Below are 71,827 nucleotides of genomic sequence, written 5' to 3'. Positions count from 1 at the left end.
AAAGTCATGAGTAAGATAACTTCAGGTTGAATAAATATGATTCATTGCTCAGCCTGCTACTGAATGCTTACAATAGGTACGATATTGATGGTAACTTCAAATTGAATAAATACAAAGTATGGCTTAGCATTGCTACACAACAGCCATCTACAAAATATATCATAAGACGTTAATATTGAATTTCAAAAATCATAAGTAAATTAAATTATTATGATTCATGACCTAGCATTACAATACGACACAGCCATCTACTGAGTGTCTCAGATGTTTAGGTTGAATTGAACAATTCATAAGTAAGGTATTGACATCAGCGTTAGATCGAATAAATACGATTTATGGCTTAGCATTGCCAAACAACACAGCCATCTACTTAAAATCTCACCAGTTTTAACAAATGACAAGTAAATAAGGAGTGACAATAGTCTTTTCTCTATCAGTCTATTAAGTTTGCCTGGTGTTCAGATCAGACCCTATATATTAAACAACTCCATACGCTGCTACTTTTTCTAATTAAACTGAAATTCCATCTGCATCTGAAATAATTTTAAAAAAGATATAAACTCAAAGGTTAACTACTTATCAAGAAAAACCCTTAGAGATTAATGTTATGGGTAACTGTATCTGCCAGTCTTGAGTTGATAACTTTATGGCAACTGTATTTTGACACTATTTACGAAAACTAATACAGGTAACTACTTAATCCATTTCAAATGAAATTTGTTACACGAAGAATGCACTCATCTGTGAATACAGTGTTATTGATTACACACTCGTTTCTTTTATATCATCCAGCGCTTCGTAAAACTGATCAAGATCACTGTCATCGTCAAACGTGGCCAGCGGTGCTCTTGGAGACTCTCGCCCTAAGACTGCTGGGAGATTATCATCTGCTTGGTGTCTATCCATTGCATAATAACATGACACAAGGCAAAAAGAAGACATTCAGTAACTTGCCATGTGTTAAATACTTACACTCTACTCAGACTAATTCATAGCGAGCTTGTTAAATAAAGTGGGGCACCGTAGAACAACGCAAAGCTAGCAAAAGCGCTTCCCGATAACGCTACCGTGTCGCTTTGCGGAAAGAAAAACAGTTCCAAGCCTTCCTAATGAGCTTAAAGTTCTTTCACTATTCGAGTAAACCGCTGAATGTAGTTCAGCAGGGTAACAAAGGTGACGAAATTGAAGAAACAAACAATTTGTTTGAGGAATAGCGAGGAGATGTTGTTCAGTATTAGTCCTCCAAATTGATAAAAAAGATCTCAATACATCAGAATTCTTATTTTCTTTTTTCAAAGAAAGCAGGGGCTAGGGTTAGTATACATACCCTTACTCGCGATTAATCTTTCGCCTTCCCCAGCTTCATCGTCCATGCCATCTTCGTCTTGCTTTTCAGATTCTTCGAAGTCCTTTTTAAGTTCTTCGTCTTGTTTGTTAGGCTCATCTTCAGTGTCATCTTCATCTTATCCATTGGATTCTATGCAGTCGTTTTCCGATTCTTCTTCTTGTTTGTCAGGCTCGTCTTCCATTTCATCCTCATGTTGTTCTTCAGATTCTTTTTCTCGTTTTTTTAGGTTCGTTTTGCTCAGATTGGCCTTCGTGGTATTCCTCTGGTTTTTCATCCTGTTCAGTCTCATCTCTCTCTCCAGACTCTTCACGATCGGTCTGCTCTGCGTTTTGCTCATGCTCACTTTGATCTTTCGATTCGTTATCACTGTCATCACTGTCATCACTGTCATCGCTCTCTGCCTCTCGTTGGATTAGAACTGAAAAGTGAGACGTTATAAAACAAAAAGTGCTCTGTACTATAAGTGCTACTTCCTATGCACTTTCTCTTGACAGTATTTATTAAAACAACAGCTATGATAGCAGGTAGCAATATTCATAAGGTAGTTTCTCCCAAAAACATCAGCGGTATTCCTTTCGAACTTTACCGGGTAACCCTGTCGTTTAAATGAGACCAACGGCTATTAACGGGTTATAATTACTGATCCCCATGAAATTCTATTGTTCTCTCTCTGCATCAAATCAACGATTGTAGTCTTTAAGATGACAAAACAACTGTATGAGGAAAACGGAGGAGGTCCTTTTTGTTAGCAGGGAAATCATCAGGGGTAATATAATTAAACGCGCTAAATAAGCATGCTGCAATATAAAAAATATTGCAGTGTGCAGGTTACAAATATTAAAAATATTGCTTCTTCCACTCCTCATAGGCTTTCAAAACCCATACCCATTTCCGGCGGCTGGCGTCTGAAACCCAACTTTTGTCAAATTTCTCGCATTCTGACGCTGTAATTGGCGTTCTAAATCTTTGCTCTGTTTAAAAAAGGAAAATAGAAACGCCGCCTTTAGAAGTCGATAAAGAATTAAAGCACTGACAGAAATGTCCAAACGTTACACTACATTATCTTCGATTTCTACTGAAATATCTGCCTTCGTAGAGCTCTGTGTTATAAATAATCCTTCGTCTTCCGACGAATCCATCCTCTTTCTAAACCCAGGTTCGCACTGAGTAAAATGACTCAATTCTCAGGCTTATAAAGTATGCAACTTAGTAGTCTTACACGCCTTGCACGAATTAATTCCATCATTAGAATTGTTTTGAACAACTATAACAACGAGCTGCAATAACAACCCTTGGCACAATTAAAATCTAAGATATATTCATCACAACAAAGAACAATAGCAATGAGCATAACAATCATCACACATAGGTGCGACTAAAGTCGAGGATCCAACACAGACACAGAACAATAGGACTTCATGGGGATCAATAATTATAATAGATAATTATTTCGACACATGGCATTATGAGAAATATTGCAGCCTACGGCCTCAGCTGGCTGCAATATTTCTCATAATGCCATATGCCTCAGTAATTATCCATTTATTAATTTGCGGTCATTTTAAGTGTTTTTTTCCTTCGCCCATCCTGGCCTCCGACTCCAAGGGTTAGTTGGTTCATAAGGCATGATAATCATTCAAGATAAGGCATGCTAATCATGCAAGATAAGCCATGCTAATCATGCAAGATAATCATGCAGAGGTACAATCACCAGAGGGTTATCGCGTGGTAATGAAACCTAATAAGATTTCAAGAACTAATGAGATTTAGTGAAACAACCTTGCACGACAAATGCTAAGCTGAATCAATGAAAGCTGACATCACAGAGGACCACTCTTAAATATGCAAATCCGCTCTGGAGGACTCTGATAGTGACTTTCCTTCAGGTTGTCTTAACGTACCCTCAACCGAGGAAAATCAAACTAATTAAAATTAACTCTAGTTATTATATGGCTGTGTCTCACAAGGATTGGGAACTACTGAATTCACGAATTTGATTGACTGAAATCAATATTGAAAGCGGTCTAGATTTTCCCATCTAGACCGGCATCTAGACCGGTCTAGAGAAAAAAGGTACAAAGAATAAAATGTTCCGTTGCTTTCTAGACACAGCCATATGATAAACATCTTCAGTAACCGAGCTAGTTCGCATTAGGTCTGTACTGGTGACCTTAGTCAAGATTCTCCCACACAGACCTTCCGTTCGGTTGATAAGAACTAAGCATTGCTCAAAGTGAGAAATGAATTTCTCATGCCTGTGGTTGTTCGGAAGACTGAGGTTGTACAAAACATTAGTTGTTCTAATGTCAACGTTAAGTATATTTTGACGTAAACTTCAGTAGAACAGGTTTGTTTTGAGAAACCGCGTCTTCAATGCAAGACAAAATGATAATCCTTATTTCCCAAAAACATGGTTTTCGATAAACGTACCTTCATTGTTTTGATTTCGTCCACACTTTTCCATCAAATAGCCCAAGAATTGCTGGAATTTAGGACTCAGAATACGTCGTACCCAGATGCAAGGCATCAAGAACAAAAATAAACAGTCAAAGACTGTATGTGGCCACTGGTGAAGCACAATTTTATTAGCATTAAAAAAAAGCTAGACGCTATCACGTAGAGTTGGAGAATATTTGTCTCACATGCTAAACAGAAAACCTGCCGCATCCCACATAATGATGACTACCCTGTTCCACAAGAGTAAGATGATTCAGGAATATACTGTCCAATCGACATTCAACCAGTAATAAAATCATAACAAATAATAGTATTAACAATAATAATAATAATAATGCTAACAATGTTAATATAAAAATAAGTTAAAGGGGCTAGCTCGAAAGATTCATGGTTTCCAATCCCCTGGGCTCCAACATGCCTATGCTTGTTTCACTTCGCTTGTGAATTATGAATAATTTTCCTATTTTATTGCAATTCCATTTTTTGAGGCTCTTTCTTTTTTTTTTTCTTTTTCATGCGTAAAATGTATTTGGTCATTCCGCGTCCCAACATATTCCGCAACTCCGCCGATCCACAGTTCTATCGTTTCTCAGTTCCTCCCTTTCATCATTCTTTTGAAGAACTTAGCGTATCGTATTTTGCAGCTTAATCGCTTCGCAAATTTAGCAACTCCGTTTCGGCTTAGGGTTACAGTGCACCTTCAGGGGTATCTCGCGTGCCAGCGAAGTAGCGCATCCGGTTCAAACTGTAGATATCTAAACCCCTATATCAAATTAAAGCTTATACGACTGGCTATCAGAGTATAGCAAAAATTTTGAAAAAAAATGAATTATCGAGTTTTTCACGACTTCTAAATACGAGCGCCCGAATCAGCTTTTGAACGATACATGTCAAAGCGAATTTTGTTTTTCGCTAATTTAACGTGTTCCTCCGTTACCGGGGCCAAAGCGCTAAAAAAGACATGTGTGCGATGTGCCAAATTCAATTTAAGTGACAAGTTACAGAACATTTTTGAAATAGGATTAAAAAAAATGTGGAGTGATTGTACAAAAATCGCTCTTGAAAAAAAAGTATCTAGAAATAAAAAATTCGGAGACATTTTTTATTGCTTATATGTAAAACTAGCTACTGTCAGAATTTCAGAGCAATCGAGCAAATTCCCTTTGACTTGTAGCTCTTAAAAGGTGGATTTAGAGGGCATGAAGGAACGGAATAGTATACCATTGTCAATGAACAAAGTTGCTTCAAATTCCTTGTTAATCATTCAGTTAGGACCCTAAGTAATGGGTAAAAAGGGCATTTTAGAAGACGAGAGAGTAAGTAACCAAGACCCCCTTCCCAACATAGTCACACTTATCTGAATAAGAATAATTCGTTACTGAGTTCGTAAAACATGCCTAATATCTCGAAATGTGTATACATTCCATATTACAACTGTAATCTACTTGAGAGGGGACTTTTCATTGAAAGGAAGCCCTAATTTAGTTTTCCTAAAAGTTTTCGGTGGCCAGATCTGATTGGTTTTCGGATTATACTGAAAACTTGTGTGTGATAACGGTATAACGGTGCATTAATATACAAAGCCCATCCTCAGTTTTACCACTATGGTTTTACACTCGTAAAGGTATCTATGGGCAACGTGAATAATGCAATTCTCAACTTGCATGATTAAGCTGACTGGATTACTTGTCTGTAAAGATGGGGGAAGGGACGCTAATCCGAGAGTTATCGGCATTGTCTCCCTGGAATTTGAAATTCACTCAAGGTGAAGCTTAATCACACGTCCGCCTTGAATAATAGTAGTTTGTTCATACTCACAGGAATCGAATACTTGACGCCATATCTTTAAATTGCTCGTTGCTCACTGTGCGGATTTTGTTGAAATAAAAGCTCCTGTAAACGACGATAGAATGAAAGGGTAACTCGTTAATGACAAACATTAGAACATGAAGTTAGATTAAAAAAAAAAAACCAAAATAAGTGATTGTGAGAGAGCACGAGTAACACCGAATGAGCACGAGTGACCACAAACGACCACGAGTGAATCCCGAGCGATCATGATTGACCCCAAGTGACCACGAGTAACCACGAGTAACTCCGAGTTACCATGAGCGACCACGAATGACCACTACTTTCCATTAGTGACTCGTGTGATCAAGAGTAACTAGTAAGCAGTAACTAGAGGAAGACGAGGGAGGACAGCAGTTTGCACACAATTTCTCTCTGAACATCAGTTTGGTTTTCGCCGCAATCGCTCGGCGGAATTAGCGGTAACTCTCTTTACAGACCTCATCCGGAAGGAAGCGGCTTCTGCACTGAAGGGCTATCCTGTATAAATATTCGTTATTATTACTATTATTATTATTACAAGGGAAGTTGGAGATCCCATGGCTGTTTGTTTTTAATATGCGACATAGATGACTCTGTTTGTACTCCTTGCTCTAAATACCACACTTCAGCGCATAATTCCATGAAGGCCAAACAGAATAGACACCTGCGCATGTCAAAGCACCTGTATCCAAAACAGACCCTGAAAGAGTAAAATTGACATTGCAAAACCAGAGATTAAAATGTGCACAGCTGGAAAATGAGCTTAAAGAAATGAGGGCAGAACAACTGAAATCAAACAATGAGGTTGATGACAAATTAAATGATGACTTGATTAAAGTGATCATGGATTCTTCAAGAGCCAAAACTACACCTTTTATGAACTTATCGCATTCCTGAAACTTTAACCTCTCATCTTTGTAAAAACTAAAATATTTTTTAATCGTTTCCGGGACTTTCCGAGGTTAAAATATCTTTAAAACCGACGTTTCGACCAGGTTTACTGGTCTTCTTCAGGTTGTTTAAAATGTTGTCACTATGGCGGATTGTTTAGTCTTTTAGCTTGGTGACCGCACTTGATTTCTTGCGAGGGAAATGTAGACTGAGATCTCTCGAGTACTTCTACTTTTGCGATAATTCACTGCCTATTACAGTCTTTTTTCATGATCAAAGAATGAGTTTAGAGGGGAGGAGCGTTGCGTGACGAGACTAAAAGCGGCTTCGAGGGAGACTACCAGTCCCCTGGCACTTTGTTAAATCGAGGTTCCACTTAAGGTGTAATTAGGCTCAAATGAAAAATTGTAGAGGAAGCATGATCATTTTTCGGTCAGGTTGAATGAGGACAAGAATAAACAGAACAATATTGTAAGAGATGAACACAGATGATGTTGTCATTAGTAAACTTGGAAAGAAATTAGTAGGGGAACCAATTTTTTTTAATTAATTCAGTGAGCTGTTGCAGCTGAAACATACATGTGAGTCAGTAGATTAGTTGTTTATCACATGTCATGGTCTTTTTAATTGTTTTCCACTGCTACATTTGAAAATCGTTTCTTTCAGCTGACTAGACATGTATACGTCATCACCATTTTAGCAAGAGTTATTGGAGGCTTGATGCTCGTGACTATGTTAAGGATTTCCACAGTTTTGAAAGGAAATTAGCTAAGGAAATGATCATTGTGGAAGACAAAGAAGGTGTCGTAAACATAACGCCTATAAAGTAGAATGCGAGTCGAATGGTTAAAATTATTAAGCCATGTTTCCTCGTGGAAACCAAGAAAAATATTAGCTTTAGTATTGTGGATTCTGCTAACAACTCAATTGATTTAAAACGCAAAGAAGCCTTTTATATAAATAAGATCGAACCTGAACTTAACAAACAATTACAGCATTATAAGACCATAGTTAGCTACTAACTATGATAAGACTTTCCTAGCGTTTTAGTTCACACCTTTGATGTTTGGTGTCATGTTGTAATTAGTACCCGCTTTTGTATTACATCATAATGTAAATATTTTATTCATCTACTTGTCTGTTATATAATTACTCGCGTTCTGTTACTCATTGATTGAAGATGGCATAAGCATGCCGAAATATGTCTCTCAAAAAAGTTTTCTATCTCTCACAATAATAATAATAATGCGAACAATGTTAATATAACAATAATTCAAAGGGGAGGATAGCTCAAAAGACTCATGGTTTCCAATCCCCTGGGCTCCAACATGCCTAAGCTTCTTTTACCTCTCTTGTGAATTATGAATAATTGTCCTATTTTATTGCAATTCCATTTTTTGAGACTCTTTTTTTTCCTTCATGCGTAAAATGTAATCGGTCGTTCCGCGTCCCAACATATTCCGCAACTCCGCCGATCCACCGTTTCATCGTTTCTCAGTTCCTCCCTTTCATCATTCTTTTGAAGAACTTAGCGTATCGTATTTCGCAGCTTACTCGCTTCGCAAGTTTAGCAGCTCCGTTTCGGCTTAAGGTTACCGTGCACCTTCAGGGGTGTCTCGCGTGCCCCTAAACCAAATTAAAGCTTATAGGACTGGCTGTCAGACTATACCAAAAAAATTGAAAAAAAAATAATTATCGAGTTTTTTACGACCTCTAAATACGAGCGTCCGAATCACCTTTTGAACGTTACACGTCAAAGCGAATTTTGTTTTTCGCTTATGTAATGTGTTCCTCCGTTACCGGGGCCAAAGCGCTAAAAAAGCGTGTCTGCGATTTGCCATATTCAATTTCAGTGACAAGTTACAGAACATTTTTGAAATAGGATTAAAAAAAGTGTGGATTGATCGTACAAAGATCGCTCTTGAAAAAAAAGTATCTAGAAATAAAAATTTCGGGGCCTTTTTTTATTGCTTATATGTAAAACTAGCTACTGTCCAAATTTGAGAGCAATCGAACAAATTCCCTTTGACTTGTAGCTCTTAAAAGGTGGATTTAGAGGGCAGGAAGGAACGGAATGGTATACCATTGTCAATGAACAAAGTTGCCTCAATTTCGTTGTTAACCATTCTGTTAGGACCCTAAATAATGGGGAAAATGGGCATTTTAGAAGACGAGAGAGCAAGTAACCAAGGCCCCTTTCCCAACATAGTCACACTTATCTGAATAAGAATAATTCGTTACTGAGTACGTAAAACATGCCTAATATCTCGAAATGTGTATACATGCAATGTTACAACTGTAATCTACTTGAGAGGGAACGTTTCATCGAAAGGAAGCCCTAATTTAGTTTTCCTAAAAGTTCTCGGTGGCCAGATCTGATTGGTTTTAGGATTGTACTGAAAACATGTGCATGATAATGGTATAAACGGTGCATCAATATACAAAGCCCATCCTTAGTCTTACCACTATGGTTTTACACTCGTAAAAGTATCTATAGGCAATGCGAATAATGCAATTCTCAATTTGCATGATTAGGCTGACTGGATTACTTGTCTGTAAAGATGGGGGAAGGGACGCTAATCCGAGAGTTATGGGCATTGTCTCCTTTGAATTTGGAATTCACTCACGATGAAGCTTAATCACACGTACGCCTTGAATAATAGACCGGTTCACGCTCTTGAGTGCATGCTGGGTAATTAGGGCAAGCAAATCCAAAATGGCGGATACGAACAACACTCTTTTGCTCGATCTGAATACTTATAGTTCAATATAGAAGTCACAGCTACATTTTGAGCTCTTTATGTTATTGCCATCTCGCTCAAAAGTCGTTGACAGTTCAATATCCCAACAACACGATCATGGCCACGCACCTCGAAGATTTTTTGGAACTTTCATGTGGGGAATTGCAGTTTTATCTTAAACAGCGAGGTTTGCCCTCTGGAGGGACACACTCGGATCTTGCTGCTCGTGCTTTGGTAGCTTTTGAACATAAAACGCCTATTCGAGATTCGGCCGAAAGCCAAGCCAAGTCACTACAAAATGAACATGTAGAACTACTACGCACATGCGGTATAAAGGATCCGTTATCCATGGTCGATTGGGAGGACTGTGTAACAAAGTGGCCGCATACAAACATTGGTCAAATATTCTCGTTTATACTTGGAAAAAAAGCTTTCGACACTGACTATATTGGTCAATATAAAATCAGAAAAGCGTATTCATACTTTAAAAGTGGTTTTGTGCACACTGTATACTCAAAAACAATTCATGGACAAGACAAAGTTCTGTTGTTTGCATCTGTCACTCCATCTCAAAGAATTCGCGAAGAACCTCATAAAGTGTGGATAATTTGTAAATCTCCCGGTGAAATTCTTGGGGCATATTGTAGCTGTACAGCTGGATACAGTCAGTGCTGTAATCATGTCATAGCCCTTTTATATAAAGTTGAGTTTGCCAACCAGAAAGGTTTCACAGATCCTTCCTGCACAGATAAGGCATGTGTGTGGAATAATACTAGCAAGAAAGACATCCAACCCATGAAATTAAAGGACATGGTGTTCCAAAGCCACAAGGTAGTCAAAGAAAACCCAAGTTATGCTATTAATAGCAAGGAAAAACAGAACTTTGATCCTCGGCCAGAATCCTTGAGGGTTGTTACCGAAGAAAGCAAGCAAAAGTTTCTAGCTTCTCTTCGAAACATAAATCCTGATGCTGTCATCCATATTTCATATGCACCACCAACTTCTGATGATGTTCCCCCATCACTACAAATTATAGCTGATGATATATCCTCTAAAAACAATGGTGTAGATGCTGATGAATTAGTGAGACAATTTCTGGAACAATTATCTTTCAATGACAGTAGCATTAAAGAATTAGAAAAGGCCACAAGGGATCAGGCTAACTCCAGTATATGGAAAGAGCAAAGAAAAGGTAGAATAACTGCATCTCATTTTCATGAAGTATACACAAAGACAAAAACAATTCTTAGAAAAAGAAAGCCAAATTGCAAAGTAATACCTCTTCTTGAGCGAATTTTAGATTGTACCGATCTGTCAATGATACCTGCCATTAAATGGGGAAGAGAACATGAGAGAGATGCTGCTGCATCATTCTTTGCACAAGAATCCAAAAAACACAAAAATGCAAAGCTTCAGACTTGTGGCTTGTTTATATCTAAAACTTACCCTTTTGTGGGAGCTACCCCAGATGGTATTTTTCACTGCGATTGCTGTGGTCATTCTTGTATTGAGTATAAATGTCCATACTCACTTGCAGACATGAAATTTGATGAGCATTGGAACAATACAACTTATCTAGAATTAGTGAATGGGAATATCATGCTCAAGAGAACCCACAGTTATTATTACCAGATACAAGGACAAATGGCCCTAACAGGATGTCCTAAAACCTTTTTTGTTGTTTGGACTCCACTTAGTGGTGCTCATATTGAAATTATTGAGTTTGATTTAAAACTGTGGCAAGATATCATACCAAATCTAACAATTTTTTTCAAGACTTATGTTGCTAGGGTGTTGCTAGGTACTAGGCCTATTTATTATTGTGCTGTCTGTGAAAAACCCTGTCTTGAGCCAGATGAAATTGAATGTGATGATGAAAACAGTGTTCAGTGTGAATGTTGTATGCTATGGTTTCACTGGGCCTGCTCAAATTTTGAACAAGAATCAACATTCATTTGCAGATTTTGCAATGAACAAGCAATAGATAATGATTAAAATTATAGAGTGGAAGCAATATGACCTCAACAAACTACTAAATAGTACAAAATAGTGCGGATGAAACCAAAACATTATAGTATTTAGTATTACTAAAGTTTCAAAGTTATTGTTTGAACATTGTTGTAGCTATATACAAACATGTTTGTGTAATTCCATAAAGGAATTGTATTCTAGAAGATGTGTAAATAAACTTGACTACCATAGCTTATAACCTGTGAGAAAATTGAATGGGAACATTTTGGACTGGTACAAAATGCAAACATAATTGATGAAATGAAATCTATGTACTCAAAGGCTTTTTCATATTACATATTGCTGCACAAATGATGATTATGTCATCCAAATGGGAAAGAATGCTAATGGGAATTTCTTGCTTTAACATAGCAAAGTCTTTAATTTGCTTGATAGCCTGCTCGACATAAATCCGTACATTAGCAATAAGTGATGTGTTCCTAACATCAGCACCTGACATCTGGAGATTGGAATGCTTGGAGGGTGGAATTGTTAGAGAACATTGGTAGTATGCTAACAGGTCATGAATCTTGAATCCCCTGTCTGCCATAACTTGGTCATGTGGCTGAAGATAGTTTAAGAAACCACTGTTTTCTACAATAAAAACATCAGATGACCTCCCACTGAAGGTCTCAGAGACAAATGATATGTGGCCATTTAGTGTTATCCCTATCAAAAACTTTAACGTGTAGTGTTGTTTGTAATTTGACCAACACATTGCCGCATTCTCTAAGCTTGATGGGGTTTCAGAGAATAGTTCTGTGCAGTCAATGATGACTCTACACTTTCTGTAATATCGTCGAAACATATCAGGCATATTTCTTTGAATTAAATACCTATCTGGCCAGGAAATCATCCACTTTAATTCTTTAGACATCAGCTTAACCCAAGTGGTAAAGACAGAGCTGACAGTCGCCTCGGAAACTTTGAACCTTAAAGCCAGATCAAATACAAAGAGTCCTAGCTTGATTCGCATCATGGTTAGCAAAAACTCTTGCTCCAAGGTTAGAGCTCTCTGTACATTATTTGACCTGGGCTTGGTGGTGTCCTTCAAAGCACTTTCTTTGTCTCCTTTCCAGTAGTGCATACACATGGCTTTTTCAAAGAGTGTATTAAACATCAATTGAAATGTTTCTACGTTAGGGAATCCAGTGAAACGCTGGACATCTTGCTCTGTTGTTAAATCAGCAAACTTCATACTTCCGTATGTTAGCGGATTTATTATCAAGCATTGAGTTCCTTCTTCTTTGAAGCTTGAGTTATTGGATGCCTCAGCAGTAGAGACAACTTCGTGTCTTGCCACAAGCTTTCTTTTCTTGGGTGAAGGTTTGTTAGAGTCACTTGGCACCATATACAAAGTTGGAGTTGGTGAGGAGTACGTTGGCTTTCCATATTGAAAGTGATTCGAACAAACAGTCTTGTAGTTGCCGGGTTCGAATCCAACAAGTCCTTTGGATATGCTGGCAATCCATTGGGCTCTTTTCTTTGGATCCTTCGGAATAAAATGCCAGCGAAGATTTTCGACATGTTACCGTTTCACTATCTTTTTTGGATATCTTGAGTCGTTGTTACAACCTCCAACACAACATCGGTAGTTAACCATTATATATCTTATTTTTTGACGCATTAAAATCGAAAATACAGAGCTCAAAATGTAGCTGTGACTTTTATCTTGAACTGTCAATACTAAAAATTGCGACCAGTTCTGAAACAAAGCCGATATTCATTAAGTATTCAGATCAAGCAAAAGAGTGTAGCCGAGCGTGTCCGCCATTTTGGATTTGCTTGCCCTAATTACCCAGCATGCACTCAAGAGCGTGAACCGGTCTATAAGACCGGTTCACGCTCTTGAGTGCATGCTGGGTAATTAGGGCAAGCAAATCCAAAATGGCGGATACGAACAACACTCTTTTGCTCGATCTGAATACTTATAGTTCAATATAGAAGTCACAGCTACATTTTGAGCTCTTTATGTTATTGCCATCTCGCTCAAAAGTCGTTGACAGTTCAATATCCCAACAACACGATCATGGCCACGCACCTCGAAGATTTTTTGGAACTTTCATGTGGGGAATTGCAGTTTTATCTTAAACAGCGAGGTTTGCCCTCTGGAGGGACACACTCGGATCTTGCTGCTCGTGCTTTGGTAGCTTTTGAACATAAAACGCCTATTCGAGATTCGGCCGAAAGCCAAGCCAAGTCACTACAAAATGAACATGTAGAACTACTACGCACATGCGGTATAAAGGATCCGTTATCCATGGTCGATTGGGAGGACTGTGTAACAAAGTGGCCGCATACAAACATTGGTCAAATATTCTCGTTTATACTTGGAAAAAAAGCTTTCGACACTGACTATATTGGTCAATATAAAATCAGAAAAGCGTATTCATACTTTAAAAGTGGTTTTGTGCACACTGTATACTCAAAAACAATTCATGGACAAGACAAAGTTCTGTTGTTTGCATCTGTCACTCCATCTCAAAGAATTCGCGAAGAACCTCATAAAGTGTGGATAATTTGTAAATCTCCCGGTGAAATTCTTGGGGCATATTGTAGCTGTACAGCTGGATACAGTCAGTGCTGTAATCATGTCATAGCCCTTTTATATAAAGTTGAGTTTGCCAACCAGAAAGGTTTCACAGATCCTTCCTGCACAGATAAGGCATGTGTGTGGAATAATACTAGCAAGAAAGACATCCAACCCATGAAATTAAAGGACATGGTGTTCCAAAGCCACAAGGTAGTCAAAGAAAACCCAAGTTATGCTATTAATAGCAAGGAAAAACAGAACTTTGATCCTCGGCCAGAATCCTTGAGGGTTGTTACCGAAGAAAGCAAGCAAAAGTTTCTAGCTTCTCTTCGAAACATAAATCCTGATGCTGTCATCCATATTTCATATGCACCACCAACTTCTGATGATGTTCCCCCATCACTACAAATTATAGCTGATGATATATCCTCTAAAAACAATGGTGTAGATGCTGATGAATTAGTGAGACAATTTCTGGAACAATTATCTTTCAATGACAGTAGCATTAAAGAATTAGAAAAGGCCACAAGGGATCAGGCTAACTCCAGTATATGGAAAGAGCAAAGAAAAGGTAGAATAACTGCATCTCATTTTCATGAAGTATACACAAAGACAAAAACAATTCTTAGAAAAAGAAAGCCAAATTGCAAAGTAACACCTCTTCTTGAGCGAATTTTAGATTGTACCGATCTGTCAATGATACCTGCCATTAAATGGGGAAGAGAACATGAGAGAGATGCTGCTGCATCATTCTTTGCACAAGAATCCAAAAAACACAAAAATGCAAAGCTTCAGACTTGTGGCTTGTTTATATCTAAAACTTACCCTTTTGTGGGAGCTACCCCAGATGGTATTTTTCACTGCGATTGCTGTGGTCATTCTTGTATTGAGTATAAATGTCCATACTCACTTGCAGACATGAAATTTGATGAGCATTGGAACAATACAACTTATCTAGAATTAGTGAATGGGAATATCATGCTCAAGAGAACCCACAGTTATTATTACCAGATACAAGGACAAATGGCCCTAACAGGATGTCCTAAAACCTTTTTTGTTGTTTGGACTCCACTTAGTGGTGCTCATATTGAAATTATTGAGTTTGATTTAAAACTGTGGCAAGATATCATACCAAATCTAACAATTTTTTTCAAGACTTATGTTGCTAGGGTGTTGCTAGGTACTAGGCCTATTTATTATTGTGCTGTCTGTGAAAAACCCTGTCTTGAGCCAGATGAAATTGAATGTGATGATGAAAACAGTGTTCAGTGTGAATGTTGTATGCTATGGTTTCACTGGGCCTGCTCAAATTTTGAACAAGAATCAACATTCATTTGCAGATTTTGCAATGAACAAGCAATAGATAATGATTAAAATTATAGAGTGGAAGCAATATGACCTCAACAAACTACTAAATAGTACAAAATAGTGCGGATGAAACCAAAACATTATAGTATTTAGTATTACTAAAGTTTCAAAGTTATTGTTTGAACATTGTTGTAGCTATATACAAACATGTTTGTGTAATTCCATAAAGGAATTGTATTCTAGAAGATGTGTAAATAAACTTGACTACCATAGCTTATAACCTGTGAGAAAATTGAATGGGAACATTTTGGACTGGTACAAAATGCAAACATAATTGATGAAATGAAATCTATGTACTCAAAGGCTTTTTCATATTACATATTGCTGCACAAATGATGATTATGTCATCCAAATGGGAAAGAATGCTAATGGGAATTTCTTGCTTTAACATAGCAAAGTCTTTAATTTGCTTGATAGCCTGCTCGACATAAATCCGTACATTAGCAATAAGTGATGTGTTCCTAACATCAGCACCTGACATCTGGAGATTGGAATGCTTGGAGGGTGGAATTGTTAGAGAACATTGGTAGTATGCTAACAGGTCATGAATCTTGAATCCCCTGTCTGCCATAACTTGGTCATGTGGCTGAAGATAGTTTAAGAAACCACTGTTTTCTACAATAAAAACATCAGATGACCTCCCACTGAAGGTCTCAGAGACAAATGATATGTGGCCATTTAGTGTTATCCCTATCAAAAACTTTAACGTGTAGTGTTGTTTGTAATTTGACCAACACATTGCCGCATTCTCTAAGCTTGATGGGGTTTCAGAGAATAGTTCTGTGCAGTCAATGATGACTCTACACTTTCTGTAATATCGTCGAAACATATCAGGCATATTTCTTTGAATTAAATACCTATCTGGCCAGGAAATCATCCACTTTAATTCTTTAGACATCAGCTTAACCCAAGTGGTAAAGACAGAGCTGACAGTCGCCTCGGAAACTTTGAACCTTAAAGCCAGATCAAATACAAAGAGTCCTAGCTTGATTCGCATCATGGTTAGCAAAAACTCTTGCTCCAAGGTTAGAGCTCTCTGTACATTATTTGACCTGGGCTTGGTGGTGTCCTTCAAAGCACTTTCTTTGTCTCCTTTCCAGTAGTGCATACACATGGCTTTTTCAAAGAGTGTATTAAACATCAATTGAAATGTTTCTACGTTAGGGAATCCAGTGAAACGCTGGACATCTTGCTCTGTTGTTAAATCAGCAAACTTCATACTTCCGTATGTTAGCGGATTTATTATCAAGCATTGAGTTCCTTCTTCTTTGAAGCTTGAGTTATTGGATGCCTCAGCAGTAGAGACAACTTCGTGTCTTGCCACAAGCTTTCTTTTCTTGGGTGAAGGTTTGTTAGAGTCACTTGGCACCATATACAAAGTTGGAGTTGGTGAGGAGTACGTTGGCTTTCCATATTGAAAGTGATTCGAACAAACAGTCTTGTAGTTGCCGGGTTCGAATCCAACAAGTCCTTTGGATATGCTGGCAATCCATTGGGCTCTTTTCTTTGGATCCTTCGGAATAAAATGCCAGCGAAGATTTTCGACATGTTACCGTTTCACTATCTTTTTTGGATATCTTGAGTCGTTGTTACAACCTCCAACACAACATCGGTAGTTAACCATTATATATCTTATTTTTTGACGCATTAAAATCGAAAATACAGAGCTCAAAATGTAGCTGTGACTTTTATCTTGAACTGTCAATACTAAAAATTGCGACCAGTTCTGAAACAAAGCCGATATTCATTAAGTATTCAGATCAAGCAAAAGAGTGTAGCCGAGCGTGTCCGCCATTTTGGATTTGCTTGCCCTAATTACCCAGCATGCACTCAAGAGCGTGAACCGGTCTATAGTAGTTTGTTCATACTCACAGGAAGCGAATACTTGACGCCATATCTTTAAATTGCTCGTTGCTCACTGTGCGGATTTTGTTGAGATAAAAGCTCCTGTAAACGACGATAGAATGAAAGGGTAACTCGTTAATGACAAACATTAGAACATAAAGTTATATTAAAAAAAAAAACCAAAATAAGTGATTGTGAGAGAGCACGAGTAACACCGAATGAGCACGAGTGACCACAAATGACCACGAGTGAACCCCGAACGATCATGATTGACCACTAGTTACCATGAGTAACCACAAGTGACCGTGGTGACCACGAGTGACCACGAGTGACCACGAGTAACCACGAGTAACTCCGAGTTACTCTGAGCGACCACGAATGACCACTACTTTCCATCAGTGACTCGTGTGATCAAGAGTAACTAGTAAGCAGTAACTAGAGGAAGGAAGGAGTGGTGTCATCTTCCTGCTTCCCACCACACGAACCTTTCATCTGGTTTCAATCACTCGTCACCGTGACGAAGAGAAGAGTCTTCTCTGTCAACTTTGCATCTTTGCTTTTTTTTTTCCTTTGTTTTGTTTTTAACTTTTATTTTATATTTTAACGTATTTTTTGGTATTTATCGCTCGTTTTCTTCCCATTCATTTCCCTAACTTAATTTCTTCTGTCTGCCGGGATTCTGGACGGAAACGGACTAATTGGGCAACAATTTTTGACATGCGAAGTAGCTCTGGGAACTACGCTTTCAATGAAGGAAGTGATACATTGTTTGCGAATGTCAGTCTCCGTGAATGGTTTATATCTACGTTGAAATCACAAGTTTTTGGATGAAGTCACCTGATGATAATAAGATTATGATGTCAGCCAAATATATAACTTCTTGGTCACCCTTGGTTGTTAGTGTTCACTCGTGGTCATTTGCTGTCAATCGTGGTCACTCGTGTGTAACTTTTGACACAACCTACTCAAATGACGGAGATGCAGAACATGCCGACGACTGCATTCTCACAAGACCCCAGTTTTTCAGTGCTTCATTAGCGTCGATTAAAAATGCTAATGAGAAACAGAGACTTACATAAGCTGCATGTTTGTTAAGCCTTTAAAAACTCCACGCTGTAGGTAGTGAATATTGTTCTCATAAACAGCCCTTGAACGACAAAGAAGACAGATCATTATTACTTAAAGTACATAAAACTCTAGAAGCAAACTTCCATTGCAAAAAAAACTTCTAATAGCTTTATCAACTCTTCCGCGTCTTATTGTAAAAAATATCTATATAAATTATGTGACACCAAAAAGGATATTGAAAATACCTCACTGCTTGGGACTACTTAAAAAAAATTAGGTAATGGCAGTTAGCGGTTGCCTCGCTTAATCTGAGTATGAGTACGCGCTGATTCATATATGGGAAAGAATTGCTACATCCTTTTAATAATTGTCTTTTTTTTTTCTGTCATGTGACATCATGCCAATGAGATCAGAGTTGGCAGTTGCTATCTTGGATGTACTAGCAACTTCAAACTCGAGCAACGTCATACGTGACTCTGGTAAACTCCAAGCTTAAGGTGTCTGAATCTAAGCCAGCCAAGGCACACTAGTTTGAGTAGTTCAACGAAACCTTAAGCAGAACAAAGGTGAAGGAATAAGTCACTTTTTGTGTCACGCCACACATGTGATTCAATTTAACTTATAATTTAGAATTACTTATTCCTCAAGTATGTGTTCTTTTTTTTTTCGCAATCCCACATCCTCTAACAGAAAATTTAAATTAACCAAATAATACGACAGCCGCTAAGGAACATTGATTACAGATGATCAGATATCTCGCGTAAGGTCAAGAATTTTTACTAGTGCAGTTGGGTATAATTTTCTTCCACCATCTCGTTCATATTTGGACAAGCCTTGGAACTTATCCGGTGGCAGGGTTACGAGGCTGTTTTTCTCCTTGTATCTACGCGATAAATGAAATGCTCGAGACACACTGTATCACTATTTAACAGTAAAGATAATTTTAAATAATTCCTTGAGCTTAGAAACGTTCATTGTCAGGTCTGGCTAAGATCATTCATATCAGTTTATTCCCCTCATATCAACGTTCTTCTTGAAATTATTCGTGCCTTGTTCTTCAGCAAACTGTTTCGCTGCTCATCAAAGCTGTCGAAAACTTCGTTAAAAGCATCCCCAGTCTGCTTTCGCCGGGACGAGAACATTTTGATCACACCACACTTGCACTGATTGTTCTGACCGCCGGTTACAATGGCTTAACGACGGTATATACTCACGGTGTACATCATTATAACTATTATTAAAAAATATTTTAAGAGGGAGCCCAGTTCGCCATAGTGGATTTCAGTGAGGCCCTCAAAATTAGCAATGTATGAGATAAGTAAATCACATACATTGATAAGTAAAAGCTCACAGTGGAAATTATGAAATATTTAAAATATGACATCAACAGAAAATAATAAAATCGACGAGCAAGAGATGACACACTAACGCCGATGTAAACTAGCTGTGCCTAGTTAAATTTAGAACATAGCTAGCAGAGCCGCGCAATCAAATTCAATATACGTAAGCGTGCTCAAAATCCCGATAGTGCACGCTGATAGCGTCAGCAAATCGCTTCGCAAGAATTTTTTTTTTCCGCGCGAGCGGTCATTGTTAGCGGGGGGAAAAATAATATATTTCGCGACAATAATGGATACAAACATTTGTAACTCTTTCGAGGTTATTCCGATGTGTTTCACTTGGAAAATGCTGGCGAACTATTCAGGGACTATATCACTACGAACGGCGCGTTAAAGTAAGGAGAAAGAAAGAGAAACTAACCGTCACGCGCTCACGGTCTCGAGAAAACCTAAAGTTTGGTTATTTCAGGTTGTTGTTTTGCCGAGAACGGCAAAGAAATGTACCAAAATGTTGAACGGACGTGCAGGGCGATTGTTTTTGCTCATTAAGCCTACTGTTTTCTGCCGTTCTCGTTGCCGTCGCCGTCGTCGTTGCTAAAGCTTCCTAATGATTAATGGCTGACACCGAGGTCGCAAAAATCTCAAAATGCTAGCGAAGACAGAGCCTAACTTAACTTAATCAGTTAATTTCCAGGAAGCTATTCATAATCAGAGTAAGGAAAAAATCGAGGAGCCTACAAGTATTCTACACAGAGAAAAACGTTTCCAGCCGTTACTAATATTCACCTGAACGATTCACTTAGTGAAGCACTGATCAAAGAAAAATCGATTTACGTAGGCAGTACATACAAAATGTCCCAAAACGTTTCTTCCTATAGAAAGTTCACCCTCACCGATTGAAGACATAAGGCCACTTCTTGCCTTCTTTGTATCTGTACTCAGTTTAACAAAGTAAATTTAGATAAGAGCCATAATTGGGACAGAGACGGAAACGCCCGGTCAGGCCCTTGGGATATGTGAATTTCACTAAAGTTATTTTACTATAGACTCAAAATTAAACGAGACTTACCTTAAGTCGATGTTTGATTGGGATTCTGCCGAGTCGTCAGTAGCACAAGAAGTCACGTGAGAAAGCACCAGCCGCTCAAGTGGTCAGTCTTTAAAGCCTTGAGTGTGCTAATCAGGTGAATCGTAGCACAAGAAGTGTGGGCGGGTATAAATACCTCTACAGGGTATGGGCGTGACTTCTTCTGCTACTGATGACTCGGCAGAATCCCAATCAAACATCGACTTAAGGTAAGTCTCTTTAATGCATCAACAACTTGACTCCTAACTATCTCTGTGAACGATTTAAACAACGTTCCGAAATTCACCAAAGAGATACCAGACAGAAGAGCGAGCTTACGTTGCCCAAGTGCAGGATCGCGGCTGGGAAAAGGGCTTTTGCCTTCCGTGGGGCTAAAAGTTATAATTTTTTACCCAAATTTATCAGAGACACAGATAGCCGAAGTGGTTTTAAAAAGAAAATTTTTAAGAATATTCTTAATTCGTAACATGTGACTTTAGTATTGAAATATAAGCTAATTTTTTTTTTTTTTTTTTTTTTTTTAATATCATGTTATCTTATTATGACGTTTTTATGACTTAATATCTTATATTCATGTATGGCGGAAGAGCCCCCAGGGGGGAGCTATGCAATAAAGTATGTATGTATGTATGTATGTAAGGAGTTGGCCAAATCTGGTAAAGTTGTTGAAGCTGGTCAGTCACTGAGAGACAACCTAAAGACATTTAGTATTACTGAAAAAAGGTAGACTATTAATTTTCATGTAAGAAGTATGGAACTCGGAGACATTATGTAATCACACAGGTCAGGACAAAACATACTTTAAGGTGAGAGAAATTTTGAGGGCTAAAGAAAACAAACTTATAAGGGAAGCCTGGCCCTAATTTCTAACCCCAAAAACATTTATGCTCTTTACTTCAGTTTTTAAGGTAAGTATCTCTAGTAAAACTTAATTTTCTTTCAGTCAGTTCAGTTATGTGATGCTCCCGATCTGCATGTGTGATCTACATTGAAAAATTCCCTTCTTTAAGACCTGTCACATTCTACCCAGCCACCAGGGGCTACAATTTGCCTATATGAGCAGTGGCATACCTGTGAAAAAATTCTCTTTTTGCAAGCCAAGTTATACAGCAAACATGTATTTGCTTGCAGGGCAAGCAATACATGACCCTTAAAAACTCTTATATGTTAAGTTTAATGTACTGTTATCCCCATTCACTAAAGTCAAAGAACTTGGATTAACTTTTAAGGCAAAATGCCTACGTGCAATCATAAGAAACAAATGTAAGAGTGCGCAAGCCTAGATTTTCATCGAAGAATTTTTGCATGACCCCTGAGTACCAATTTACAATATCACGACAGCTACCCTGTCCATGAGGTACATGGCCTACCATGGCTCCACACTGGCCGTGGGAATGGGAATCTACAATTGCAATGGCTTCTGTCTCCCAAATTAGAACTGCCACAGTGCAGAGGCTAGAGATCATAACAGCCACTTGCTTCTGTTGCCGGCTTGCCCTTGCTTGCAAAGTGGTGATCAGAGGTCAAAAATCTCCTGATTGCAAATCAAACCCAATGGCTTGATCATAACTTGAAATATGAAAATCATCTCCTCAGCTCTCCACAGCATCTTCTGTGTCAAGATTTCTAGCCTCTCCATCAAACAGCAGATCATGCAGAGCATTTCCTTCAAACATTGCCTGAGCCAGTACTTCAAACCACTGACTTGGTGGGGTGCTTGCAGTTAACTCTGGCAGAGCATGTTTGCCAAACTGAAAGCCAAACAGTGAGGCAATAAGGGTACATGCATTACTTCCTTGACGGCCATCAACAGTTGACTGGCTAAGGTTACCAGAAAGGGAAAACTGCTTTAAAACCAGTGATGCCAAAAGGATCGTACGCCAGACAAACTGAGTAAGATGAAATAAGGTGAAATAAGGACCAATAACATGACACTTTTGAAGTTTAATCTCTCCACAAAAATTGAAGGATATATAAGATTTTCTGTAGATCATAATCCCCTCCAACACTCATATACACATCATGTAGCCAAGGCAATTCCTCTGGACTCATAGCATAGCCCCTAATGGTCCCCTTCATTGAATTCCAAACAATCTTTGACTGCACCTGTGTTTCAAGTAAAGTAAATGCTTCCAGGTAAAATCAACTAAATTAATTATTGCAACATTGTTGAAGTAACTGTTAAATTGCTTGCACTAACGATGATTGCACTAAAGCAATGACTTAATTTTTTATTCTGTCCTGTGTTTAACTTTTGCCAATTTGGACATCCAGAAATTCATGGTCTTAATTTTCAGCACTTACTTAGCTGACCTTTACAAGTGTAAAGATTTTCTACTGTATAAAACTTTTCTTTAAATAAAGCCTGATATAATTATAAGAAAGAACAAAAGAAAAAGACCCAGAAATACATGAACCAGCAGCTATATTTGTTAATTTATTTATTTTTATATTAAGACTTTATCATGGTTGCTTTTACTAGCCTTTGTCTCATCAAAAACCAGGACAATGCCCAATGGTCTTTTCTTTCCTGTATCAACCTGTATTTTGGTGAAATTTTCATATTCTTGCCTTTGATGAGGAATGTAGTCTTCAGGGATCCAAGGCCTACCAGCATTTTTGCTAAAGATACGTTGAAGATATTTGGTGCACGGTACTTGCAGGATGCCTAGGTCTCGAAATGCACGAAATGCTGCTGAACCTCTGGCATAGAAAGCAAGAGCTATTAAATAAAAGAAGTGAAATTACACAAAATCATTTATGTACAGTACATTAAATTCTATAAAACAAAAATTATATGGTCTCCTTGTCCCTTTTACATGTAAATCAAGACATAGACCAAGAGTTTTTTTCTGTGTTTATGACACATTATCAAGCAATTTTTTTTGGTTGTTTTTGTTCTGATATTTGGACTATTGTATACAGGGCAACCCTATACTAGTAAATTCATGCTTTTGATGCATGTTTCTGGCAAAAATTTCTCTGGAAAAGCATATGAAAATTAATTAAATAAAAAACTTATCAACTCTTATCGTTGCAGACGACCACTTATTACTTTGTCTTCCAGTTTCTAGAAGAAAGAGAAAGAAATGACTCGATGGGGACTGACATAAACAGAAAAAAAATTGTTTATGCACATGGCCGACATGTAAATAACCGGATAGCGAACGAATATTATTTTCTTAAAATCGAAAAAGAACACTCTGCTTTAGACAGATACATTTATTTATTGCCAATCTTCATTCATCGTACATAGTCTATATAGATATAGTTAAGGCAAAAGGAAACGCAGCGAGCTCTGATGAGCGTTTTTAAGGTTCCGACCAATGATTTCAATTTAAAAGGGTGGCATAATGAGTATCACTTTACTTGTTAATCAACTGGTATCAAAGAGTATTTTTCACTGATTGTACATTTGTACATGTGCGTTAATTTGTCTTACAAACTACCTGCTTTACTACCACACTTTGTTTTTAAAATAGTATGAAAGAAATACTACTCTTTGAGTATCATACCGTAACTCTGGTGAAATATGGTAATGAATGATGTTTACTTTGTGTTTTTGAAAAAACGAAACTTAAACTTCTTGACTTACCATTCTTGGCCTGGTCCTTGAAAAATGATTCCTTCTCCATCTGCCACATTTCACGGATAACCGCTCCAGTACCGGGCTTGTGATTGTCAGCCTCTTCCACAACTTTCGCTAAACCTTCTTGTCCTTCATTGCACCAGTCAATTGCCTAAACTATTCGATTGACTAATGTTCTACTGATCATTCGCTCCGCAATTCTTATCAAATTCTTTCGCTCTTTTCGAACGTTCTCATGCCTCAATATTTGGCTTCCGGGCTCAAGCAGGACAATCTAGTTTGGACGACGCCAGCTGTCTTTCAATGCGCTCTTCTTCTAGCAAGCTCGTTCTCCTGTCACGAACAACAAGCATTTGTCTCCTCACAAGTCTACACTCGCTGCATATGTCGCACATTTCGTCAGCCAAATCCAGCTTCCTCGGTTTGTGCCACAACTTGCACTTTCTAGCACTTATGTGTCTCCAAGGCCAAAGCTCTTCTTTCACGTTTGATGGTTGAATGCGAATATACGCGAAGGTAGCTTCGTAGTCTGAAATTCCAGGGCACATAACAAAACCTGAATGTGGTCGAAGAACCTCAATCACTCGCTCCACAGACAATCGATCGTTCAAGTCAACTTGACCCTCGTCGACAGTTTTATGGATGAATACCTGTAATTTATAATGCCCTGATGGACAGAAAAGTAATCTTACTGGATGGTAGGTACCAAGTTTTTCACTGAAGGTCCTCTCCTTGCGAGGATAGACGCTGAGAGCTGCACTTTGGTGATGGCCGGATATCGCTTCCATTTCACAGTGCAGCGAAGCGTCAAGTTGATAGACTTCTTCCTCCAGCTTTTTTAATATCTGAACTTCTTTGGAGGTCCTGAGTTCCCGAAGATACTGCTCTTGGGATAATTCCTTGGCTTTCTTCTGTTTCTTTTCAAGAAGACCTTTTAAAGCTTTAACCCCGGACGCGGACTTCTTCTCACGGCTTTCGCGCCGAAGGAAACAGAATTGGAGTCTTCTTCGGAAGACAAAACCTCGCTTATCTTGCGCTTACGAGTAGGACCGCTTTCTGCAACTTCTTTTTGTGGAACGCACTCACCAGGCCCTTCAATAGACTCATCCGGTATATTTATGCCGAAATCCAGACGCCTGTAAATCGCGGTCGGATACAAGGTCATGTTGAATATTCAACAGTCGCCATTACTATGCATATTATAAATACAAGGGCTGGCGCGCTTCAATTAAGATGTGCGGACGTCCCAGGAAGTAGACTTCCGTTTGATTGTAACTCTAAAAATAACTTTAGTGAAATTCACATATCCCGGCCACGCCCTCAGATTCGCTCTCTGTCCCAATTATTGGCTCTTGATTTAGAGAAAGATAAACCTGGAGTCAAAGTAATGTTTTCGAAAACAAAACTCGGGTGATGACTGCTCCTGCATGAGCTCAATACACGCTGGGGAGGGTCAAGTTTAAAGCTGGATATGAAAGCAAGAAATATTAATACAACGAAATTAGTTGACACTAAGTCAAGCAAAATATATAAACTTGTGCATTGGAAGACAATATTCTCGTCAAACTGAAATAATCCGGGCGATATTTGGATCAATTAAATTTTCTTTCAAATATATTTTACTAATGTCCAACCAGGAGAAGAAGTTTAGTAGTTTTCGGGCCGGGATACCTTGAGACCTGGCTTCTGTTTTAAATTGATTACAATTGTGAAGTCTTTGAGATATAAATGATTTTCAATTCTCATGCAGTTAAATCCCAAAATTAGAAAGTGTGAAGTTTGAGAACATGGAAAGAGTCCGATTATAATGCAGCTGACTGCAACAGCAACTCGCGGAGCGAGCTTACTGTGCGCCCGCAATACGTCCATGGCTGTTATTTGATGCTGTCCCGACCTGAAGGGACTCACTAAACCTGCACTGGGTTTACTGGGCCAATAAGGCTATTTGGTCTTTACTGGATTCTCGACTTCGTTGATGAATCGATTCTAATATTATACCAATCATCCCACTTCACCAAGAAGCAAACTGAAATCTCTGGAACGCCGATTGAATGGTGGAGAAATACAATGAACTGACTAGAAAAAGTGCGCCTTTAGTGTTTGACATGGAATATTCAAATTTTTCTGCGAAAGACTGTTGATGTAATTACGGTGGTTCTTCATGTTGCTTTGGGAACCAGCTCCTGTGAAACCACAAAGGGAACTGTTAATGTTTCGTAAGGTGGTACTGAATTGAATATTAATGTTTTTCTTTTCTTTTGGAGGAAATTAAAAGACAAATATTTTGGAAATATCAAAATACGAGAAAGTGGTGGACTGCTTTCTCTTCTCTTTTTCGCAAAATTTTTATTACCGGGTTGGGAAAAAATAGGCCCAAATAAGGAGGATTTTAATCGGTTGGTTAGTCTGTGGTAATGAAACGCAGGTTCAGTTACACCAAACTTTATCGCCACACTGTTCGTGTATTTTTCCTCAATAACCATAAAGGGAAGCTTGAATTTAATAATTTCTTATTACAGCCAAGCAATAAGTAAGGATATCTAATAACAACTAAGGATATCTTCAAAGTTAATACCTTTCTGAAGTTATTAGAGTCCGTGAAAGATATGTCCGGATTTGAAGCGTAAGCTTTGTTTTCAAAGCCTTGAAAACCATAAGAATGAAAATATCCGTACCGCTTAGTAATGCGTTTGAGTGATTTATTGAACATTGTCTATGGTTCTGAAAAGATTAAGACTCCGGTAAGACCGGGAAATCTTTCTGTTGTCGGTTAACAGTCAGAAGCGATGAAACCAAGAAAGGAAATCAACATAAACTTAAGGTCTTAAATGCTCGGAAAATATCTTTATCCTTCAAATGCTCAAATGAAAGCGTGAGGAGCAATATAATTCTTATAAATTTGAACCGCAGTACAGACAAGCATCACTGAACTGAGGCGACAAACTGCTAGTTAACTAAAGGTAAATCAACTACACACGGAAAGATAATAGGGAGATTTTTTATATCCGGGTTGATGGTTTGGTCAATTAAGTGACAGCTTGAGGATAATCTTTATCACAACACTGAATGTTATTATAAATCGAAATGTTTTGCAACACATTTCTGAGTCGTTCGAATAACTGAACGTTACACTTTCTCTTGAGACTTTACTTTTATGCCAAACCCTGATACATTAAATTAAGAGAGAAAAGTTTACATCCTTAAGTTGAAGTTAATTTCATAGCGTCATTAGAGACAATATTTTCTATGGAGTCAATCATTAGCATTGTTGAGATAACGTGATTTCAACTGTGCGTTTCCGTTTGATAAGCTAATTCAAGAAATCATTGTTTTAGAATTAAGGACAGGTTTGAATTATTGGGTAAAAGAATAGCACATAGAATCGTATTTTGCATAAACGCACGCGAGAAGCTGGTGAATACGATGACCTATAGTCAGTACTGTTTAGATTTCATAAACCGGCGTTGTAGGTATTCATTTAATGTTTGCCTATTGGGCAGGATTAGGTTTAATTTGGTATCTTAATTTGATGGCCTGCTCCCAGTTGGCTTGTTAGCTCAATTGGTAGAGCGCTGCACTAGTATCGCAGAGGTCAGTGGTTCGAATCCCGTACAGGCCTGAAATTTTTTTCAGGTCTGATTTTCACTATTGCTCAAATAGTGCTTTACTGCGAAGGATCGTTCTCATATACGTCTCATAACCGCAGTTCACACATATGTTTCATATGTTTGTTGTTGTTTGATTTATCATCTACGGGTTTATATCGAATTAATTTGATGGCCTGCTCCCAGTTGGCTTGTTAGCTCAATTGGTAGAGCGCTGCACTAGTATCGCAGAGGTCAGTGGTTCGAATCCCGTACAGGCCTGAAATTTTTTTTTTTTTTTTTTTTCAGGTCTGATTTTCACTATTGCTCAAATAGTGCTTTACTGCGAAGGATCGTTCTCATATACGTCTCATAACCGCAGTTCACACATATGTTTCATATGTTTGTTGTTGTTTGAGACTTATATTGTTGAAAAGACATGACTGGTACTCCTCAAAGACACGAAAGAAAGCAAAACGCTGCAAAAGAAAATTGACAAGAGACTAGGAATAATGTTGCAGAGGAAGAAATCATTTCGCTATGAGTCAGAGTTGGTATCTCATAATGAAAAACACCTTCTGTCCCATTCTGAACTACCAGACTGGCCTTGCGGAAAATAATTTTCATCCAGTTTCCACAGACCACCTGTGCCATGTTTTAGATACTGCTTTAAGAGTATCTTTAAACTTCAGAGTGAAACGGGTAATAAATATTTGGACTCATTTGATTGGTTTTATTGTGTTTGTGTGTATTATGTACATCGTACATGCTTTTACGACCCGTCACTGTCGCGAATCCATTCCCTAGAGACTGGCTAGAAATACTTGTCTTTAGCTGCTTCTTTGTCGGCGCAATCATGTGTTTGGGAGTTTCCTGGATTTTTCACACTGTTTACTGCCATTCAAAGACGGTCTCCAAGATCATATTTCGAAGGTAAGGTTGCCTGTATTTCTATAACTTAACATGTTATATTTTTCCACGCCGAGGAATGGCGCAGTCACTCGGAGGCTTGAACTGGGTTCATTCGTAAATCTTGTCTTAATGGAGTCTTGATTATATCGCTTCTTTAATAAACGAACGTTAAAGTAAATGAGCGAAAAAAAAAAGCCACCGTGCAATAAAGTTAGTCACATAATTGTTACATTATTCAACCACTCATTCGGTTCGGTCAGTCAGTCAGTCAATCTCCGTCTGACAGCAGTTAGTCGGTCATTCAATCAGTTAACGATTCGGTCAAACAAAATCTCGTTTTCAGTCGGTCGGTGAGTCAGTCAGTAACATAGTCAGTCAGTCAGTCAGTCAGTCAGTTAGTCGGTCAATCAGTCCGACAGTCAGTCAGTCAGTCAGTCAATCAATCAATCAGTCAGTCAGTCAGTCAGTCAGTCAATCAATCAATCAGTCAGTCAGTCAGTCAGTCAGTCAGTCAATCAATCAATCAGTCAGTCAGTCAGTCAGTCAGTCAGTAGGTCAATCAGTCCGTCAGTCCGTCAGCCAGTCGGTCAATCAGTCAGTAAGTCAGTAAGCCAGTCAGTCAGTCTTAAAGTCAGTCAGCTCTTTAGTCAGTAAGCAAGTCATACTATCATTTACTCAGCTTTTCAGCCAGGTGATGATTTAGCAGGCTACATAGTCAACCCGCTGTTTGACCGGTCTACAAATCATTTGTTAGTTAGTTACCCTGTCCAGCTAGTGAGCCATTTCCTCCCTTAGTTTCTACTAGAAAGTCTAAGATGATGTATTACGAAATTACATATATGCATACATACATTTCATTGAACACATCCCGGTCTTGGGCTTTTCAGTGAACAATTATATAATTTACATACTTGGTACTATACATACAAAACTAACTAATAACCCGTTATATACAACATGAATTACTTATAACTTAAAAATAGAATGCTTATTTAAATAAATAGTCATTCAGGAGATACCTTTTCAAAGCTCTCTTAAAAGAACAAAGGCTCTCTTAAAAGAAGCTGGCTTTTCATATACTTTCAATCTTGGGTCAAGTTTATTCCAGATGGCTACACTTCTGTAATAAAAGGTCCTCTGACCTGTTGTAGTTTTAAAAAGAGGAATGTTAAGTTGTTAAAAGTTCCTCGTTATACGCCCAGATACGCTGCCTCTTGTTACAAGCTCGGATGTCAAATATTCAGGCGCTTGGACTGTTATACATTTAAATGATAAGGTAGCATCACGATAGTACAGGATTGTTTTTACCGGTAGCCAGCGTAGATTCCTTAATGTGGAAGAAATATGATCATACTTCTTTACATTGCAAATAATTCGGGCGGCAAAATTTTGAACATATCGTAGCTTATGAACACTACAAGCTGATGTGGACAACCATACTGACGAACAGTAGTACATCTTACTAAAAACAACTGCGTTAATTATAGTTTCAAGCAGATCTTTGTTAAAAGCGAATCAAATGCGGTTTAGTTGGGATAGTTTCGATGTGCAAGATGGGACAGTCGCAGAGATATGATTGTCAAATGATAGTGTGGGATCGAAAGTAACACCAAGGTCTCTGACTGTTTGAGCTGGGATGATTTCCTTTCCAAGCAGGGACAATTTAAAGTCTGGCATTTTAAGAGACATTCTTCGACTGCCAAAGACCATCAGTCTATTCCTCTCAGGATTAAGCATTAAGCAGTTGTCGAAACATCAATCGCGTATCCGTTGCAGAGCAGAGTTCACTCTTTCTATACCTTGAATAGAATCATTCGCACTAAAGGATAATAGAAGCTTTGTGTCATCCACATAGCATACAGTTGAACCATCCTGACAGATGTTTGGCAGGTTGTTTACATAAATGTTAATGATAAATAATAATGCTCCTAGTACACTCCCTTGCGGTACACCACTGACTACTGGTAATCTATCAGATAATACAGAGTTGATGCGGACTGCTTCTCTTCATTGAGAAAGACAGCTTTCGACCATTGAAGTGCAGAAGATGATAAACCAATGTTCTTTAGTTTCTTTAGAAGAATCACGTGGTTGATAGTGTCAAAGGCTTTACTCATATCAAGATATACGATTGCAGTGATTTTTTTCTGGTCGATAGCGCGAGGAATAAAATCAGTAGTAGAGATCAGTGCTGTTTCAGTTGAATGCCATCTTTTGTTGCCGCTTTGTTTCGCTAATATTCTTTGATTAGTTGTTAAATATGAAGACAGCTGATTTAATACCGCTCTTTCGCATATCTTGGAGAGTACTGGGAGCAGCGATATTGGTCTATAGTTGTTAGCTTCTTCGTGATCTCCATTCTTGAGAATTGGCTAAACTTCGGAAATTTTCCGAGAAGCTGGAAAAACACCACTTTCAAGAGAGGCATTAACGATGGAGGTGATACAAGGAGCGATGGTCTGCGGCAAACTCTCTTTAATTACACGAGGTGGTACTTTGTCAATTCCTGGAACTTTGTTGTTAGGTATTGAATTAACAATGTCTGTAACCTGAGAGCATTCCACCACGGTGAAAGAGAACTGTTCTGAAGTTGGATAGTTTCTCGGAATGAAGGTGTCCGGAGCGGGCGCGTAATTAAATTTGTTAGCGAGAAGTTGATTTTTTTCTATCGTAGATTTCGCAACCGAGCTAAAGAACTTGTTAAATTCGTTTGCTACGGTTTGATCTTCTTTAGTAAAACTCTTGACATTCATGGGCTGTTTTAGAATACATGACCTGATTGTTTACCAAATGCTTCTAGTGTTGTTGGAATTCTGTGTTATTTGTTTTTAAACGAATTCCCTTTGTGCGAGCCCTATTTGGAATACATGACCTGATTGTTTTCCAAATGCTTCTAGTGTTATTGGAATTCTGTCTTATTTGTTCATCGAATTCCCTCTGTCCGACCCGTATTTGTGCGAGCCGTATATAAATTCGTTTGGTCAAATGTTGATGTGCTTTGTTCCATTTGATTTTCAAGGCTCCATTACATAGGGAGAGCAATATTCATCATGGGATCATATATTTCTACCTCCGTTATATTATGGTTTCTACCATTCAAGAGTTTTGAAGAGTGTATACATGTCAATGATCTGTTCTCTTGGTGTGATCTGCATCATTCTTTCCGTATGGGACAAATTCAGCGCGCTCCATTACCGAATATTTAGAGCAGGTAAATTTGTCGTTCAAAACTCAATTAATATAGCAGTTTTCAATTAAGTATCCAAAAACAAAAGGATAAACGATAATAGTCACAGCGACCAATCAAAACAAAGGTTTACATTATCAGTGGCCAATAAGAGTTCAAGGTAAATACTCGCAAACTGCTTAAAGCGCGGGAAAACGCCGCGTTTGTTTACTTTTTCCATCTGATTGGATGAAGATTGAATAAAGCTATCAGGTCTTATCAATATAGACTGGTTGGCTATGCGACTGGTGCCTAATGTTTCACATTGCGGCAAGCTATTTCTTTTTTTTTTTTTTTTTTTGCAAAAACATATAAACTAATGAAATTCTTTCGAAAATCACTTTTAATTGGCAAACCTTATTGTATTTATTTGAAAAGAGAGTGTCACAGCGACGGTATTATATAACAAAAATAATGATACATTCATAAAATATCTATGGAGGCGCATGCGATTGAACACAGAGACTGCCTGAAAAACAGCGAATAGAGCCTCTTCTATGTATGACTTGATCTTTCTCTGAAAATGAAACCTGCATTGAAAATCTTTGATATACAATGTTATGGAAACTTGAACTAGAAAGAAAAAAGTGTCCTTTGGCTCTTTTATATTATTATTTCATACTCATTCTCACTTCAGTCTCAAATAAAACCATAATTTTGTATGTACCAGCAGGTACTCAATTACTGTTTTCGAAGATTTATTCCCGATGCTTATTCATATCTCTCTACAATAAAATGACAATTTGCATCACTGGAGAGCTCATCTTAGAAAGAATATTCCGCCAATTTGTTAAGCTGGCTGCGCGCTAGTCATGCGCACTAGGTATGTACAATGGAAACATAATTTGATTTCGCATGAAATGTTCGTTTCAGGTATAATGCTCTGATTTGGCTACTGCGGATTTATTCCTGTAATACATCTCATATGTTTGTATGGAGTAACTTTAGCGTACCGGCAAGCTGCGGGCGATTGGGTCGCTCTGATGTGTCTACTCTACGCTGCAAGTGCCGTTACGTGTGCCACTCGAATTCCTGAGAGATTTTTTCCCGGCAAGTGTGACATCTGGGTAAGCAAGCCTTTGCGGCTCTTATCATCAGTTTTGTTAAATGTTTCTTGGGCTCTTTATCTTTCGTCAGGTTTAACTCAAACCGCGCACTGGAAGTTCGGTTGCTAAACATCACCAGGAAATCATATCTGTATTAGAATTATGTCTAATAATTCTTCTAAGATAGATAGTTTAGATAATTCACCGAAGTCCTGCCCTTGCGGCTTTAAGTCTACCTATTAACTCTTTAAATTCATTTTTATTGACTTACGCTCGAAATGTAAGCTTTGAAAACAATGGCTAATTCACAAAATCAACTCAGCTGACAAAATCAAATCTTGTAATACCTTTTACCAATGCAGCGCCACAGTTTCTTTAGAAACCGTTACTCCTCTACTTTGTATTCAGTTTCAGAGCCGCCAGATCTTCCATTTGCTTGTCCTGGCCGCAGCGTTTGTTCTTTTGTAAGGAATTTGTCAGATGGCACAGTACAGATTTGAAAAGGGACCTTTATGCGAAAGTTAAACTTTGTCAGAATCATTCTTTCCATTCAGAAGTGCACATATCTTGCTATGAGAGGACACGTATGAGTACTAGAGTGCCTTGTTGTCGAGAACACGTACGAGTACTAGGGTGCCTTGTTGTTTGAAGAGGAGGTCTGGGTCATAGTCGTAGAACGTCGCCTACAGGTCTCTCCAAACCGTCTTCACGGTCAGCGAGCGCATATACATTTTGAGCTCATTTAAGAGTAAATCAATGGAAAAGCGTTTGAGTGAAAAGTTCCAGTAACTATTAACATCAGGGAAGACACTGCACAACTCAGTTTGAAGTGATGCGTGCGAAAGAACAGCTTGAGTAGAGAGTCGAGTTCAATTTTTGCGTCACAGTACTACTAGAATTACTACTAAGTATTACTAATATAGTGTAAAGAGGATACAAAGGCGATTTTGTATAACGCCACTATGGGGGCGTTAGGCTTGCGCATTTCTCATGCGCAGGATCCTGAAGACTTTCGCGCTTGTATATATCTTCTTTCCCAATTGAAGGATTTCTCTGCTAAATAATTTTACAAATCGCCTATGATACGTGGGGTAACATGTCGAAGTTGCTCTGGCTATTTATAGAGTATTATTCATTCCTTTTTCGACGATTTGCGACAATTTCACATTGAATTCTTATTATGATAAAATAGTCAAGCGAAGCTTTATTTTTAGCGAGTCTGTAGATCCTCGTAACGTTTTTGTATTTTAACTGGTCACTCTGGAAGTGGAACACATATGAAGCATGTCTATTTGATATCAATTTTATTGAATCTGTTTACATTGCTATTTAGAACTATACTTTTGAAGGTGAAGAATGTCTTTCTTCACATTTAGTTTACTTTTTATCAACCTATACGCACACACCGGAACAAGAGAATGACAAGTTAAGTGTAACTCACGGTAAATCAAGGACGGTGGCGCCGAAGCGATGGGGCTCCGACTGTAACCTCCCCAATAACATGTAAAAATATGGTAAATTTTCGGGGAAAATTGCCCCCATATCTCTAAGCTGCGTCCACTTGTAACTGTTCAAGACTTTCGGCAGATGAGAAATCAAAATTTTGTGTACTGTTGTCCGTGTGTGTTCAACGTTGTGGTAGAAATGCAATGTTTTAGTGTAGTGCATTGGTTTCTTGCGCACGGACGCAAAATCTATTCGTTTTGGTACATTTCGTTCTGGACACATGTTGGCATATGGTATTTCGGGGACTGGACTGGACTGGACTGGACTAGTAAAACGCGGACTAGTAAAGCGCGGACTAGTAAAACGCGGACCAGTAAAACGCGGACTATTAAAACGAGGACTAGTAAAACGCGGACTAGTAAAACGCGGACTGGTAAAACGCGGACTAGTAAAGCGCGGACTAGTAAAGCGCGGACTAGTAAAACGCGGACTAGTAAAACGCGGACTAGTAAAACGAGGACTAGTACAACGCGGACTAGTAAAACGCGGACTTGTAAAACGCGGACTAAGCAACAAAAAATAATTCCATACGAAGGCGATCACAAGACTTAATGGCGAGCCAATTCAGTGAGTGAGAATCCCTTTTTAACCTTTAAGGTGGCTCTATATAGTTTTTCGGCGCGCGAAGCATGGGTACGAATGGCGCGAGCGCGCGAGTATTTAAAAGAAAAACAAAAATAAACATGGCGGCTAGACTTTTATCGCGAGTCGCGTTCCACTTACAAACTCCTAAAAAAGTGCTTGAAGATACACTTCTTTCGTCTTCTCTTGACGTGGTTAAACTGAGGAGTAAATTCGCAGCATTTATTGCGCCGATATCAGAGAGGGTAGACGGTCGTGATCGAACGCGAAGGAAGTCGCAGAGTGGTCGCGGTGCACTTTTTATGGTTGGAGGCTTCGCTTTGAGCTCCATGGGCGATGATACACTGAAAACGGCTGGAGTGTCTGCAGAGGTGCAACTGACACAGGAAAAACAACCACCAATGCGTGACGAAAAGGGTCGGTTTTCACATAAGAAACCCACTCGAAGTGGAAACGTGGAGGACAGGACTCGTGGGATAAAGGAGTGGAGGGCAAAGAGGAAATTAGATTTTAATGAGATGGTAGAAGATTGGTCGCCACCGAAAAAAAGAGAAACCCGTTTAAGTCAGGTGTAGTTTAAATTTTGTTTTCACTATGTGTGGCACCTAGCAATTCACCTAAAAGTTTTCAGAAAAGTGCTTCCTTGTTCTCAATTTGAATCGCATCATTGACTTTCTGATTGACAATGCATTCTGATTGGTTAACGAAGCGAGGTATTTAGCACAGACTTGCAAAAATCCATTACTTCACTCGTGAATTCCGCCTTAAATTGTACTTGATATCGGTTTTTGCATGCAATTTAATGCGGAATTCCCTCATCAAGTAATGAATTTTCCAATAGAATTTTTGTATTATACCACAAATAGTTCGTAACAAGTTGTTTCGTCAATATGATTACACCTAAACATTTTGACATTTCATTTTAAAATTCCAACAAATGTTTGGTTACAGTTACAACCTAATAATACAATTAGCATTAACACGTACAAATATTGAATTTTAATCAGGAACAAACAAAGAAGGAAAATTGCATTCCACATGGAAGTAGAATTATGGACTTAGATGTTTTGAGAAGTTCATTGAAATGTTGTCAGCACTGTAAAGCAGGTAAGAAGAAACAATTTTTATCTGCCCAAAGAAAATCACAACTAAAGAAAAGTCAAAATGAATTCTCAGTTTTATGGTAAGTACATGTACACATAACTTTGAGGCTATAAAATGAACAGGTTTCCAAAGAAACAGTTATGTGATTAATTAAACATGTACATCTTCAAAACACTGCAAAACTTCTCATAAGCAATAAATTTTTGGGCAAGTTCTTACCCTATACCAAGTGTCACACAATTGTATTTCTATTGATAGCAACAAAAAATGTTTTTTGGCAAATTTGCAACAAACAAGCATTGTAAATTTTCCGCAAACCACAAGTAGCATTTACTGCTTTTGTAAAATTTTGTTAATTTTGCAAAAAAATTTACCTTTGCTCATTTATTTCAAAAGAGAAGACAAACTGCCAGAATTAAGTGTAAAATTTTCTTGAGTATCAATATTGTCACTTTCAGCCAATTTGTCACTGTGGAACACAACAGAAGAAAAAAAATATGGGTTAGCCTCAGTGTTCTCAGTTACCTGTGCAGCATGTGGTAAAAAGAATGTTGTCAAGACCTCCAGTGAACACAGGAGTGGTCAAAGAGGTCCTCTCAGTCATGATGTTAATTCAAGAGCTGTTCTTGGGTGTCTACACACAGGAATCGGTGAAACCCACCTAAATAATTTACTGTGTACATTAAATATTCCCTCCATGAACCCGGTAACTTTCAAGAGTAGAGAAAATAAAATTGGGCATGCAGTAGAGCAAGTAGCGAAAAAAAGTTGCAAAACTGCAATGTCAGAAGAAAGAAATGCTGCTCTCAAAAAAGGTGCAAAAGCAGATGACCAAGGCTGCATCAATATCCCCTGCTCATATGACATGGGTTGGCAAAAACGAGGAAAGGGGAATAACTCGTCAACTGGTCAAGCTGCAGTGATGGGTTTAACTTATGGGAAGGTTATGGATTATACTACGAGAACAAAATCCTGCAGGGTTTGCACAAATACTAGAAAAACTGGAAAAGAAGCGAAGCAACACAATTGTCGACTCAATCATACAGCATCATCAAAGGCAATGGAGCCTATGGCAGCAGTCCATGTGTTTACTGAAAGCCTAAATTCTGGAGTCAAACTATCTGTTTTTGTCGGAGATGAAGACTCCACAACAGCTGCACATATAAAAGAGAATGTCCCTTATCCTGTAGAAAAGTGGACAGACATTGTGCATGCCAAAAGATCACTAACTACAAGGTTGTATAACCTAAGCCAACGTGGGAAATTTGTAAATTCATCAGCTCTCTCACAGAAAGTTGTCAACTACTTGGTCAAATGTTTTTCTTATAGTGTGTCTCAAAATAAGGGGAATCCATCAGCCCTTCAAAAATCCTTAAAAGGCATTCTACCACACTCCTTTGGAAACCACACAAATTGCAATGAATCCTGGTGTGGTGCCAAGAAAGACCCTATTAACTATAAACACTCTGACTTACCCTATGGCAAAGATCTCTATGGTGATGACTTGAGGAAAGCTTTGGAGAGAATTTTTAATGAATATTGTACTGATGTAGTAGTTGCAAAGTTATCACCTGGGGCAAATTCGCAGAGAAGCGAGGCCTTAAACAGTGTTATAGGGTCAAAAAACCCCAAAATTAGATACTACGGGGCAAGTGCAAGTAATGACTTCCGAGTGGCCTGTGGCATCTCCCAAGTAAACCTTGGATACCAGTACATTAGCCAAACACTTGAGAGCCTCAACATTGAACCTGGTATACACTGTATCAGTCACATTGAAAGAATGGATCACAAGGCTACCCATGACAAACTTAGAAAAACCAGCATTAATTTCAAACGCCGAAGAGCTCAACTACATAAGCAGAAGTTAACTCTTACAGGTAAAAAACAAGCTAAAGAAGGAAACACATACCAAAGTGGAATAGGACTTAACCTTAATCCAAACGATTCTACCAAACTGATCCAAGAATTTGACATCATCAATTTGAAAATTTCAAGTGAGGAGCTGAAAACCTTTGAAACATGCATTCCTGAATTAACAATCAGACCAGTGGTGGAGAAATTTCCCTATGACAGAAACACTGCTTACAATTTCGTAATTTACGATATTGAGACAAACACGTGTGGAAAAACCGCAGAAATATGTCAACTTTCAGCAGTTGATCAATCAGGTTTGCACTGTTTCAACAACTATATATTGCCTTTGAGGGATGTAGAAACTCATGCTACAAGGGTAAATGGTTTAAGTGTCCGAACAGCCAGAGGAGTCAGGACCCTGTTCAAAGACAATCAACCAGTAGAAACTGCGTCACTTGGAAAGTCACTGGAAAATTTTCTAACCTTCTTGGAGAAAACTGTCAGGCGTGTGAAAAACGATAATAATATTTATACTGTTTTAATCGGGCACAACTCTCGGGTTTTCGATACTCCAACCCTTCTTCGTCAAGGTGGACATCAACTTTGTGAAAAACTTTCCTGTCGTAACGTTTTCTTTTCTGACACTCTCCCTGTGATGAAGAACTTGGTCAAACGTAAACATCCCTCTCTGGTCTCATCGGATGGTTCCACAGTTAAATTAAATCAACAATCCATTTACCAGACACTTTTCCATGAACCTTTCCCCGCACACGATGCAATGGAGGATGTTAAAGCTTTAAGAAGAATAGTCTTTGACTCCTGTTTGAACGTTTCAGAGGACATGTTGATAGAAAACATGTCATCAACACAGTACGCAGAAAACGACATGAAATACCTTGATCGTCGCTATGAACTCCTGCAGACGTTCCGAGGAATTCTTTACCTTCCAACAAACGCAGAATTTCCCATCAAGCAACAAATTGCTGAAAAAATAGCCGGAAGTGGCATTTCATACCGAGATCTCAAAAATGTTTTCGAGAAGTTCGGAGCAAAAGGGCTTGTTGGCGTATTGTCTCTCCCTCCATCTTCAACAACTTGCAAAGCCCCGCGAGTAACAAAGACAACCCGTATTTTAGCCAAGATCGTTGAACACTTCAAAGCAGCGGAGGAAACTACAAGTTAACACGCATTTTCATATGTTTTTCCACACGCAGGTATACTCTTCGCTGTGGTGGGGAAAAGTAAGCGTCTATTTCTCGGCTAATTTTCAGCTAGCACGTGCTGAAGAAAGAGCGACGAGAGCATGCGCATTACCGTAACTTGAAGAATTTCTGTTTTGATGACGTCACGAAAAACGAGGGTTTTAGAGTGATCTAAAGGCGCATATTGGGCGCGTTCCAGACGGTGAATTTTTTTGAAAATTGGCACATAGATGGGATTTTTCTTTTTCTAGCTCTTACAAAAAAATCATCGAATTTTATACATACATAAATGTAACACGCGTCAAAAATGAAAATTGCGAATTACTCCGAAAATTATGTACAGATTTTCTCGTGGCTTTATCAGTTGAAACTCCTTGAATGTTAACTCTGTTTCCCCAAAAACAAAGAAAATTTACCGCGTAGAAACCGAGAAACACCATCTAGAAGTCAGGTAGGTAAAAAAAACAAGCCAAGCATTTCTATAAATAGTTGCCATAGCAACAACTTTAAGGTTCTGAAAGGGTCTTCCATATATCGTCTAAGGCTGTAGGCTTTCATTACTGATCTTCTACCGAGTGCTGTGAGAAAAAAATTTGCCAAGGGAGACTGAATTATTCATGCATATGTAATACCCAAAGCCTTGTAAAATACTATATAGAGCCACCTTAAGCTACAAATGGGTTTGACATGCACCAGATACAAACGATTTTATAAGTTTAGGCTAACAAAGAAAGAATTTTATTGAGCAGCAGTTCAAAATCTTAAAATACACTTTCGTCGTAAATTTCTCATCAGGAAACTCGATTTTTCTCTTATATTAAAAATTGTTTATTTCGCCGTAAATTTCTCGGCAGAAACGCAGGAATTCGATGAATAAAAGTCGCATTAAATCTCCTTGTGTCTAGGTAGAAAGAATCTCATTGACTTCAGCTTTTCGGTGGAAGAAACACCGATTTACACACGCCATTACAGAAAACAAACAAGCAGACTGACAACTCCAAAACAGCTATTTGCATTCACTTACAATTTGACTTTCTGTGACATTTTAAAACGGAACAGAGGTAAATCTTCCAAGATTAATCGTTGTTGGAAATAAAAAAATACTTTCCGTAAGATCTCTGTTTTTCTCTTTACGAGAAAATCGTCGCATGATCAGTTAACTCGTGTGTGTTTGTCACACCAGTACTGCTGTTTCTTCAAAAGCGTATGCTTCTTTCCTCTTTAATTGACAGGTGTCACATCGTGACAGTTACTTTTCAAAAAAAATGTTTGAAAATTTGTTCGGAAGCCTTTTAACTACCTTTACAAATAAAAATGTTTCGGCGAAAGTTTTCTCTTTAATTTGAAGAACCTGAATGATTTAGAGCTACAATTACGATTTTAATTACGGGAATATCCTCCTTGAACTTAACAATTTGATAGCGAGTGAGTTATAAAGAAAACAAATGTTATTCAAATTTAATTTGAATAACCCGAATGATTTAGGGCTACAATTACGAGTTTAATTACGGGAATATCCTCCTTGAACTTAACAATTTGGTTGCGAGTGAGTTATAAAGAAAACAAATGTTATTTAAATTCAAGAGAAAACTTTCGCCGAAAGATTTTTATTTGTAAAGGTAGTTAAAAGGCTTCCGAACAAATTTTCAAACATATTTTGGAAAAGTAACTGTCACGATGTGACACCTGTCAATTGAAGCATACGCTTTTGAAGAAACAGCAGTACTTGTGTGAAAAACTCACACGAGTTAACTGATCATGCGAAGATTTTCTCGTAAAGAGAAAAACAGAGATCTTACGAGAAGTATTTTTTATTTCCAACGACGATTAATCTTCGAAGATTTACCTCTGTTCCGTTTTAAAATGTCACGGAAAGTCAAATTGTAAGTGAATGCAAATATGTGTTTTGGAGTCGTCAGTCTGCTTGTTTGTTTTCTGTAACGGCATGTGTAAATCGGTTATTCTTCGAACGAAAAGCTGAAGTCAATGAGACTCTTTCTACCTAGACACAAGGAGATTTAATGCGACTTTTATTCATCGAATTCCTGCGTTTCTGCTATGAAATTTACGACGAAAGTGTATTTTAGGATTTTGAACTGGTGCTGAATAAAATTCTTTCTTAGCCTAAACTTATAAATTCGTTTGCATCTGGTGTACGTCAAACCCATGTGTAGTTTAAAGGTCAAACAGGGATTGTCACTCACTAAATTGGCTCGCCATTAAGTCTTGTGATCGCCTTTGTATGAAATTGTTTTTTTGTTGTTGATGTTGTTGTTGTTAAGTCCGCGTTTTACTAGTCCGCGTTTTACTAGTCCGCGTTTTACTAGTCCGCGTTTTACTAGTCCGCGTTTTACTAGTCCGCGTTTTACTAGTCCGCGCTTTACTAGTCCGCGTTTTACTAGTCCAGTCCAGTCCAGTCCAGTCTAGTCCAGTCCAGTCCAGTCCAGTCCAGTCCTCGAAATACCATATGCCCTGGCAAATCATGTGGCTGTAAGGAATTTTTGCTCCGTCCTCCGTGTTCGTGCATAAATCCTTGTCGTCTTTAGCAAGCGCGGTAGCCCTGATTCTGATCGTTAAGTGAAGAGGTGTGCTTGTAATATTCCGTCAACTAAGGGAATTTTTGGGAAAAAAATGATCACGTTATAAAAGAAATCGGCTAAATTCAAGTAAATAAACCATGCCGTAATACCTAAACCATTTAAGTTTTTCCAGACATCAAAGGAGCTAGGCAATGTGCTGGTGCTTCTGGGATCGTTTGCGCGTCAGTCAAAATGGCGCCTGATCATGAATGTACACGCTGTTATGGCCAGACACTGATAATCTCGGTTATTACAGCCCTTAAGTATCTTCTGACACTTCACTTTTTGAAGCTGCTTTGCGTCGAAAGCAGAGAGTGGGATAGCATGTCTACGAAGTCTTACCAAAAGAACGTGAAACGTACACGAGGGGTTACTTGGCGCTTCGCTCGCTTGTCAGGAAAAATTTAGCTTGTGTTGATGCGGGAAGCAGACAGCTTACGATCACAAGTAAGGCTCCTAACATGTATTTTAACCACACTTCAAGTAACATACGCAGTAATGATAAAGTGTTGATTTCTAAAGATATATGCCGCTTGACATCACAGCAAAAGGTGCCAAAGATCGATCAATGCGTTACTTCTTTGGTGGACGCGCTCTAGTGCCTAGATCTTTTGCATTTAAAAGAAAGCTCCATGCGATTAAAACGATTAATTAGACGTTACTTAAGATAAGAGATTTAATTTTACTCGCTAGGACTTCCAGAGTACAAGTTAACTTTGTCTGAAGCAATAGTAACCCAATCAAGAAATTCAAGGATGCGACATCTATTTATGGCGACCACCAATTAATCTTATATACGGCATGGCTTTAAAAACTTTTAATGTTTCCATCTTTTTACTCGTGTTCAGTTGACCTGAATTTTTAGTGAATGGTTTGAACCAGGGAGTAGCAGTGAGTGGTTTAGGACATTTGAAATAAGAGTCAACTGGCTCTTCCTTTCACTCAAATCTTTAAGGGGTTGGTTACCATCACCCATAACAGTCTATTCCAGAGCCACCGTTATTCAGATGATAACACTTCATACTTTTATTATGCAACTGTCCAAAACTGTTATTTTTTATTTACTGTCTAGAACCTCCTCTGGCTCTTTGAGCACATTTGAGTCTCCACAAAATGACCATGGTAAGGTTTCCATGGATTAAAAATTACTAAAGAATAGGAAGTTTGGGATTAGGAGGAAAAAAACAAATAAGACACCTTTTGATCAAACTGTGATATTATTACTTTATTAAAACACAGGAATCTTTGGTAAATAATTGAATTGAAGGGAAAACATACCACAACATTTTAACTCAGTAAGAAAGAAATTTTAACTTAAAGAGAACTGGAAAAAATTATGTACCTAAGAACTTAGGTGCTAATTTCCTTTGAAGAATTGGAAACAGTATTGAAAGATTTACAAGTAATGACTCAAAGTTTCAAATTGATGAAAAACACAGAAGTGAATTTGAGACAACTCAAACATTCCACCTGATTCCTAAATAGGAACCTTAACTCAGCCTCAAATCAATGCCTGCCTGCCTGCCCACCAAAACTCCAGCCAAACACTTACCCACCATCTCCAAACACCATAACAACCACCCATTCCTCTTTACCCGAGTTTAAACCCTCACCCTAGCCCGTAACCCTCCCCGTCTCTAACCGATTATCTCATTTAATCCCAACCCATCCCAACATTTTACCTCCCCAACCTCCCATGATCCTGTTCAGTCATAACCGCATTTGTAAACCCCCGCCCACAATAGTAGCCCACCCTCCGTCCCAATCTTTTTCTTAGTCCTTACCATCACCACCACTCCACCACCCATACCTTCCACCCAAAACATTTGAGTTATCTCAAACCTACTTTGCTTTGACATCAGTCTGTTATATGGGAACAACATTCTAAATTTCCTCCTGAAGGTCCAACAACCTCTAAATTAGTGTAATATGATACGATCATATTCAAAAATACAGTTCTTTACTTAATTTATGCTTTTTGGATCTAACTACATGCAGAGTTGCTGCAGAAGTCATTTATTAGACCTTTTAAGCAAGTTTTAGAGTTCAAATAATCTATATAACATGTTGATTGAGAAAATTAATCTGAACTTTAACCTCAGCTAAGTACTTCAAGAAAATTGTAATGTGCTAAGACTTGAATCATTTTCCAAAAAAGAAAAAAAAAACCTTGTTAATTTTGGATTTTATCCCCTGACCTGAAACACTCAGATTTCTCCTTAAGTAAATAGTGGATTAAAAGGTTAGTTGTTAGATTATAAGCTTTAAAGAATATTATGGAGAGCTCAGAATGTTCCAAGTGCAAAATGCCCAAATTTTGGAAATGTCATGTTTTCATTTCCAACACCCCTGATTTTAATTCAAGTCTAAGCTTGTTTTCTTGGACACAAAAAATTATTTTATACCAAGTTAAAGTTTTTGATATTTGTTGATTGTCATTCAGCTAGGTGAAATATGTATTACATCGTACAACATATTGAGAGCATCTAATTAGTTCTTGCAGTATCAATTTTGGATCAAAAATTTTGGCAAGGAAGCTTTTGGTTTTTATTCAAATTCTCCTGGTCAGTGCCTTTGGAAACTTCAAGAAAAAAGTATGGAGAATATGCACACTAATTTTAAGGTGTAAGAGGTGATTGCACCATGGTTGGACATGTAAACCCAAAAAAACCCCGTATGGGGAGAAAATGGGAACCAATTGTTCCCCAAACCTGTGCTATAGTGATTAAACCTTCGGGGTTTGAAGGTTGTTTAACAATGTTTTACCCTAAAATGTTTTACTACTGTAATTACACAGCCTTTATTTGTTATTGTCCTTTATAAAAATGCCTTATCTCCTTCTTAGCCACCAGTAGTTACATTTGTAGAGGCTGAAAAAAAAAAAAACAGCAGGTAATTTTAATAATGTTGCGAAGAAAGTAGGGTTAGTCAAGTGCTAAATTTTTGTAACCCATTTTTAATTATTTGGAATGTTAATTTTTCCAACACTCAAAATTTTCACACACAGTTATATCTTTTAAAAGTACATTTGCTGCTTGGGTTGATGTACTGTATTCTGAGCATCTGCAGATTCTTTGAATTCAAAGTGGAAGAACACACTAACACTCTGTGAAGTGTAATTGCCAATAATAACAATACCTCAAGGTACTGTGTCAAAATTCTTTTAAATGTCAAAATCACATCTAATTTTTTTTTCGTTAAAAATAACATAGCAGCAGTGTAAGGAATATATGATTTGTTTTGTTTGAAGACATAGATTTTTGTTAAAGGATGTTACAAGAGTTAGATTTGAAAGTTAGTCCTAAGCAATGAACCTGTATGATGGCTGGATACTTTCTCTGAAATTATTTTGTCTCATGAATAGTGATTGTCTCTTCCTTATTCTTGAAGTGTAACTTACATCCTAAGAACTCACAGAGAAAGGACCAACCTCTAAGTTTTTGTTTCCAGCCTGGGGCTTTCTAGCTGCTAAGGACTGTTCAGCGCACATTCAGAATACTCATGACTGGTCTGATAGGCTGTCAAATGGGTATAACCAGAACAAGAGTTATATGCCCTTTTTGGATTCATGCAGTCTCTATATATTTCAAGAGTGTTATAAGTTTTTTTTAAGTTCCTTTGCCTATTAACAACTTCTATCTGACAAGTTTGGGTGCTCTCATTACCTGTTTGCTGGATATTGTAGTGATATTATTCGGGAGAGTTATATGTTAATAATTTCCTTGAGGTAAAGGGTTCAATGCTGACCTGGATAGGATCTATGAATTCCTTCTGGTTTATTTTGGTGCTTTCAAATGATCAGATTTCCTGGAAACTAATTAAAGCCTTCAGGCTGTTCTGCATACTGTATTTGTGACAGTTAAGCTTACTTACCTTTTGAAAAGGCTGAGAATGAGTGTCTGAGCTGGAAAAATAATAAGAATTTGTTTGTTTGTTTGTCTGTAGTCTGAATTCCTTTTCCTGTTATTAATCTAGTTGTTTGCCCTGGAAATAAGACTTCAAGCTCCCAATATAAAAATGTTACCATGACTAACCTTGTTTTGATGAGAAATAGACAGAAATAAGAGGCATAACTAGCACTCACCTTTTTTACTGTTAATAAAATGTTTGAGAACATACTGGTTAGTAATATGATGAGTTATAGAATATATAAGAGGTATTATTGATACTCACCTTTTTTGCTGTTAAAAAAATGTTTGAGAACATACTGATTAGGAACATGATGGGTTATAGACTGATATAAGAAGTATTATTGATACTCACCTTTTTTGCTGTTTAATAAAATGTTTGAGAACATACTGATTAGGAACATGATGGGTTATGAAGACTGATATAAGAAGTATTATTGATACTCACCTTTTTTGCTGTTTAAAAGAATGTTTGAGAACATACTGATTAGGAACATGATGGGTTATAGACTGATATAAGAAGTATTATTGATACTCACCTTTTTTACTGTTAAAAAGTGTTTGAGAACATACTGGTTAGGAACATGATGGGTTATAGACTGATATAAGAAGTATTGTTGATACTCACCTTTTTTGCTGTTTAATAAAATGTTTGAGAACATACTGATTAGGAACATGATGGGTTATAGACTGATATAAGAAGTATTATTGATACTCACCTTTTTTACTGTTAAAAAATGTTTGAGAACATACTGATTAGGAACATGATGGGTTATAGACTGATATAAGAAGTATTGTTGATACTCACCTTTTTTGCTGTTTAAAAAAATGTTTGAGAACATACTGATTAGGAACATGATGGGTTATAGACTGATATAAGAAGTATTGTTAATACTCACCTTTAATGCTATTAAAAAAAATGTTTGAGAACATACTGATTAGGAACGTGATGGGTTATAGACTGATATAAGAATTATTATTGATACTGACCTTTTTTGCTGTTTAAAAAAATGTTTGAGAACATACTGATTAAGAACATGATGGGTTATAGACTGATATAAGAAGTATTATTGATACTCACCTTTAATGCTATTAAAAACAATGTTTGAGAACATACTGATTAATAACTTGATGATTATCCACTGATATCTGCATGTACATGTAGGAAGCATTAGTAGCACTCACCTTTTTTGCTGTTTGAAGAAATGTTTGTTAACATAGTGATAAATAATAAGTAAAATGATGTATGTATTTGTAAGAGAATGATGGTGCAACCAAAATAGGCTAGTACACTTATCTTGTCCTGAAAAAAAAATGCAATAAATTAAGTGTCAGCCCCAAATAATGGCACTTACCTTGTTCCTGAAAAAAGTTAGTTGTTAGTAACTATGACTTTCTAAGAAAGTGACACACAGAGAGACAGTCTTTTTTTAATAATTTTTTATATGAACATCATTCTTAAGTTTTCAATGAATTTGCATGTGTATTAATTTTGGTGACACATTAATTTTTTGTTATGTTATGGAACCATCAATCTTCAGGTTTGCTCCAAAAAATGGGCCCGGAGCTGCTAGAATTAAATCCCTGAAAAGTAAATAAATTAGTAATCTTGTAGTTAAAGTCTGAAGGTAGGTTTCTGAAGAAGAATGACAGACACACAACATTTTGAAGACAGCGTGGAAGCTGAGTTTTTAAGACAATTGCTTTAATGTATGAACCAAAAGCAAATATTTTAACTGGGCCATTTCTTAAGACTAATATGAGGTTTCCTCTCCATTGTTACTCCTCATCTGCTCCATAATGTTAGTTGATGTGTTCTATTTTTGCCCAGAATTTGAACTGACAGCTGTTATGCTATCAAACAATTTTACAAGTAGTTTATTGTCTGTCACCTAAGCTGGTGTGTGCAGTTCCCTATTTCCCACTAAATAAAGTCTTGTGTCCAAGTCTTGTTATTCTGCATTGGAGCTGATGTAGAGGTCTAAAATTTGCAGTTCTTGCCTTGTAGCTTTAAGTGTTTTTGTCTTCCATAGAAGCTGTAAGGAGGGATAAAGGTTCCAGTTCCCCTCCTAGTCTCAAGTCTTGTTGGTCTTCTAAAGGGGGGACGGAAGGACTTATTATACTAGTTCTTGCCTTTTGGGCTTAATTTTGTTGCCTTCCACAGAGGTTGAAGTGAAGGACTAGGTGGTGTTTGATGGACTTCATATAGTTGCAGTTGATCCAGAGAAGGGACATGGTGTTTTAAGGGCTGTAGGCTGGTTTATTCTGGGTAGTAAGCAGCTGTATTGCTGTATTTCAAGTTAACCATTTTCTCTCTAGTTGCAAAGGGCCTAGTAAGATTAAAACTATGCAAAGGTTTAATAAGAGATTTCCTTCTACAGCATGCCAAGTGTATTTGATCTTTTTGCACGTGATTGACTAATTATATAATTTGTTTTTTTTTTTAAGTTAACTGTTGATAACTTAGTCACTGAATTTTCTCTAGTGGCTTCATGCCCCCCAAAAAGCTTGAATTATTTTTTAAAATGAGACCAATACTCCGTCAATCTATTCTGAAAAACTGCCTTTAAATGCTTTGTTAATTGACTTGTTGCATAATTTACCCCTTAAAGGTATTCAACTGTTTGAAATCTGAATTTTCTATTAGCAGGTAAAATGGTTACAAACATCTTATGCTTTTGTTATTTTTTACCTGATTTTCCATAGCCTTGCGTTGATGATCTCACTAAAAAGACGACCTGAAAAAACCAAAGCATGCATGCAGTTATGTACACACACAAAGCTACAGTCAGCTGCAACTTACCATCTGCAGAAAGAGCTTGAGATGAATAGAGTTCTCTTCTCCATATCTATCTTAACTGGTCCATGAGATCAGCGACAGCATCATCTTCCCTGGAATTAGTAACGGTTAGTAATATCATCTTTTATCGAAGTGGAAATGTTAGCTCCCGAAAATGAGCTAGTCTCTGAAAGTGCACTTAAAGTGGTTTCTCAAACAGAGCGAGGGTCATTGAACTGCCAAAAAGCACATTTGCCCCCGAAAATGGGCTTCTTTATGCTGCCCTAGAAGAAAAGTTGAGTGCAGTTTTGCCTCTAAATGGGCCCAGAAATCCTGAAATAAAAGCTGTTAGTAGCACTTACCTTCTTTCTGGAAAAAAATGTGGTATTAGTTAATGTTATGTTATTGTACTTTGTAGCCAGTTTATTTCAGAGAAAGACACAAAAACACAGAGTTTTGCGATTTTTTATTTTTGAAAATGTTACATGAATCGTTTTATCAGTTAATCGTCTTGGGTAGGATGCGCTTTCCTATATGAAAAATTTAGCATCTGTGGAAACCTCAAGTGTTCTTGTGTCAGTAATTGTTGACATCCCGATTAGAACATTAATGGTGTCCCAGATGGTAGCTAGCTAACGAGTCAAGGTCGTTACCAAGCCTATATACGGTAAATTGGATGCCAATAGGTGTTGAAATCGAAGGCCGGAGTGATAGCCGAAGTGAATTTGAAGCTGAAAGTCGAACTCGGAATAAAATAAAACCCACCCACCTGGTGACATCTGGCAGACCTTGCCCTACCTTTCTGTGGGTTGGTTGCTGTACACACGAGGCTGGGATGTTGAGTGAAGAGTTGATTTTGCCAAATTTGGTGACAGCCTGTAAGCTGACTGGTCAAACAATTGGCTTAATGTATGATTGAAAAGCAGATATTAATGCTGGGCCATTTCTTAAAACTATATTATGTTGTCTCCTCTCCATTGTGACTCCTTTTCTGCTCCATGATGTTGGTTGATGTGTTGTATTTTCGACATTAATTGGCCCGCAATTTGGACTGACAGCTATTATGCAGTCAAAATACAGCATACACCTAGCCTAGTTTATTTTCTCTGTGACCTAAGCTGGTGTGTGCAGTTCCCTATTTCCCACTAAATGAAGCCTTGACAAGCGGCTTCAACTGGAGTTAAACCACTAAACATCATAGAAGTGGCAAATGAACTCACTTCCCAGTTGAATGGCCTAATTTATCCAGTTAAATATATAGTAACTAAATCGATGTCTGGTTGGACCTTTGGCCAAAATGGGTTGCCGCAATAATTTTTACAATATAATTTGGTTGAAAATGCTTCACTAGATTGCAGTCTACGGAATTGCTGCTATCAGGTGAATCATTATAAAATTGGTATTTGAGGCGCTACTAAGCAGGGAGCTCCAGCGCGGAAGAGTGGATGTTGATGTCCATGGTTGAAAAGCCATTGTAGTCCTGGAGGATATGTGCACAGTTGATGCAGTCGTGATGTAGAATCAAGGCCGAAATTGTCTAAAGAAGAATCTTAAGCCGAAACCTACCCTAAGCCGAAAGTACCTGAAAAGGAACCCTTTTAAAATTAAGGGAAGAAAAAAGGGAGGCCCAGCCAACCCCAGGGGACCCAACTAACTTAGCTAACTACATTAAATTAAGCCGAATGACAAGTTTCCCGACTTCTGTCTGAAATTTAAAATGAGGTTCAACCAGTGCTTTATATTATAGTCCCTCTCATCCAACCCACAAGGAATTCTCTGACCTGTTGTGTTTGTCTTCCATCAGTGTCTTCTTACTGACTCATTCCCAGATGATCATCAGAGTAAATGCATGTAACAAGATGTAGCAGACATTGGAAAGAAGTGAAGAGAAACTCGATTTGTGGTCTCATCTTCCCAAACCGTCCAATTCCCCACATCTTTGTATTTTCTCCATCAGAGTCAATCTGGAAGGAGTCGGCCTTGACTTGTTATGTGTTAGCTGGGAAGCAGTAGAGTGGACTAGAGTGGCCTGGAGTGGACTGTTGGAACTGGAAGTGGACCAATTTGCAAGGATCTAGTCAGGAACTGGAAGTTATGGGCATTAGTCAATGGGAGCTGAAAATTGATTAATAAATACATAGAGTTAGCGATGTAAACTGTAGTACAACAAAGTTGAAATGGTAAACAGTTTCTTCCGAAACTATCAGCCTTTAAACTGTAGTACAGTTGTATTTTGATTGCAAGAAATTGTTTGAACATTGGCAATGGGAGGGAGAGCTTTAGAGATAGTTTCATGATAAGGATAGTCTCTAAGGTCCTTTACACATTAAAAAGAGCATGTCAATTTGACACTGAGGATAAGCAAGGACTGGTCTTTTCAGGAGTAAAAGTCACTCTGAAAACTACAAGAATGTTGTGAATATGAAGACTTAAAGTTGTAAAGAATTTCTTAGGATTACTTTCATGTCCACTAGACGAAGAAGAAGACAGTTGTATATCACAGGCGGCCCAGGCTCTGTCGCAGGCTCTGTCAGAGGCTCTTTCACAGTGGATTATTACAGAGTTTGTATAGTGGTTTAGTTGGACTTGCTTTTGAGCTCCGTAAATATAAAGTTGGGTTAAATAATCAAAGAAATAAAGTATTACCTTCATAAAGAGTAATCTGTGCCGTTCTTGTCGCGATTTGAGGCTGTTTTGCTGTGTTTCAGCTTTAAGTCCTAGCACTACCAAATAAAAGGGAAAGTAGGAAAGCTCTGTCTCACACACGCTCGCGAAAATCGTTCGAAAAACACTCTTAAATACTTCCCCTTGAATCGAAACTTGGTAGCACGAAAGCCAAATAGTTGCCCTTCAAGTTCACCAAAACAAATCCCTCAAAAGTTGGGTTGTCGAGCAACCAGCCCAGCGAAAATCTCAAGTTGACCGCCATTTCAGCGCCATTAGAATGCGCGTCTGTCAAATCCTGTGCAGTCTTTTTGTTCGTTGCGACGCGGTCGGCCTGGACACTAGCAAAACTAGGCCCAACGGGTAGCCCCACAAAATGAATGATTAGTCATGATCAGTGTTGCTAGTGTCTAGTTCGACCGCTTCGTAACGAACGGAGCCTGTGACAGAGCCTGGGCCACCTGTGGTTGTATCATCTTAGCAAGAGCAAGCCGAATTAACGCAATTCTGTCAAATGGAGGCAATAAAACGGTGGGAAAAGTCTTATTGAATTAATTCCAGGAATTTCTCCATATTGTGTGGTATAGATCTTCCTTTTGTTTTCGTCAGGACTTTATAAGCATTTAATTCACTTCCTCATGTAGCTATCAATAATTGATTACAAAGTTTATTAGTTGGCTTAGGAGAGAGATCAGTCGGCTGTAGCGATGATCTATACAAAAGTACTAATCTATTTTTTTCTGTTCTACTGCATTACAGACTATAAAGCTTGCGGCATCCTTATCATCAAAATTAAGCCCGGTAAATTCCGTCTCGGTTAATGACTCCACTAAAAGCGATGTTACAATCATGATAAGCCACTGTAGTAAAGAGTCACTGTACGCATAGCAGATATCTCTAACTCTTGTAAGATTGTGCCAGCTGAGAGCTTAAAGACAACTTGTACAAATGAAATAATTGTCCAGTTGAACATATGAGGCGCTCGTAGCAACGAGAGAAGCCAGTCTTTAGGAGAACTCAACGAGTTTATTTGTACTTCAACATAGCACGCCTCGACCATGGATTACAAGCTGACAGGCCATAATCAACCTGTACACGACGCAAAGCTAGAGAAACAAAATTCACGATGGAGCTAAAAACAAAAATAAAGAAACAATCTTACCAAATGATGAGACAAGGCAGTATCAAAGCGGCGCGAAATCATTGTTTGAACACATTTTCTTTCACGAACGCCTCACCAAATGCGAAGAAAAAACACGCTGTGCATAATGGTATTATGTAATTATAAAACCGGAACAAATATGGACACTGTTGAGGAATGGCCTCAACAGAAATCATGCTGGCCTAAGTTTGATCTTGGTGCGCTTTAACGAATAATCTAGTCCTCGAAATGAGATCCAGCTAACTCCTTCAGCTTGACCTCCACCTTGGTACAAACCATTTGGGTTGGCCCTGTGGCAACTATTGTACCACCAACCACCTTTAAAATACTCTGCACAGTTTCCAACGTCACTGAGTTCGTTGTCTCTGTCTCTGGTTGTAAAATTCATATTTCTGTATTAAAAAAAAAAAAAAAGACAAAATAACAACTTCTTGAAAAATTGAGAATGAGCTGGATAGTAATGCTGCTGGAAGCATTGCATAACCTACTGCATTGTCAAAAATATGCAAAAAATGTATCCATGATCCGAGGAAAGTCAAAGAGGAAAAGAACATAGTAATCTGTGTAAAACGCAGTTTACAAAAAGTGAGTAATGCTGCAAGGAGTAATGTTTGGTCACCAATTTAAGAAGAGCAATCATGGAATTACCTATGACATACCTCATGGACTGGATTGAAGATAATGAGTCGCTTACGGTGCCTCGGTATCCATCGATTGTCACCCGATAATAATCGCTTTCGTCGGCCACAGAGAAAGTCGTGTACTCGGAAAATCTTCGGTCGCCTTCGTAATCCTCCATATCAATGCGAAACACCCTGTTAGCTGATACAGTCAGACGGTGAAGAAAATCATTCCCAGGCCAAAACTCGCTCTTTAGACTTCCGAAGCCTTCTTTGTATGATTCCCAATGGACATAAAAGTCTACAGAGCCATCCATGCACCTTTGAAAGGTGGTCCAGCCTCCGCCATCAGTTGTCATGTCACACACTACTTGGAAGGGTTCTTCTTCATCAGGGTAAATCAATACACACCGTCAGTTGTGGAACCATTTTGATAATAGTCAAAACAATTTTGGGGTAATCTACGAATGGAAAGGTTACCGTCATTCATAGATACACCTTATTCGATGGTTTAACTTACAAAATGAAAACGTGACCAGAAAAATCTGATTAACTTGAACGTTTGTTCCTTTAAAAGTCAAAGCAGATTAGCAACCAAAATCATGATCATTCGTCACGGCCATTTTGTCCTTCCCTTTTCCGTCCGTTTTTTTTCCTTGTTTCACTGTGTAATGCCGAGGCATACTTTCTGCGTTCAGTTGCCTTAACATAGTAAAATGGCGTGGGAGTGGGAAAATAATGTGTCGTAACGATTTCCAGCGAAGGGTAAGATTTGGCCCTTTAATCTTTCTTTAGTAATCAACGAAGGTGTTTCAACATTCAAAACATCGCAGTCCTGTGCTGATCGAGGTAACAGATGAAAACATACGTCTTGATTAATCGGCTTGAGAGGACTTTCTCCTCTCTAACGAAAAAGACTTGAGCTGCTCTCAAACCAAAAAAATCTAACGGATTTCCACTTACCTCTGATACGCTTACAGAAGTGAGTGTTTGATTTGTAGCTTGCGAGACATATTTCGTTTTCTTTGAACGGGTCATCTTTGCAGGTGCTCTAACATTAGGGAAAGAGATTGAGAAACGTATTATTTTCAAATTTAAATTGCGGACGTTTTGTTTCTTTTTGAAATTTTCAACCCTTTTTTCGATTTTAAATGCAGGAAAACGGTTTGCCATTTGAAATAGTCCAAGAGCGAAACTTATGACACTTAACAAATAGTCAAATATGTCTATAAGTTCTGGGCCTGGAGGCATAGCTTATAGTTTATGGAGATTTCGCTCCATTTCAAGTTCGCCCAACTTCCATCGTTGCGATTTCGGCCCCCTGAAGTTAAAAAAAACTCGCTGCCATCTTAAATAGTTCGCTTCCTTGCACCCGAACGTACTCGTGCAATTAACGTACCGTGCCAATTCTTCACTTTGTTGATTAGTGCACGATTACTGAAAGAACTATGCAAAGAAACTGAAATAGAAAGATCCAGCTACGATTATGAACAAAAATATTAAAAAATTGAGCCGTAAGTAATTTGTGGTGCACTAAGACCGATTTAGCTTACCATTATTCCTCTGTAAAGGAAATCTTTATCCTCAGTAAAGCTAGCAAATCCAACAAATCGATCAGAGTCGCTTAGCTGACACTTGAATCTCTCTGAGTCGCCCTTTATGGTTCCAAAGTTGTAAGGCTGACATCGCTCTTCATCCACACACTCAAACTGACAGGAACTTTCCGTATCGACTTCTATCTCTTTTATCAGGCTTCCGTTTAGTTTTTGTCCTTCTATCTTGTCGGCGAGGTTAACAGCTCTCAGATCTGGCTCTGAAAGGCGGCTAATGCCGTACACAGCTGCACAGACGAGATTGAATTTCCCCAGATGCATGTTAAGTCTCCATAGAAAGCTTTTCGCGTGTAGTCATGTTGTATCTTCTCGGACTCTGGGCCGCGACCTTGGTTAGCAGGTGAAAATACATCCTTAAATTGATGTAATAGTTCGCAACTCTTTTTATTACGCTCCTAGTACGCGAAGAGTGCGCTCGATGAGATCTTGTAAATATACTTTTGTCATCATTACAGTCCTCGTATCCTAGGTAGAGCGGACAGTCAGAAACTAATCAAATTCATAAAAGGAATAGCCTCCGTTAACCCGTGATATCACCATTCATTTCTTCAACGGCGCAAATAATGCGCTCGATAAACTCTTGTTAGCAATCCTCTATCATCAGTATTAAGACAATCATCGTTCCCCAGGCAGAGGGAAAGTTGTTATAAACTATTCAATTTCTTAAAAGGGATACCCTCTATTAACTTTTGAGATCATCACTGATCTCTTTAACGGCGTAACGAATGCTCACGATGAGGTCCTGTAAGTAAACCATTGTCATCACTATCATTATAATAATCGTAGTCCAGGCAGAGAAGAACAACTTATAAACTAATCAATTTTATAAAAGGAATATTCCCTGTTAATTTTTGAGATCACCATCATCTCTCTTAAGGCGCGAAGAATTCACTCGACAAGGTCTTGTAAATAATCCTTTATCATCAGTATCATCCTAATCATTATACCCCCTAAATGCAGGCAAGCGGAAAATCACTTTCCTTTAATTAACTACATAAAAGCATACTTGTAAGATCATTATTTAGCTCTTTATACGCCAGCTCTTTAATTATACGCTATATTACAATCGTTAAAAAACCTTTACAAAAATCACTTTCCTTTAATTAACTACATAAAAGCATACTTGTAAGATCATAATTTAGCTCTTTATACGCTAGCTCTTTAATTATACGCTATATTACAATCGTTAAAAACTTTTACAAAAGTCACTTTCCTTTAATTAACTACATAATAGCCATACTTGTAAGATCATTATTTAGCCCTCTATACGCGAAGAGCCTCCCACAAGGTCCTTCAAATGAACGGCCGGCTTTTATCATCGTTAATATTATCTCTATTTCCTGTTTCTCGCGATTATATGGGTGTATTCTTAACTTCTGATTAGGAAATTCCATAAAGACTAACCCTAAAGTTTCCATCCGGCTAATAAAAAAGATGTAAGTCTAAAAATCAAAACAACTCTTTTCCAGCTTGGGGCTGACAAGACTGAGGTTTGCCGGTAAACAAGTTTAGTCGCACGAATGGTTCGGATTCCGCATCCTTTTTTCATTTTTTTGAACCCCCTATGACAACTAGCGTCTAGCAATTGGCCGCGCGACAAACACAAAAAGGTAGCTGTATGCAGCTGGCACCAAAGCAAGCTGAATCAGCGCAATTTTATCAAATGAAGGCAATCAGTAACACTGTGGGTAAAGTATTTGGGAATTAATTTCAGGAACTGTTCCTTATTAGGTGGAGTAGCTCGCAATTCGTTTGTATTTAATAATTAATTTTGTCAAAACAGGGAATCAAAAGAGAGAATTGGGCAATATAAGCTGATGATTTCGTCAAGCAGCGGCCTCAAGAGGATCCAAGTGGTTAAGAGGACTATATAAACATAATATGTATTCCACTTCCTTACATAGCTACAACCCCGGACAAAACTGTTGAGACATTTCAATCCAATTTTCAATTTCCCGCCATGCAACAATCGTTTCCAGAAGGAACAAACTTGCCCCCCTCCCCACCCCTGGTACAAAGTTGTTGGGGCTTAACAGCTTAAGCATGCATTTCTTGTGTTACCGTAAACAACATTGCAATAGGGGAGGGGGGAAACAGTCTTTGAATTTGCGACGGTAAGCATTTTTGTTAGGATGAGTGCAAAAAATAGGTATTTTTGTAATGTATCTCAACAGGTTTTGTCCGAGGTTGTAGCACGAAATGATGACAAACTGTAATAGTAGGCACTTAGAAAAACATTCGGTATTTCAATGCTAAATGATTAAAGTACTGAGGTGCACAAGCGAATAATATGTTATATAAACGCTAAACTCAGAATATGTCATTCTATTTTTGTTTCCTATTGCAAACAGTAAAACGTGCATTTTAAATGCCACTATACTTATGCTATATTACAACCTTAAAATAAACCTTTACCAAAATAAAATTGTGCAAATGGAAGATATCTCCATCTCCTTAAAGGTAGTGATGGCAAACCTCATCTCAGTCAATGCCACTATACTTAGTATAGGTAATCACATGATTTCGTTAATACTATAAATGAAAATATGTTAATGATATAAATGAAAAAATACGAGGTAGCTTCTCATAACTACGCAGAAGAAAAGTGCACGCATCAGGTGCAAAAAGAATTTACACAGAGCCTGCAAGCGACACTGACCTTGACAATGACCTTGACATTGACCTTGACATTGACATTGAGCAATCATTCTGACCAATCAGAATGTCTGGTTTGTTTCAGTCTTTGCACTGAATTAACTCTCCTCTGCACTGAATTAACTCTCTTCTGCACTGAATTAACTGAAAACTGCATTCATCTTAACCAATCAGAACTGAGAAATTTTTTCATGCATATTATTATACGCTATACTGCAATCATTAGAAACTTTACAAAAAAAAAATGTGTAAATGGCAGATATCTTTATCTCTTGAAAGGTGGAGATTTTTCAGATATATCTGACATTTTTTGGTCTACTTTTCTAATGTTGTACAAATAGCATGTTCTGCAACATCGGTGCGTACCAAAGTTGTTTTAACAACTTCATTCGTAAAGTCTAATTTAGCTATAAAGATTATAGAACTCAGAATTCTTCCATTTCTCAAAAAATCTTCTTCGACAGAGTAAATCTTGTCTTACTGATAACAAAGTCGAAAACTAATGTCTCTTCTATTTTAGCCACTTATTTTCATTAATTTTGAAATATCCCCACAATGGCCTCCATCATGTTAACGACCGAGAAATGGGGGAAACGGGGCGGGTTGGTTCATGACGTCATCCTGGGAACCGATTACACATAATTCAAATCATTCAGCGAGAAAACAGTCACACTACAGACAAGGAAAGAAATATAGAATCATGCCCGGAAGGCGTGTTGTTAGAGGCTACAGCACTACAGCTTCCTTAGAAGATGGTTCACGCGCCATACTAGCCGGTATCCGGAGGACAATCACCCTGAAAGGAGGAAACGCAAAAGGTCAATCTCTCCCTTAAGGAGAAATTGACCTTTTGCGTTTCTTCCTTTCAGGGTGATTGTTCACCGGATACCGGCTAGTATGGAGAGAGAACCATCTTCTCAGGAAGCTGTAGTGCTGTAGTGTACTACAGGAGTTACGCCGGCCCTCGACGGGCCGGCGTAATTCCTGTAGCCGGAAGCGATTAGAAATCTTGTTTCAAAGTTGAGTCGTTAAGCGCTAATCAGAATGTCTTTTAACGACTTCACTTTTCGATATCACCCTAATTGGTGTGGCTTCTTCAATATTGCTTTTGAGCGTGGTTACTTTTAGATAAAATGCTATTTCTCCGTCACCGTGTTCTTGTGGTTAGGTAGGGCTAAATGATATCGTCTTACGCTAGGCAATATTTTCTTTGGTTTGCTATTTTCCCTGTTTCGGAAAGACCTTTCTTTCCCAGTATAATTAAACCTCTTTCAAAATTTGATCTGGATATCCTCTACTCTTTAAGCGTAACTTGTACATATCTGTACGTTTTCACTGTACGTGAAGCGTGAGAAATTTTGATCTTAGGGAGCGTAGCGCTTCCTTTATTACGAATCATTTGCGCCTGGAAAACGACGCGAATAAAAACTCGTGTATTGGAGGGTCTCCGGCTCTTTGTAATGCGTTTCTACGTCAAGGGTTGATTCCCTGTTGATGTGTCACCTTTACGCCATTTCGTGTCCGAAAATGTAATTTCTGAGGCCGATTTATCAGTCGTGAATTTGTTCATCTTTTAGCTCTTCATTAGACGGGTTCCGAATGTTCTGCTTCCGTGACTCAATCTTTTATCCTTCTACTTTAGTCTGTTTTCTTTTGCGACTTTTAACCTCTTCTTTTTTATTTGGGTTACCTGTAAAACATTTGTCTAAACGGAGCCAAATTGATTGTGTGGGTAGATGGCTTTTCCGTTTGTCACAGAGGTAAGGTAATTACCTAATTAAGGCTAATCAATTTTGAAAAGAAGCCATGTTTCATGACACGATATCACTCGGACGGTCGAGATAAATGTGGAACGAAAGAGGAACAAAAGTATTTAATTGGGCGTCAGCTAACAAATGGGTATTTTTTGTTTAAGAGCGTGTCCACGAGAAAATTAGGCAGGGGGCGATAAACCTCAAATCACCGATTAGGCTCAGACTTAGCACAAACGCTAAGTATCACGAGTTAACAAATGTGTGAAAATAATAGGACAAAATATTCTGTCTGATACTTACTACGAAATTGATTGTCGACCCCCTCCTCTTTAATCGCCTCACCTTTGAGTAATAATCAGCACTTTTGCAATTGACCAATTTCTAAGGTACATCTCGACGAAGAGCCAGATATTACAATAGACAAGAGATTACACATCAAATGTATGCAGTAAACCTCGGAGAAAATATGTAAGTGATTTCTATATACGCGTTAAGTTTTTTACCATTTTCTTTATTTTTGCTGTGCTGATAGGAGACCAATATATCACCGGTTTATTTCCTTTTCGGTAAACCAGCAACTATCTCAAGCTTAACCAATAACTATTCAAATATGTTAATCGTTGTTATATTTTAAACTTTAATTTGTAGACTAGAAACACAACATGCCAAATGAATGTCAAAGTTGACCGCTGAACAAAATTGTAGGCGCGATCTCATCAAAGATGGCGAATTGTCCTTTTGAGTAACATCAGCTTTTAGACCAAATTATCTTTTTGTCACCAACACATATCATGGAAGTCGATAAGTATCCACGCCGTAAAAGACCAATCATTTTGGTGGATCTTTCTGAGAGCTCTGTCTGCGTTTAATATTTCAACAAGGCAACGAAGCAAATCGAATATGGTACATTGTTGACATAATGGCTCCTTATCTACAAATGATATCAAGCCAAAAGTTGCAACTGAGGCACCACAGAGACATCTACGTACTATCAAGTTTCTTCCTAGATTTCTTTTGTTAGAAAGTTAGAGTACCCGCCCCTTTGATGTTCATCATCAACTGCTGCGTTTCCACGAGAATAATCCAAATATGGCTGCGAAATAAGTTCTAAAACATGGCTCAACTTGCGCTATTCAAATATTCTCTCCTCGTTCATGTTTAAACGATGATCTCTGCGAGATTTCTTGTAAATTTCAAGTTATTTTAAGTTAAAACAAAGATGTTGTGTACGGAATTAGCGGGAGGTAGATGTAAATTTCACATCATGACGGGCTATAAAATAAATTGCCCAAAAATCTCATTACTGATTTTGGAAGTCCAGTGATGGCTTTCACTGCTAATAGAGGAATAATGATCAGAAGTGGTTGCCCATCGGAGGTACTGGGCCTTAAAATACCCTTATTTTTGGACTTTGTCAAAACTAGAAAAAGTCGTCTTTATTTAAGCGAGAGGTAAGAGAAGAAATGAAATGAAAAATTTAAAAAAAATTCAATTTCCTTGGAGCGTCGCGCTACGAATCGAAGACACCTGGACCGATAAAAAGTACCAAATCTTGAAAAACAACATCACTACATTGCTTTCATTCAGCAATAAATGAATTACAGCTTTCGTTGCTCTGGCTTGCAGTCTTTCATTGATTTTTTATAGCGCAATTTTTGATGGGTTTCATGAGAATCAGCGACTAGATCACTAAGCGAGGTGAAATTTATCATCCGCTTTGACAAACGTCACCCATATTCATGTCATAAAAGCAATGAAACACACTTTCTATTAGCTTACCCGCTAATAAACCACTAGAGATGTTGGAGGAACACGAGAAAAAAAATTTGTAAACTACCCGACTGCTTTCATTCTTTTTAATACTGTTACGAGGATCGAATTATTTTCACTGAATTTGTCACGCAGCCCCAGACTTTTCAAGAATTGTCTTTAGTCTGTACATAGTTAATCCTTTGAAGTTTGCCGGGTTTCATAACCAGTCCCCTCGATTAACTATGGTCTGTAATATTCCAGAAGCTGCTTTCATGTGATCACAGGTGGTCCAAGCTCTGTCACAGGCTCTCTCACAGTGAATATTAAAGAGTTTGTATAGCTGTTTAGTTGGACTTGCTTTTGAGCTCCGTAAATGTAAAGTTGTGTGAAATTATCAAAGAAATATAGTCTAACCTTCATAGAGAGTAGTCTGTGTTGTTCTACTCGCGATTTGAGGCCGTTTTGATGTGTTTTAGCTTGACGCCCTAAATCACCGTGCACAAAATACGGGAAGGTCGGAAACTTCTGTTGACACATGCTCCCCAAAATCGATCGAAAACAACACTTAAATACTTTCTCTCGAATCAAAACTTGGCAGCACCAAAAGCCAAATATAGAGTTGCCCTTTAAGTTCACCGAAAAAAATCCCACAAAAGTTGGTTTGTCGAGCAACCAATCCAAGGAGAATTTCAAATTAACGGCCGTTCTGAATTCTTCTAATGCGTGGAAGGGACATCTTGTGCAGCTGAGAGACCGTTAATGTGCGGTCAACCTGGACCCTTGTCAAATCTCACTCAACGGGTCCTTCTCATAGTCTTCGAACACCAACTCTTCACACATACTAAGGTACCCCGGGTATCGACTTGACTAGAGCGTCGATACTGTCCACCTTCACTGTTTTCAATGGATTTTTACAAATATCCTCTTACCCGGGGTACTTTAGTATGTTTACCTCAGCATCATTTTGTGCAATGTTAAGGTCATAGCTACTCTGAAACAATGTTTACGGATTGCCCTGTTTTCTGTGGTGCTTGTCAGAATGCGTCTGTGATCAGTATGTGTGCTCTTCTAACTGACCAAATGGTTATTCTACTAGTGTTTGCTTTAAATTGTCTGGGCTTCGAGTACTTTGCTTAAGAGAAATGTCTTATTACTTCATTGAAGAAGTTAAATTTCATAATGACATTTGATTCATTTTGTTTCTGGCGTTGGAATTACTTTGTAACGAACACATTTTTGTTCAAGCTCTTGAAGACTCCGTAAACGAAGAAAATTGAATTCAAGTATGGGGACGCTTGCAAACAAGTGATTCCAGTCTCTGACTGAAAAAGTACGGAAAATATTGACTCTAAGTATTCATTCTTGTGAAAAAGCAAGGGAACGCAAGAAAAAGGAAAAAGGTAGGCCGTCGCACTTATTTTACAGTAAAAAACCTTCTTCAGAAAGTTCCAGGAAAAGTTCTTTGGAACTGCATATTTAGTTGGTATAGGAAACTTATCAACGAAGCTTCAGTGAACAAAGTTTATTGAAAAACAAAATTTAAAAATAATAAACTCCTCACTTGTGTCCTTGTCAGAGCAATAAGCCGTACAGATTTTTTATATTGGTAGTTTGACATGACCACCATTAGGGGAAGGTGGGAGGGTCGTGATGATCATAATTACCAATAGGGGGAAGGGGTGGCTACAGAGCCTTAGTCGAGGTCAGGGCAATTTTATTGTAACATAACCAAAATAAAACGACACCCCCCCAGCCAGCTGATAAAATGACCGATGTGTCGACCTCCAAATGTCTTATTTCTGCCGATTCACGGCTTCTATCTCGCGTTCAGCCTTGCCTATTTCAACAGAAAACCGTTACAATCTGTTTTTGTGTATTGGACATAAGAGGTTTTTCAACTGATGATTTGATTCGAGAGAGAGAATTTCCGGGAGACTAGTTCAAGTACTAAATATCCATAACTACCTAAAAAAATTCTAAACTAATTCTAAATATCTGTACCTAAGGAGGAATGGAAGGCTATTGAAACTTAACGGGGAGAGTAAGAGTGGAAGCTAGAAGCAACACCATGTCCGAAAACAATTCTACATCAACTGAAATGTTTTCCAGGTGACGTTTCAGCTATGAGATATTCTTAAAACTATATTGAACTCCAGGATGGTTGAATTATTAGATAACAAAAGAAGTGAGGGATGAAATATCATTATTTCTTTTAATAAGGCAAGAACATTTAACACTTTTGATAAGATCCTCATTTGGGTTACACTTGCAATACATTTTTTTTGTCTTTTTTGTTCAAGCTCCTACAAAATCAACTTAAGTCATACATTAACAACAATTGTGAGTAAGTAAATGACACAGACTGATGAACATGCATTATCTGACCTGTGCCTTCAATACACGTGTAAATACGATTAGTGGCTTAACATGGTCATAACACAGAGGCCACCAAGTAAATAATACACTAGGGCTGAAGTCAATAATGAGTAATGTATGCAACTGAATGCTGAGTTAATAGCTAAGTCGTGTTTGTAAGTACATGCAAACTTAATAATATTGAAATAAAATAAGTTATTGAAACTTCTGACAACACTGGAAGCACGGTAAAACCGTAAGCATGCCTTCAAGAGATCTTATTCCGCATACCAAACTTTCGGACAACCTGGACGATCAATCAATGAAAACAAACATCCCAGGTTGGCACTAGTTACTTTGAAACTTTTCTTATCTTATCTGGCTCTGAAAGTGTTTTTGGTTAAGCAAATGTATTATTTTCACGACATAACAGTATGCAATCTTTGTACTTCTATCGCAATGATTAGAACTAAAAGGACTTGAAAAGTCACTGCTACCGGTTACAAATGTGTGTCCAGCACCATATCATCTTCTTCATCTTGTTCTGTTGAACAAAACAGTAACTCACTATCAAGACACCTCAGTGACACATTGCTACCTAATAAAAAAGGTAAAACTATGAGTTTTGGAAAAACGAAGAAATATTTCCTCCACCCAGCCTGATGAACGAGAAATCAATTCTCCAAAACTATAAATTTAGCCGAAACGGAGGGTGGTAAAACATACCTTCGTCCATAATCAGCTGCTGGTGTCGTGGTGACTCATTTTCCATAGACTTCTTACCCCGTTGTTGGGGGTCCTCATTGCCTCGCTTTGAAGTTTCTTGGTTGGGTTCCTCATACATTCCTCTTGGTTTGTCTCGTTCATTTTCTTCATGTTTAGGATCATTATGGACTTTTTCTCGGTCCTCTCTATCACAATCAACTCGCTGCTTTCCAGTTTCTTCATATTTCTTTCCTTGTTCTTGTTCATCTTGCTCATTTTCTTCTTGTCGCTGTTCACCTTCCTTTTGATTTCCTTTGGACTGTTCGTCTTCTTTAGCACCATCCTTTAGCCCATGGTCGGCTTTAAGTTCTTTTTTCTCTTGTTGAGTGCGCTGCTGTTTGAATTCCTGGTTGTCTCTTTTTGGCTCTTCTTCCGCAGTTTCGGCTTGCTCCCGCCGAGGTTTTTCATGGTGTTCTTTCAGCTCTTGTTCTTTTGGCTGCTGTTCACGTACATCTTCGTTTCCCTTTGATTGATCTGGTTCAACTTCCTGCTTTGTAGCGGGTGCTTTGTTGTCATCTTTTGGTTCTTCGTCTCGCTTAGATTCAACTTGCTCCTGTTCATTGGCTTCCTTTTGACCTTGTTTTGGTTCTTCGTCTTGTTCTCGTTCAACTTGCCGTTGTTCAGTAGGTTCGTCTTGGCTTTGTTTTGGTTCTTGGCCTTGTTCAGGTTCAGTTTGCTGAGGTTCAGTGGGTTTCTCATTGTCTTCGCCTGATCCTGCATGTTGCTCACTCTCTCCTTGTTCTTCTTGCGATTCGTCCTCACTATCGTCAGCGTCCCCCGTTTCTTCTTGATTTTGTACTGTGTTCAACAAAGAAAACACAAAAAAGGGAATAAGTTTACGAAGTTCTTCCTCTCGTGGCTTTAGTTCGCTGGATAAGCCATGTCGTTCCTTTCAACATTTGGTAACTGCATCGTGTAACTTCTCCATCCCTAATCATTTGCGCTCCGGTTTTGCTCTCTCCGAATATCTCTTTTCTCTTTAATACCTTAAAACCGTTATTTCTAGAATTTTCACTGTCGAACAAACAAGTAGATTCCATGTTGCTAGGCGTCAGTTCAGTGGTAAAACATACCTTCCTCAAAACAGATGACGTGAAAATGTGATATACGGGGCTTAGCAGGGTGTGTCTGGGATGTTCCAAGCCCATTTTGACGTTTTCTATGAGCAATTTCAAAGTAGACCCACGGCAACATGGAATCCATTTGTTTTTATAGTAAAAATAGACGCATTGTTAGTGGTGACTTCGTCTATGAGTCTTTTCTTCTCTAGATAACAAATGAGAATCAATTTAGGTAAAATCAAACTTATTATACAGCGGAAAATTGCAGTCATTAAACTGGCTCAAAATATGGAGGTAGGTAAACTTCAAACTGGAGGTCAAATAACCTTTTACACGTTCCTTAGATTATGGCAAATGGAAAAAAAAGGTCATCCCAAACTTTTTAAGTTACATGAATTTCTCAGTGTTCATTGGTTTGGTTTTTGGTTTTCGACTACCAGATGTTGCGCTCTCAAATTTATTGTAGTCTGTGGAGAGGTGAATTAAGTGCGTACCTTCTTCGATAACTCTCATTTCCATTCCCTGACATTGAGCTGGCGAAAAACGAACAAACAAGCAGAGAAAAACGTTAGCAACAACCGCGTTATTCACTCATGAAGTAGTCATTATTTTCAAGGAGCTTAAGCCGAACTTCGTCTTCAGTAACAAGAACTACACAAGCCTGCGACTGGATATAGATACCTGTCTCTTTCTTATTCACTTGATTAATAAAATAGATAAATAAATGAATAAATAAATACATTAGTTGAAGCTCTTCCGTAGGGGCTTTTCAGCTACAATGTAGACTACCTAGGTGCTTAAAAATCCTCACAGGCAGGAGGCAGACCGGTGAGTTATTTATAGGGCGCAGCCTAAGAGTTGAATTAGGGGCAGCCGAGAACTAATCTAGTAAATGGCAGGGTGGAGAACTCGAGCCCGGGACACCGGATTACAAGTCTAGCACCTTAATCACTCGGCCACGCCGCCTTCTCCAATTTATTATTAATTAGTTAATCTGATTTATAAACACGACGCCGCATATCTGTGCTTAAGAATGAATGTTACCAACGGGTCACACATTTGGTGGCAACAGCTAAAAAATCAATTTCGCCCATACTCCAAAGCTAGATGGGTCTTCGTTTGGCTGAATATCGATTTATTTTCGAGAAAATCCATGATAACTGAATTCCGCCAAATTGCCGCTTTTGAAGCTGAAAATTTTGAGCAATTCTTGATTGTTTATTTGCACCATTTAATTGAAGTTATCCGATCATCTTCTAGCAAGATCAAAAATAGGTCAAAAGTGACCGGTTATTTAAGTATGTGCTAAACAAAATAATCGACTGAAAATCTGGCTTTTGGAAGCCGAAGGTCTTCACAACACTAGCAGACAAAGTAAGCGTGCAATCGTGGCTCACCACTATTTAATACAACGACAACTTCGAACTTAAAAGGAGTGAGGCGAAAAACGACTCCTTAGATTTACCCCAAATAGCAATAGATATAAAGCTAAATAAATAAGGACTTGAAAACCCCCTTTCATGAGGCCGATTTGTTCAAAGCCTACAGAAGAAACGGCATACGTTTTGGTTTGTTTTGATACGCGCAGAAGTAAATATGGCGGTCAGCCGCACTCGTCCCGAATAGTATTTGGTGAAATTACAAACAAACATTTTCACAAGACAGTACTTTGTTAAATTCAGGTCATATTGGCAGTGATCATTTGACGGCGGCTTATACCAGAGAACGATAGAGCCTCCCCCTCTTTCCTAGGTGATGTAGATAATTTTGTGAGTTCATTATATAGAAAAGTACGTGTGAAGCTCTCGATGCATATGATTAAGAAATAGAAACGATAAATAAAAAATATAAATAGGTGAATAAAATACAAGCGTGGTGCGCTTAAACTTTCCGATAAAAAGTTTGCTGTTATGGAGTCAGATTGAGTGTGAAGTGTTGGTTTTCTGTCTTTGATAATGAGCATCTCATAAATTAAACAATCCAACTTCCGAAGGCATTTCTTGAGGATGGTAATTTGTTCACGAAGATCTTTGTTCCTTGGATTGTGTACGTCTCGTAGGTGTTTACCAATGAAAGAGTGCTTGTGCTCGTTGATGCGCTGAAATAGGTGTCGGCACGCAGAGCCGACATAATCTGCGTCGCACAGATCACATTTGTATTTATAAACAACACATTGTTCGTCAAAAAGAGGTGGTTTGGGTTCCGTCACTTCGATCTCATCAGCAGTTTTCTTGCTCGTAAACACCAGGCACACATCGCTGTTAATTTTCTTCGCGATATCGGAGAGCTGTCCTCGTACTAAGTCGGCTGACCGTTGATTTTTAAATGATATAATAATCCGAACGGGGCTTAATAACCTCAAGCGCCTGTTTTCGGTCTTGAGTCTCTTTTCTGTCTCTGACGACAAAAAAGAGTAGATCGCAGCCACACTCCGGTCTATTGTATTTAACTACAGTGAACGGAAAAGTCCAAGACCGCCCAGAACGTTACAAAGATCCCTTAACCAATTGAAAAAAAGGGATGATATCAAAATCTAGAAACCGGACAAAGGTGTTGGGATTCAGGTGTTGTCGTCATGGACAGATCTGACTATGTCTGATTATTAAGTGTGGCGTTCATCGATCAGCGATGAAACGAAATTCAAGCCAGTAACTATGGAAAGACCAAGTACAAGGGGTAGACCACCCCAACATTATCACCCTCTACTAGGAAAGGAGAAAGATCTGGAGTTCGTGGTTCAAAAAATTCTTCCTAAACACATCGCTGATTCAATTTGCCAGAAAGGCTCGAGACTGGCACACCTATACGGTCTGCCCAAGACGTATAAACAACGATTGGCTTTGCGACTAATCTTGTCTGCCACAAACACATATAATTATGCTCTTGCGAATTGGCTCGATGAGAAACTAAAACCGCTTTCGGTTAACACATACTGAATCACTGATGTTTTTCAGTTTGCCGATGATATCAAGGAGGTGTGGTTTAGTGAGTGTGACTTTTTAATATCATAGGACGTATCTTCTCTCTTCACTAATGTGCCCCTCGAAGAAACAATAAAGATCCTCACTAACAAAGTTTTCACTGAGAACTGGTTCAATGTGACATACAACCAGAACATCAGCCGAGATGATCTCGTTGCCCTTCTAAGAGCGGCTACAAAACATCAACTTTTCTAGTTTAATGGCAGCCTCTACGAATAAATAGATGGTGTAGCCATGGGATCACCACTACGACCGCTCATGGAAAATACATTCATGTGTTCCATTGAGGAGAAGCTTCAAAGGGAAAGGAAACTACCCTATTTCTATAGAAGGTACTTGTATGACACCTTAGCCGTGGTACAGGACAATCCAATTGCTAGTGCCTTTCTTGAGACGTACGCTCTCAACGTACGCGACGTCGCCATGGTAACCATCACGCGGTGAAAAATAATCACAAAAGATCTGAAGTCCGTACCATCATTAATATTCCAACTATTTCAGAACAATCTCCTAACGTCAAAAATCATCTTAGGCTCTGCTGCTTGAATGCTAGATCAATTAAAAACAAATCTGCGGATTTTGTTTGCTATGCAGCATCCACCGGTGCGGACATTTACATATTTACAGAAACATGGTTGACTGAACGTGACATGGCACATAGAGCTGAACTTACTCTGCCTGGTTTCAAGCTGCTCGATCAACCGCGTCTTGGAAGGACTGGTGGTGGACTTGCACTCTTAATAAAGAGCGGCATAGATGCCAAGAAAATGGACGGTGGTGAGCGTAGATCTTTCGAATTTTTTGAATGGACTCTGCGTTATGGTTCAAATAGTTTGAGAATTGCTGTCATCTATCGTATACCATATTCTCAAGCCCATCCAGTCACCACTAGTGTTTTCTTTGATGAATTCATAACTTACCTCGAGTCGATCATCATGTCTCCTGAGCCGTTGCTAATAACGGGTGATTTCAATATTCATGTCGACGTACATACTGACTCTGATGCTTCTCGTTTTCAAGATTTACTATCGTCTATGGGCCTTCAACAGCACGTGGATTAATCTACACATATATCTGGGCACACCTTAGACTTAATGATTACTCGTTGCTCGGATTCATTTCTTACAGCCAAACCTATGACTGACTACTTGTTTTCAGACCATTTTACTGTTCTTTGCGATCTTGCCTTAAGTAAACCATCTCCCAAAAATGAGCAAATATCATATAGAAAACTGAAGGCAATCAAGATTGAGGATTTTAAACAAGATCTGTCTACCTCTGAGCTTTGTAATTACAGTCCAGATTCGCTTAACGGTCTCGTTGAATGCTATAACGATACATTGTCCCAAGTGCTCGAGAGACATGCTCCACTTCGATCCAAAGTTATACGATCTCGACCTCTGGTTCCTTGGTTCAATGAAGAAATAAAAAATGCCCGCCGTGAAAAACGGAAAGCAGAAAGAAAATGGCGACGCTCTGGCAAACACGACGATATGTTGTCATACAAAAAGATCAAGAATACGACAAATCGATTAATGAACGAAGCTCGAAGCCAATACTATCATGACTTCATTAATGATAACAGTTCAAACCAAAAAAAAGCTCTTTGCAGCTGCGAATACTCTTTTGAATCAAAGGAAAAAGAACACTGTGCTACCACCTTGCGATGATAAGCTTGAATTAGCTGATAGGATGGGCTCGTACTTTGTTCAAAAAATCACTGATATTGGTACAACACTCGACGTTATGGCTCAAGATCTTTCCACTGACCCGCTTTTAAACTGTACATTGTCACCAACCCCCAAATTTAGTAAATTTACAGCACTTTCTGAACTCGAAGTACGGAAACTTATCGAAGGTAGCGCAAAGAAAAGCTGCTCTTTTGATCCGATGCCTACCTCACTGGTTTTTAGCTGCATTGATGTCCTGCTTCCCGTGATCACAAAAATGATAAATCTATCCCTCGTGGATGGTGTGTTTGCTGACGTCTGGAAATGTGCACTTGTTAAGCCGTTGCTCAAAAAAGCTGGTCTTGATCCCCTTCTTAGTAACTACAGACCTGTTAGTAATTTGCCATACATATCGAAGCTCACCGAAAAGGCGGTGTATAATCAACTTCATTTACACATGATAGACAATTCTGTTTATCCAGAAATGCAATCATCTTACAGAAAAGGACATAGTACCGAAACAGCGCTTCTTCGGGTTGTTAACGATATCTTAATGAAGATGAATTCACAAGAGGTCACTCTTCTTGTCATGTTGGATCTTAGTGCCGCCTTCGACACTGTTAATCATGATATACTGATCAAACGTCTCCACGAAGAATTAGGTATTGCTGATTCTGCCCTGAGCTGGTTTGAGTCATATCTCCATAACAGGATGCAAAAAGTTGACATCGAGGGATCGATATCTAACCCATTCGATTTAGGCTGCGGTGTTCCTCAAGGGTCGTGTCTTGGACCGATTCTATTTATTATATATGCATCTAAGCTCTTTAAGATCATTGAACACGAGCTCCCTTGTGCTCATTGTTATGCTGATGACACCCAGTTATATCTGAGTTTTAAACCTAATACTACATCTCAAGACCAAGCCTTGCAAGCAATGGAGAACTGTATTGGAAAGATCAGGAAGTGGATGATTCATGATAGACTGTTAATTAATGATAGCAAGACTGAACTGATTTTAATAGGCTCAAAACAACAATTATCTAAACTACAGCCAATCAGTATCTCCGTTGGCAACTCGGTAATTAATAATAGCTCCGAGGTAAAAAATCTAGGCTGTTGGTTGGATGCTAACCTAAGCATGTCTAAGCATATTACAAATATTTGCAAATCTGCATTCTTTTATCTTCATAACATTAGAAGCATTAAGAAATATTTACACTTAGACAGTCTCCATACTTTAGTTCACGCGTTTATAACGAATAGATTAGATTATTGTAACAGTCTTTTGTATGGTGCCTCAAAGGAACTGATAGCTAAAGTACAACGTGTACAGAATGCAGCCGCAAGACTGCTATTGAACGTTGGAAGGTACTCGCATATTACTCCTATTCTATATGAGTTACACTGGCTTCCAATCCAGGCTCGCATTAAATTTAAAATTCTTCTACTTACTTTTAAAGCGCCTCATAATTTACTTCCGTCATATATTAACAGCCTCATATCTATTAAATCAAAATCTTCTTATTGTCTTCGATCTAATGACGGTCTTTACTTAGAGCCCCCTAAGGGTAAGATGCTGAAGACATTTGGTGATCGATCTTTTCAGGCAGCAGCACCACACTTATGGAACAGACTTCCTCATGAAATTAAAATGATTAAGTGTTTGGATAAATTTAAAAAAGCTATTAAAACATTTCTGTTAAATGAAGCTTTTTGTAATCATTAACTTAGATATATTACATTAAAATAATTTATTCTTATGTATTTTTAGCTACCATTACTATTGTAAATTTTTATTTAGATATATAAGGTTTTTAATTTTATTCAGTGTAAAGCACTATTGATCTGTACATGTAAATAGGGCTATACAACTAATTAAAATTTATTTATTTATTATTATTTATTTGAAACGCTGAATAAAGCCCACCCTACACTTAACTTTACCGTCATGGAAGTAGCAATCAATGGAAAACTTCCTTTCATCGGAATGGAACTTATGAAGATGGGTAGCCAAGTTAGAACATGCTTCTATAGGAAAACAACAGATAAAGGTCTTCTTCTCCATTTCCAAAGCCACGTAGACAATAGGTATAAACGATCTCTTCTAAAGACTATGTTAAATCGCGTACATCGACTCTCATCTTCACCTGACCTTTTCGCTGCCGAATGTGACAACCTCAAAGAGATCTTTCTCAAGCTTAAGTACCCTGAGAGACTCATTAACTGTGCAATCACCGGATTCATCGCTTCTCAAGACTGAAAACAAGCGCTTAAGGTTAAGAAGCCCGTTCGAATCATTATACCATTTAAAGATCAACGGTCAGTTGACTAAGTACGAGGACAGCTCTCCGATCTCGCGAAGAAAATTATCAGCTATTTGTGC

General features: G+C 38.2%; 4 protein-coding genes, 2 long non-coding RNA genes and 3 pseudogenes across 6 annotated transcripts; 4 read left to right on the top strand and 5 right to left on the bottom strand.

The window, feature by feature from the left end:
• Positions 1–1,368: 1,368 nt before the first annotated feature.
• Positions 1,369–2,280, bottom strand: LOC148743042 (uncharacterized). Its single transcript, XR_016002095.1, has 2 exons — positions 2,234–2,280; positions 1,369–1,766 (listed from the first exon to the last, which is right to left on the bottom strand). It is a non-coding gene; the product is annotated as an uncharacterized LOC148743042 (long non-coding RNA).
• Positions 2,281–21,756: 19,476 nt separating this feature from the next.
• Positions 21,757–22,539, bottom strand: LOC148743041 (uncharacterized; annotated as a pseudogene).
• A 5,664-nt stretch (positions 22,540–28,203) lies between these two features.
• LOC148743040 (adiponectin receptor protein 2-like) lies at positions 28,204–34,059 on the top strand (annotated as a pseudogene).
• A 961-nt stretch (positions 34,060–35,020) lies between these two features.
• Positions 35,021–36,150, top strand: LOC148743039 (uncharacterized; annotated as a pseudogene).
• Positions 36,151–36,529: 379 nt separating this feature from the next.
• LOC148743038 (uncharacterized) lies at positions 36,530–39,215 on the top strand. The gene has a single exon (XM_088762147.1). It carries the CDS (start codon positions 36,765–36,767, stop codon positions 39,102–39,104), a length of 2,340 nt encoding a protein of 779 aa, XP_088618273.1. The 5' UTR covers positions 36,530–36,764; the 3' UTR covers positions 39,105–39,215.
• A 4,554-nt stretch (positions 39,216–43,769) lies between these two features.
• On the bottom strand, positions 43,770–47,680 carry LOC148743037 (uncharacterized). The gene is made up of 3 exons (XR_016002092.1): positions 45,576–47,680; positions 45,133–45,220; positions 43,770–44,572 (listed from the first exon to the last, which is right to left on the bottom strand). It is a non-coding gene; the product is annotated as an uncharacterized LOC148743037 (long non-coding RNA).
• A 4,707-nt stretch (positions 47,681–52,387) lies between these two features.
• Positions 52,388–53,209, bottom strand: LOC148743036 (ryncolin-1-like). The gene is made up of 2 exons (XM_088744081.1): positions 52,875–53,209; positions 52,388–52,607 (listed from the first exon to the last, which is right to left on the bottom strand). The coding sequence occupies exons 1-2, from the start codon at positions 53,192–53,194 to the stop codon at positions 52,388–52,390; spliced, it is 540 nt and encodes a 179-aa protein (XP_088600207.1). The 5' UTR covers positions 53,195–53,209.
• Positions 53,210–62,809: 9,600 nt separating this feature from the next.
• Positions 62,810–65,309, bottom strand: LOC148743035 (uncharacterized). Its single transcript, XM_088749565.1, has 3 exons — positions 65,285–65,309; positions 63,691–64,527; positions 62,810–63,508 (listed from the first exon to the last, which is right to left on the bottom strand). Exons 1-3 carry the CDS (start codon positions 65,307–65,309, stop codon positions 63,465–63,467), a joined length of 906 nt encoding a protein of 301 aa, XP_088605691.1. The 3' UTR covers positions 62,810–63,464.
• A 2,696-nt stretch (positions 65,310–68,005) lies between these two features.
• LOC148743034 (uncharacterized) lies at positions 68,006–71,704 on the top strand. The gene is made up of 2 exons (XM_088749558.1): positions 68,006–68,153; positions 71,343–71,704. Exons 1-2 carry the CDS (start codon positions 68,006–68,008, stop codon positions 71,702–71,704), a joined length of 510 nt encoding a protein of 169 aa, XP_088605684.1.
• The last annotated feature ends 123 nt before the right edge of the window (positions 71,705–71,827 follow it).

Source organism: Stylophora pistillata, chromosome 1 (genome assembly GCF_964205215.1).
Source record: "Stylophora pistillata chromosome 1, jaStyPist1.2, whole genome shotgun sequence".
In the NCBI taxonomy this organism is placed as follows: domain Eukaryota; kingdom Metazoa; phylum Cnidaria; class Anthozoa; order Scleractinia; family Pocilloporidae; genus Stylophora; species Stylophora pistillata.
Note: the sequence above shows the minus strand (reverse complement) of the source record. Positions and strands in the feature narration are given on the sequence as shown.

What these genes read in the sequence shown, in the direction of transcription:
- LOC148743034 (XM_088749558.1), top strand. Translation starts at nt 68,006, where the DNA reads ATGGGATCACCACTACGACCGCTCATGGAAAATACATTCATGTGTTCC. An exon ending in GGACAATCCAATTGCTAGTG is followed by an intron (nt 68,154 to 71,342) that starts CCTTTCTTGAGA and finishes TTATTTATTATT; the next exon opens with ATTTATTTGAAACGCTGAAT.
- LOC148743035 (XM_088749565.1), bottom strand. Translation starts at nt 65,309, where the DNA reads ATGGAAATGAGAGTTATCGAAGAAG. An exon ending in AATGAGAGTTATCGAAGAAG is followed by an intron (nt 64,528 to 65,284) that starts GTACGCACTTAA and finishes TGTTGAACACAG; the next exon opens with TACAAAATCAAGAAGAAACG. An exon ending in GCAGCTGATTATGGACGAAG is followed by an intron (nt 63,509 to 63,690) that starts GTATGTTTTACC and finishes TTTGTTCAACAG; the next exon opens with AACAAGATGAAGAAGATGAT.
- LOC148743038 (XM_088762147.1), top strand. Translation starts at nt 36,765, where the DNA reads ATGAACCCGGTAACTTTCAAGAGTAGAGAAAATAAAATTGGGCATGCA.
- LOC148743036 (XM_088744081.1), bottom strand. Translation starts at nt 53,194, where the DNA reads ATGACAACTGATGGCGGAGGCTGGACCACCTTTCAAAGGTGCATGGAT. An exon ending in TCTTCAATCCAGTCCATGAG is followed by an intron (nt 52,608 to 52,874) that starts GTATGTCATAGG and finishes TTTTTAATACAG; the next exon opens with AAATATGAATTTTACAACCA.